This window comes from Myripristis murdjan, chromosome 20 (assembly GCF_902150065.1).
Source record: "Myripristis murdjan chromosome 20, fMyrMur1.1, whole genome shotgun sequence".
NCBI classification, from domain to species: Eukaryota; Metazoa; Chordata; class Actinopteri; order Holocentriformes; family Holocentridae; genus Myripristis; species Myripristis murdjan.
Genome location: NC_043999.1, coordinates 18,063,949 through 18,119,591, shown reverse-complemented (window position 1 = coordinate 18,119,591; position 55,643 = coordinate 18,063,949). Strand labels below are relative to the sequence as shown.

At 40.5% G+C, this 55,643-nt stretch overlaps 3 protein-coding genes across 4 annotated transcripts; 1 reads left to right on the top strand and 2 right to left on the bottom strand.

Annotated features, from left to right (window-relative positions):
• Nucleotides 1-5,985: 5,985 nt before the first annotated feature.
• Nucleotides 5,986-11,600, bottom strand: ropn1l (rhophilin associated tail protein 1-like). Its single transcript, XM_030079251.1, has 6 exons — nt 11,532-11,600; nt 10,518-10,650; nt 9,630-9,753; nt 8,238-8,399; nt 6,909-7,084; nt 5,986-6,102 (listed from the first exon to the last, which is right to left on the bottom strand). The coding sequence occupies exons 2-6, from the start codon at nt 10,646-10,648 to the stop codon at nt 6,048-6,050; spliced, it is 648 nt and encodes a 215-aa protein (XP_029935111.1). The 5' UTR covers nt 10,649-10,650; nt 11,532-11,600; the 3' UTR covers nt 5,986-6,047.
• A 233-nt stretch (nt 11,601-11,833) lies between these two features.
• Nucleotides 11,834-31,968, bottom strand: nup58 (nucleoporin 58). 2 transcript variants are annotated; one of them, XM_030079246.1, is made up of 14 exons: nt 31,526-31,968; nt 30,263-30,447; nt 29,915-29,947; nt 29,302-29,568; nt 28,156-28,324; nt 27,842-27,907; nt 26,438-26,612; nt 25,599-25,678; nt 24,352-24,470; nt 23,371-23,453; nt 21,865-22,066; nt 15,096-15,179; nt 14,176-14,274; nt 11,834-13,840 (listed from the first exon to the last, which is right to left on the bottom strand). In XM_030079246.1, the coding sequence occupies exons 1-14, from the start codon at nt 31,603-31,605 to the stop codon at nt 13,671-13,673; spliced, it is 1,812 nt and encodes a 603-aa protein (XP_029935106.1). In that variant the 5' UTR covers nt 31,606-31,968; the 3' UTR covers nt 11,834-13,670. The 2 variants fall into 2 exon arrangements, with proteins under 2 accessions (XP_029935106.1, XP_029935107.1); XM_030079247.1 differs by lacking the exon at nt 15,096-15,179.
• A 1,297-nt stretch (nt 31,969-33,265) lies between these two features.
• mtmr6 (myotubularin related protein 6) lies at nt 33,266-51,800 on the top strand. The gene is made up of 15 exons (XM_030079724.1): nt 33,266-33,476; nt 36,582-36,713; nt 42,066-42,228; nt 42,699-42,856; nt 43,793-43,921; nt 44,368-44,502; nt 44,813-44,945; nt 45,401-45,510; nt 46,610-46,735; nt 46,840-46,889; nt 47,463-47,556; nt 47,712-47,818; nt 49,579-49,713; nt 50,180-50,306; nt 51,079-51,800. The coding sequence occupies exons 1-15, from the start codon at nt 33,453-33,455 to the stop codon at nt 51,442-51,444; spliced, it is 1,989 nt and encodes a 662-aa protein (XP_029935584.1). The 5' UTR covers nt 33,266-33,452; the 3' UTR covers nt 51,445-51,800.
• Nucleotides 51,801-55,643: the final 3,843 nt, after the last annotated feature.

The window sequence follows — 55,643 nt, the reverse complement described above, 5'->3', positions numbered from 1 at the left end:
TGACATCATCTGCTGTGGAAAAAGCCAAGTGAACAACAATCCCAGTGTGTATCCATTATTATACCTTCATCTACCCCCCAGTGTTCAGCTCTGCTCCCCTGTGGCAGCTCCATCTCTATGGCATCAGTCTGCAGCTGTGTTGGTGCCACCAGTCAGTTTGCACTTAAGCAGCTATTTCTCTATGAAAGCGTTTATTTTATAGGCAAGACACAGGCAAAAATCACCAGAGACAATGCTGGTCAGAATAAGTCCATTTTTCATAGGGTTAGACATAAGGCCTCTGATGGGGTTAAAGTTTAAGTTAGGATGAAGGTTCTAGTCAGTTTTTTAATTCGAAAGTTATGTCTTGTTCCAGCTTCACAGTCTGGTCAAATAAACAATGTCTCAGCCGTTCCAGTCCTGCTTGATAAAAATGTTCAGCGGGATAACGTTGCCAGGCAACAAATTGCAGCCAGTAAGAAGGAATTTGGCTAATACAGCTTAGCAATAAACCGGAGTTTCAAGAAGTAAAAATTGAATCACTGCAAGCCATTAAAATTCCAGATGCCTCAATGTTGCAATTTTTCAGATACAAGGCTTTGGACACTGTGGGTAGCCTGGTAACCACAATACTTTTCCAAGCAGGGTAAGGTATGCTGTTAGATGTCTTTCATATTTCTCAATACTGTTCCCCAAATCAATATTTTGATTTTCTGTCATGTTGCAGTCATGTTAGTCAGCTGGGTTAAACTACTATTGTGTACTATTGGCCCCTATTAAGCCCCACGTAGCTCTGCTTTGGAGCAATGATTAATACTGACTGAGGAGACCAGTTAACATGGAGTGGGACCTTGTCAAGCTTTTAGCTCCAAAAGTTCAGCCGCACAGTGATCAGTACTGATTTGGTTATGATGTGATACTAATGATCGCTGTAGAGAAATCCTGTTTTAGCTTAGGCACCTCCACAGGGAGGTCAAAGGTCAGGTTCACCTACAGGGCAGCGCTGTTAGATTCAGTTCTGTTTGTATGTGTTCAAATTCTGTGATTCACACATTTCATCATGAAAAGCTAAGGTGAGCTCAAGTAGCACAATGATAGTAATAGCATCACTTGCAGAGCCAACTGCATTAGCTCAGCCTGTGTTAAATGCAATTGAAAATCCCCTGGACAGATAATCACAGTGAGCTGACTGAACCCCTTCTGTGAATATGTGTGTATTTGTGGATCAAGTACAGAAATGAGTGAGGTTTATGCCAGGTCCCCAATCAATTACATACTGAAGCCTCTTTTAAACAACTGTAATTACCAACAGCACTCCAAAATTGTTAAGTCTGAAATAATTTTTTAACTCTAAATTGAAACAGTTTCATGACAGATTTGGGCCAGCAAAAAGTAAGGCTGTGTACTAACTGCTAAACCAAACTAGACCATATCTATCTATCTATCTATCTATCTATCTATCTATCTATCTATCTATCTATCTGTCTGTCTGTCTGTCTGTCTGTCTTAGTGTGTGTGTGTGTGTGTGTGTGTGTGTGTGTGTGTGTGTATAAAACAGAGTTACAGGAGTTTTGGTACCACCCTCTGCTGTTCATCTCAGCTCAAATGTTAATATTCAACCAAGCAGCAACTTAGCACCAACTTACTATAAATTTGGTGTCAACTTGGTATGTAGTATACTGCATCTCATGTGTCCAATGTTTCTATTCAACTTAGTGTTAATTTTGTATCCAACCATAACCCAATCCCTAACACAAACCTTAAACTGAGTATTTACTCTGGACACGTTGATATGAAGTTAAGCATCAACACTAACTCAACTGTGTCATTCCTCCGCCTTGCCTCAGAGAGCTTTCGTAACAAGCACATATCTGAAGTACCACTACTAGTAATTCTTGCATTTGCATGTATTTTTTTTATTTTTTGCAAATCCACAAGCGGTAGTATTTATTGTGTAGACAACAGTCACTGTTTTGTAAGTATAATCCAACCTACCCATAACATCAAACTGTAAAATGACTGAGGATTTTGAAAAGACTTGCTGGCCTCTGTTAGTAAGGTCAGAAAGTGAACTAGAAAAAATAGTAATACAAGAGTTTCTTTCCTCCAGCATCACCTTTCTCAGTGTAGACCTCATGCATGCCTGCATCCTGTGAGTGCCAAGGGAACACAACAACATGATCCTGTTGCAGTCTGGGAGTTCAGACAAGCTGCTACATGCCCTTGCTCTGCTATTCCCTCATTCAGTCATTCATATATTCCCCCCTAAACCACAAACAGCTAGAACACCCTGAAACAGGACGGCTCTCCTCTGGTATATATCTGGAACTAGAGCCCTGTACAAAGCTCTCTTATGAGCCTCGTCTCCGCACAAACACTGATCTGTTTAGGTTTGTGTATGTGCTCATGTGTGAGAGAGAGAGTCTGGGTGTGTATGAGATGATAACGTGAGGGCGAGACCAAAACTGAGTATGTTTATGCAGGGCTTTGAGGAAAGAGTATTTGCATTTAAGCAGATTGGCCTGGCAATATTGTTTTTTTCCCCTTCTTAGCAAAGGGCTAATATTCTGAGAATTAATAGCTTGATTAGAAACTCTTCATATTATTGGTTAATCAGTTAATGAGTGCGGGACAGACAACACTTGCTATTCAGAGGATGTTGGCAAAGACAAAACTCAAATCCGGGGACAGAGGGAGCTTTTGCTGCCAGTTGAATAGGGGAAAATTCAATAGTGCACGAGTGGCAATTAGCTCATTTTAATCAGGAAGCAATGGTCCTTAATTAGGATCTCTTTGTGTGTTTTTGTGTTGCTGTAAAGACAATTCTCATGTACTTACTGTACAAAACAATTCTATTTATTGTTAGAACATTCCAGAGATGTAGGGAAAAACATGAAACCAGTGTACATAATAAATAAAAGAGTCATCACAAGAAACATGATGTATAATTAAATAATCCATACTTTTAAAGCAGTGAGGTTCTTGGCAAAATGGGGAAGTATTAGTACAACAAGGTTGAAAGTCCAGATCTTGCAGAAGGACTGAATAAGGTACCCTTTCATCTGCTCAGTTGAATGAGTTCCAACTGTCTCCTCTCTCTCTCTCTCTCTCTCTCTCTCTCTCACACACACACACACACACACACACACTCACTCACACACGCACACACACACACCTACACACGCTCACCAGCACATCAGTTACATCAGATACTGTGCAGTGATAAGTGATTCCAGCTCACTCTGTCTCTTTCACACTTTTTTTTTTCACACACACTCATTCAATAGGCCCTTTTTACACATGCTGCACACAGACAGATCCTTTGGGGTTGGTTCAACTTTCACTCAGACATGTTAACTATAAAGTCTCACCATCAGTACTGAAACTTCTTCATTTCTTCTTTTTTTTTTTTTATTCAGCTCTTGCAGTTGCTCTACTAATGTTCAAAGCACCAGGAGGAGCCGATGCATCCATATTGTCCAGATGGATAAAGTCCAAAGGCTTTATCATCCCTTCTTGGTGCTCCCTGAAACATATTTTAAAGATGTTTACTTTTAGACATCCATCACATACAGTTGTATAGTATAATGTGCAACTGTTTGAAAAATGTGTTATAGCATCCTGGAGGTGCTCGGTGTTGAATGTAACTGAATATTCATGATGGGACATGCCCATTTGATACTATTGATGTATAAACCATAATCCATCCAAGTTTCCTTGTAACTGCTCACTCAGTAACTTCATATAGCATATATATAGATGTAAATATATAGATATATTTTTTCTTAGCTGAGCAGAAAATGAAAATGTCCCAGATCTTGTTTTGAATAACTACAGCTCTCACTGGGGACTTATGTAATCAGGAAATTTGTTATTCAGGTTATAATTCTTTCAAAGATCACTAGATCCACAAACAGCCAAGTCTGACATTAAACACTAGACTTGGTGAAATTGAAAAAAAAAGGATTATAAATAATGACCAAAAAAAAAAAATCAAATTTTAAACATATAATTTCAACCCAATAAATGCTGGAAAAACATTTTAATCTAACACCAGAAGTAGATGACTAGATGACTATTAGAATGGCTCTATTCTTAAATGGTTGCTTGCAATTTAGTATATGAAGCATTTTTCCTTCCTTACCCTGAAATCTGTTACACAACAGCCACAGGGAGGAACAGTAAAAAGGGGCCTTTGTTTTTTTTCTCATGCTTCATGTCCACTGTCTGTGTCTCCTCTCCTGTCTCTTTCACACTGCTCTGCTACATTCGTCGTGCCCCTGGAGATGTGATGTTTTTGAGCCAGGCTTGGAGTAACGGTGGAGGTTGTGCAACAGTCCAGTAAGGGGCTGAGACTCCCAGAGCACTGACATGTTAGCAATGACATCATGTTTGTTTCATCATCCACTGACAATGGAGCATACAGGGCTGCACAGTGTCACCATTTTACTAGTGTGTGCACCTCAAAATAAGCTCAAGTCGTCTAGAAATTTGACAAAGGTGGATATGTGAGAATCAGACTAAGGGTCAGCATTTTTTTTTTTTAAATGATCATCCTCTAATGATTTTATTCCTGTATTCCTGTATTTTTTCAGTTTGGGTGGACATTTGTTGCTTAGAAAACATGTCACCCTTTGCTCCAGTACAGTCAAAAGTATTAGGAGTATTAGGATACTGAGAAAAGCAGGTGTTACTTGTTATTATTGTAATCCACAGGAACAGCTTAATATAAAGGCAAGAAATTCTCCTGTCGTGTATTTTGAGGATAAGTCCATATTATGTTGTGAATACAGCAAAAAGCAAACTAACTTTTGCTCAGTGCCCCAATATGTTTTAACAATACGTTTGCTATTGTAATCTTGCAGCACTGAAAATGAGAGCCTAAACACTGTGTTCCTCTGAGCTTGAAAATAAAGGTAATGATGATGATGACTGTAAATTAACTGTAGCGTGTAATTGTGTTTAGGAAACTATGCATGCACATTTAATTTTCACTTCAGCTCAGATGAACCAACACCATAGTCACTATTTCTTATGAGCAGTGGCAAATAATGAGCATATCATAAGTGTTTGTTTAAATCTTATGTAAGTAGAAGAATGGTATGGTTTGCCACCTTCAGAATATGTTTGACAGAACCTTATTTAAAAATTAATTTATACTTTTCTATGATTGGCAATGTACTCATCTGCATTTCAAAATCTGAGAACTGCCCTCTACTTAGTTATAGTCTCATAATCTGTATTTTCCTATTGAGGTGAATCCAGTTTTCGGTCAGCACAGATTAAAACAAGTGCAAGGTTATTTGCAAAATACTATTTGACTCAGTTCTACTCTGTAGCTCAAAAAAGTGAACTCATTCTCTGCTATGTCATTTGGGTGGAGAGCCTGCAGTTATCAGGCTTCCTATCTGTCCTCTATTGTCCTCTCACTAGGCCACAGCTGCAGCCCTGCAAGCAAGAGGCCTTGGTGCATGCGTGCTTTTTGGCTAACTAGACTAATCAGCATGTGTGAATGTGAGTGTGTGTGCTTGCACTTTTATAGTATTTGGAGGAGTGAACAATGATACAGGTTTTATCTCTTCCACAGGGGCCGATGATCACATCCTCTCAGGGCCCTCAACTCTCTTCCCCTCACCACTTTTCCTCTTTTTTCCTCTGCTAGGCTAAATGAATACATGAGGCTGAAAGGCGCAATGCAAGAAGGCCCAAAAGCTGATGGGCTGTGTGTTTGATAAATGGACTCTGGCTAACCCAGACATACAAGAACAGAGAGGCGATAAAAAGCATACACACACTTCACCTGTCAGGTTGCGTGGAAGACCACTTTGTGCCTCTCTTGCTGCTTCTTGAAAGATTTCGGCCTGACTCAAAATAGCAGCCTCATTTAGTTGGACAATGATGAATAATAAGCTATTGTGTCTGATGCTAACAATTAATGGGGGCAATTTCTCGGTAATAAAACAACAGCTGTGCTTAGAGCAGTATCAGCAAGCCCATTTATTAATTGAACACTATCAGTTTGTTCCTTTTATTCCTTCCTTCCTTTCTTCTGTTGGCCTCCCTCTCTCCTATTCCTGCTTCCAGCTTAAGTTGGAAACCTGAATCATGCCGTTCTGCTTGTCACTGTTGGTCAAAGACACCAGTATGTGAGTACAACAGTTCCCCACTGCAGCAGAAGGATTTTCACTGCACTGACTACAACTATTTCGCAACCTAATCTGAGGTCAGTGGACTAGGCTCAGCCCTTAAACTGTCTGTGCTTGTTAGCCTACCAGTGCTGATTGCTCTAACTGTTGGGCAAAATGAAGCTAAAGCAGTGTTCAACACAAGCAGGCAGTAATACTGCAATAGATGTACTCATGCACTAATCCAAAAAAGAAGCACCCAGCACATTGGCAGTCTATCTTCATTCTGAAGTGCTTTTCATTGGGTTTCCCACACATGTTCATCAAAACTATCCCTGTTTTGAAATTAAGTTGTAGTGAACAATAACACTGTACCTCTAGAAGAAGCTGACAAGTGTGTTGAACTTATTTTGAAGGGCAAAGAGAAAATATATTGATTCAAGTGACATTTTCAGCAGCACAAAGCTGACATGCTGAACTCTTGACCCCATCAAAAAGAGCTCTGAGCTGTTTGTTACCTCAAGTAGCAAAACAAATCAGGAAAATATGAAATGCAAAAGAAAACATTTGAGTGTAAAATGTGCCATTCCAAAATGAGTTGCTGTTAAATGAGTAAAAAAGAGAGGTGTGAATATTGTAGATCTCTTTGAAATGGTCTAATTCTCTACCACCCACACTTAGTCTGCTTAGTGAAGGTATAGAGGAAGGCTTCATGTCTGTAGTTCGCTGTCAGATACACGTCTGAGGGGACTACCTACACCACACACACACACACACACACACACACACATAAATAACACATACACTTGCGTTTGCATGTTTCTGAGGAAGCTGTCAATCTGATCCTGTGGTATATCCCCATCTAGGTGAGCCAGGTAGGTGTAGAGCTTGACGAAGGTGTCAAATGGAATCCGTGCCGGACCCCCCTCTTCATCCTCCGTCAGGATCTCACAGGCAAACTTCAGAGCCGTCTTGATGTTCTGAGGACACAGGTACAGAGAATCAGACAGTGGCATATAATAGAAAAATAAAGAATCAAAACAGACACATAACACACAAACACAGAAACATACAAACCACGTTCATAGATGATTTGACATGTGCAAGTATCAGGTGTGTGTGTGTGTATGTGTGTGAACACACATACACTCACCCACACACAGGATTTCTCAATTGAAGGGATAGAAAAAAGACAAGCGGCGTCACACAGAGCACCGCTGCCCCCATGTGGTCAAACAGCCTCAAAAGCAGCAACTTCCCTGTCCAAAATACAGACACTGAGCAAATGAAATGAAGGTTTGCACATCTCAAGGCTCTCCATTTTTAAAAACTCCTCTCTAACCTGTTTCCTCTCTTTCTTTGGATTTAAAAAGTGAAATCATTAGTGATATGTAATCTGCATTTATTGTCGAAGCACCATAGCTGACATTGGTACTGAGCACTGGGCTGCTGTCAGGTTAAAATAGGTGATATCCAGAAATTTCCAGAGTAATAAAATGCAGTGACAAAAAAGTTGTGCAACATAGGCAATCAAAGCAATTTTTTTCTGTGATCGTTTTCTATACATTCATGCGTGTTAGATATTGTTCATAGGAAAAAGTGGATGATTGCAATCATCAAATAACCCTGCTGTGTGTTCTTAGCTTACTTTTTTATTAGCTCTCAGAATTTGTTCTCAGTAGCTATGAATGATAATAAAAAGAGGAATTATCTTTATTTGTACAGCACTTATTAAAAGAAAGTAACAAAGTGCTTTATAAGGTGAATAAAAATTTAAGAAATTAAATAAAGGAAAAAAATATGCAATGATTAGAACAGAATAAAAAACACAACACACACACACACACACACACACACACACAAAACCAAGTGAAAGCAAGCTTTAAAAAGACTTTTGAAGGAGGACAGTGAGTTGGCAGGCCTGATCTCCTTGTGCAGGTCACTGCAGAGCCTGGGGGTGCTGATGGAGAAATCTGGATCAGCATTAGTCTTGCGTCCAGACTTTGGAATGAACAAAGGCGTGCTGCTCGAGGATCTCCTGCTGTGTTTGGCTCCATAAGGGGTTATGAGCTTAAAGGATGTGGTATTAAGTGATCTAAGTATTAGTATTTATATTGTGTAACATCATCTCACCCCTCCCAGAGAAGAGCAGCTCAGGGCGAAGAACTCCATCCAGTTGATGGTGGAGCTGAAGTTGCCCAGCAACAGCAGGGTTGCCAGCTGATCCATGGGCAGACTTAGAACCCGCCACTTCTCCTGTAGTTTCTCCTTACAGCATGTCTGCCCAGGGGACAGCTGACGGACGGGGGAGAGGGGGAGGGAGTGAGGAGGGTTGAGGTGTGTACAGGAGACAGAAGAGGAAAACTGAATACAAGGTTTCCCACCATCTCTACTTCTTTCTTTCTGTTGCTCTTTACTGAAGAAATCTGTGCTAAACAGTCAATCAGATAAGTGTGAAAAGAGTAATTTTAATTAATTTGGAGTATTTGTTAGGTGCACTATGGAAAATTCCAAGGATTTATTTAAGTGAGAACCTTTAGACTCATCTGACAAAAACCATGGAGTAAGTATATGATGAGAATCATGCAGACAGAATCAAGTGTCCTCTCTTATCAACCCTCTACTATTTTACCTAGTGCACCTTTCTGTTAAGAAAACAAAAACAAAAGTGCTTGTCCTAAGGTATCTGGCAGCTGTGATGACTTAATTCTCAACCAAATTTCACATATTTGATTTTTTTTTCTGAGAGTTACAGTATACAGTTGCTCTGTCAGTATTGGAAGCAATGGAATCAAGTTACAAGGATAGAGACACAAAGAGAGAAGTGGCAGAGGTGTAAAAAAAAGTCCCTAGCAAGCTACATTCTCACTCCCTGCCTGTATCATGTAAACCACATGTCTCTATATTATTAATGAACCAAATCAATATCGGTCTGTCATGATGCTAGCCATATTGGATTTAATAGAATTGCTGTCTCTACTGTCAGCAAACTGTAAAATGTTAAAAAATGAATAACTCTAATGCTAACAGGCAGAGAGGCAGAAAGACAACAGCATCTCCACAAGATTATTCTGTCTCCTAGGTATTTGGCTGGCCTGTATAGGTCTATAAATTATTCAGTTCATTAAATGAACACACCACATCACTGATACCTGTAGAAGCCCCAGGTAAGACAAGATGAAGATAAGACAAAACTAGCATGATTCCTGTTAAAAATTCATTGGGTCAGTGCAGCAGTAAATAAGTCATAGGATACAAGTAATCGGAAAAATAGAAAATAAATGTGCTGAGGGCAAACGGGCATTAATATATGACTACAACGATTACAACGCTGGAATTCATTATGTAAAAAAATGTAAGAAATATGTGAATTTCAGAATTAATGCAGCTGTATTGCACACTGAAACAATAAAAATGCACAAAATAAAAATAAATTAAAAATATATGTAAAATATAAAATATATGTGTCAAATTATATTATTGGAGAGTATGAGGAAATGGAGTATGGGGTTCGGGGCTCAGTACCTCCTTGTGGAGGACCTTGAGCAGTCTTGGGGTTAGTCCTGTGTTGGTCTTCTGGGTGGCAATGTTCATTTCCACCCTGTCCTTGACAGGTAGGGGTTCTCCCTTAGACAGTGCAGTGAAATACCTGGGAGAGAACACAAACATACACATTATTTCAAGGCTATATTCTTCTTACTCCTGCTTGTCAATCATCTCGAGCATGCCAGTCAAAGTAAGTGATATAATGATGCAATGCAGGAGGAAATGAGACAAACCCTCTCACTCTGGTCTTCTGAATAAAATTAATTGACTATATCAGATATCATAGTCCGCCTCTTCATTTAAGTTTACACTATTGTGCTAAAGAGCATACTACTCTGTGGCTGAAAATTATTTTACATTGACTTTAGAGGCAGAATACACAGTGTAACTCTGATAGGCAACAGTCCTGAGGTTTATTTAATATGAACAACTTGTCACCTGGAGACAGAGATTTTTGATCCTGGGGCTCTCTTCTGTTGCATTTAATGGTAAACAATACGAATATGCACCGGGAAAAAACACTGCCTTGCATTGCTTGGTGGCAAAAAAATAAATAAATTAAAATAAATAAATTAATACTTTTAGGCTTCATCCAGTATTTTCACAGAGTTATGCCTTTGTTCAAAAAAGTCTCATAGTTTAACCACTGCGGTAACATGGAATTCCCCAGGGACCCAATTACAGCCTGTCAGTGCCAAGATAAGAGTTAGCTGGGTGAAAAGGGCTCTCGGCTTTTCATACAGCACAGTGTCTGGACTGGAGACATTGTTTATGTCATTGTTTAAGAAGTCAGGGTTGGAATTAAAAAGAAATTGCATGTATGCCTACGGTGTAACTAAACCACCATCGACAGGGATTACAACTTACGCTGCAGACCAGAGCAGCAGATCCGGAGGCTGTGTTCGGATGGCAGCCTTGGTGAAGTTTTTGAGGATGTCTGGCAGCTCTGGGGGGATGTTGATTTGCTGGGCGCAGTACATCGTGTCTGGAAGAGGCATGGCTGCAAGTGATCGCAGTAAGACCCAGTCAGCATATGACTGAGCAGAAACAAGAGCATGGCTGACCCCTGGCTGCACATCAGAGGCAACCCCCACTGACAGTAACAAGAAAATCCAGCTGTGTTACAAGACGTTTGTACCATCTAACCATCTAAAACTGGCAACACACTGGGCAAATGGATAAACAGGGTCAAAAATCTGGAAAAAAAAATAAATAAATAAATAAATAAAAAAAAAAAAAACAAAAAAAAAAAAAAAACAAAAACAAAAACAAACAAAGAGGAAGCCATAAAAGTAACACTGCTGAGGATACTCTTGCCTATATCAACGTGAAGCAAAAAAGTTCCCCTGGAATTTTCCCCGTGCTTTTATTGTCTCCTTTGTTTATTTTTGTATTTGACGTTCTAAATCAATGGACAAGTTGTATTTTGATATTTTAACACTAATATCTGTATTAGTATCTACAGTCTACATCTATAAATGTCTGTAACAGCTCTTTCTACCTTTCAGTGAGTCAGTACCGGGCTATTAGAACTTAGAAAAAAAAAAAAAATCTTCTTAAGAGTTATGGGGTCATTTTCCAAAAGGCAGGCACAAATGCAAAGATGCCAGCACTGTCTTTTTATGCTCGTTTTAGCCTGTCATGCACTTTTTTCCCCACTAGTTTCTCTACTTGACGAAAACACTTTCATTACATTAAAAAGGAACATTCCGTAGCGTTAAGTTAGCTAACGTTAGCTATCTTGTTCGGCCACGGGCCTCCAACTGAAACCAAGTTAGCCCATACTAGCTAGGTTACAACCCAAAGGTTTTAGTTTAATTTGCAACTAACGCAAACTTTGACTATCACAATCCCAGCGCTTTTAACAGTCTGTTACGTTACCTTAATTCTTCAGCCTTGAATACTGTAGCTAAATGTGGATAAAAGGTGCTGAAGCTGCTTGGATAGCAGGCTAAGGGGCTTGTACTCTCTGCCTAGCAACCAAAATGACACAGCAACGTCGCCTAGCAACAGGATAATGGTTTCCGTTTGGGAGCAACACACTGACACCACTGATGCATGATAAACACTGATTAAAACAAACAAAACAACAAAACAATATTACAATATTAAAATAGAAGACATACTGACATGTACACAAATATCCACAGACACATTTACTGAAATGTCATGAAGAGTCAAACCACCATCTTTAAGGTTTTATTATTAAAGAGCTCTTTGAAAATACAGCTTTACACCGACTGTAAGTAATAGAAAATAATAGCACAACTAAGTATTTGGTAAGAGAAAAACAGCGTGGACATTTCAAAAAGCATGAAATTTTTCTTTCTCCTTTCCCCTTTTCGCTCAAAACAAATCAGTAATTTACTATAACAGAGTACTTGTACTGTATGCACGCATGCACATTCACACGATCACTGACAGTTCATACACACTGGCAAGTGCAAATTTATTCTAGGACATACATACAGAGAGTTGGGTACTTAGAAGGATCAGCTCGTCAAATCCCTTTCAGATTCAACAAACATTTAATGGGAGCTATGTAGTACAAACAGCACAGCTTCCTCTCTCTCAAGTCCTTACGTTTGTGCACACACACTGGCAGGGGTACAGAAAATATGCCTAAAAAGCAATTATGGAACAAAGAAAATAAGGGCGGACGCTAAGAAAAACAACACAGGTTATGTGGACTTGGTAATAGACTATCCCAATGTGGTAGTCCTGGTTTACCTTCCCAAAAGTCATCTTTCTCTTCTTGATACAAAAATAAAAATGTGCTTCCCCAAAAACCCACCCTGGACACTCCTGTTCCTATAAAAGTATTTAGATCAGATTATACACTCCATTTAAACTTTGGACATGGACAAAACCGTTGCCACCCCACTATTACTTTATTACCCTCTTTCCCTTTGCTATCTCTTACCCTTTCCTGGACATGATTTGGGTCAAATTATCTGAAATGCATTCAGGTACATTTCCGGGATTTATTGATCTTGTCTAACACCAAAGGAATGAATTGCATTGTCCCCCCAAAGTGCAAAACATGCCCATCTTGCACTACAGTCAGACTAGCAAATCCTTAAGGATCATGGAAACATTTTCAACTTAACTGACCCAACTCTGTCCTTGGTTGGTATTCCCAAAAGCACTGCAGTGTGAAAAGGCCCTGATGCAAAGGCAACACTTTGAGGCAATGCAAATGGACCAATTCATTGTAAAAATTACACAAGCAATTAAAAAGTAATGTTACAAAAGTCTTTTCTGACACCCCACTGTGTCATCTATATTGATTTGGTCCCACTTTCCCTACTGAGGGGAACAATGGCTGCCTCCACCGCCACAAAAGGTTGGCAATGTACTTGAGTTGCCCTTAAGGCTGATATTTCACTTTGGTAGAGAAAAACAATTATACACAACTACAGCAGTCCATTAATGGTCAACCATAAAACTGGATGCTTTGAGGAACAGTAATCAGAACCACATTTTTTAATGCAAACCAATAATGCAAAGCACATTTACAAACAAGAAAAATGAGACCCGAATAATACAATTTCAAACGTTTTACCAAAGTAAAATATCACTTAAGTTACTATGTAGGGGCAACTGTGCAACTTTACGTATTAATCTGGACAGACAATACTGGTTTAGGAAATGGCAGCTGGGATCAAATCAGTGTGGGTATTGTAGTAGATGATATAGAACAAAAGTGTTAAGAAAAAACACCGCTGGTTATATTTAGTGATGGGACTTTTATCTGACTTTTATTCCAGGAATTCAGTGTTTACTGAGCAATGAATGCACATTTCTCATTTATTATTAATGTGAGAGTGCTTTTCCAATCATATCCCGGATGGCTTTTTGGGGGGAAAAAACCCTATTTACATTTCCTCAAATTTACATTTCCTTTGTTCTTGTGTTGGATAAAGACTTTTACAACGCTGATATGCTTTTGGGAGACCAGGCTTTGAAATTCCAGAAGCTCCTATCTAGTTTGTGAGAGGGCTGGACTTTTCATTGATTCTATCTCTTGCCCCTCTTGTTGCCAACAGGGGGCTTCTTGAGCTGGAGCAGGGGCCCCCCTGCACCGAAGCCTGCAGCAGGTGGGTTAGACACTCCAAAGGTTAGGCCAGCCGAGGCGTTGATGCCAGGGTTACTGAAGTTGAAGCCTGAGCTGCTGGTGCTACCAAAACCTGGAGGAGGGAGGGAGTGAAAGGGAGAGAGGGAGGGAGAGGACTGAAAAGTTAGACAAACTTTTCTCCACTCGGTATAGAAATTCAGAACTCGCCTTGTGGGATTCCAAATAAAGAAAACTAAATACCTAAAGTGTGAGTAGATAATTGAATTTGTAAAATATCTGATTAGCTAGACATACTTGAAGTCAAAAATAGCATTTCAGAATGTTCTTCTAAAACCATTCTTCAAATTGAACACAAAAAAGACTAATGAGATCATCAAAAATCATAAAATTACGGTGATATAAAATTCTGGCCATATTATCCACTATTAGGTATATGTGTGTGTTTACCTGCACTCAGACTGCCTCCTGTGGGTTTACTGGCAGTGGAAAAGCCGAAAGAAGAGCCCCCAGTCCCCACCCCACCAAATCCTGGACCACTACCAAAACCTGTAGGAGGGAGAGACATAGAAGTTAGCTGTGGTAATAGTTACACACAGCCTATATTCAAGAATGGAAATAGGGAGCAGAGAGCACACAGACACACACAATCAACACACACAAGCACACCAAATGGCACAATCCAGTGAATCATTATAGCACTATGCATCAGTATGATCCATAGAACTTATGACTGGATATTACAGAACAAAACAGGACTGAGAATAGACAGCAAAGCAAAGCACTGATCAATGGGAGAGAGAGCGGCTGGAAAGAGAATTTTACCAAACACACTGTCTTGTTTTGTGCTCAGCCTGACTGCAAGCACATTCATTTCGCTGGCTACTTGAGCAAGCTGATTTCCTGCTGAAGCACAAGCGTGTCGAGGCAATAGGCGGGACATGTAACAGTGCTTGCATATGGTTGGCTGCTGGACTTCAATGGCCCAACTTTTCCTCACTGAACAAAAGTTGATGAAATGAGGAACCGAAGGCAACTGCTGTGTGGTCACACTGACCAACTTGTCTCAGGTCAGTCAGGTGACCTGTGGCAAGGGCTTGCTCATTTTCTTGCAGTGTGAATGCATAGTAAACCACTTGAGAGTAGAGAAAGGCAGCAAAGCTTTGATTGCATCATTCATTTCTCACTTGTTTCATACTCACTCACACACACCTGCTACCTACACTCACTAGTATACAAGACTAAGGGAGCGCAGAGACAAAAAAGGAAGCTGGGATTAAAAACTAGAATGGGAGTGGCAGAAATGGCTCAGGGCAAGGTAAATCAATGAAATTGAAAATTCAAGTTAAAATTAGAAACAGAGGCAGTACCTCCAAGGCTGGAAGAGCCCAAGCTAGTGCCCACTGCCGAGGCAAAGGGGTTTCCGAACCCTGCCCCCAAGGGTGCCTGGGTCCCTGAGGCAGAGAGAGAGCGTATGCTTTTACTCCTCTGAAACTGTGTGTGAGAAAGATTTTGCTTCTTTATTCTTTGACAGCAACAGGTAAGGGCAGTGTGACTTCACCATGCCAAGGTCACAGAATAGATTTTGTAAACTTCTGTTATACTTTCATTTTAAATGCATAGATCTTGTTATTTTGAAAGAAAAGACCAGAGAGAATTTTTACAGTAAAAAAAAATACCAATATGGGGAAAACTAATAAGGGATGAATACATCTTGTGACAATACGCCTTTTTGTACAAGATTATAAAAACACATTGTCTGCTCCGAGGGTGTAGTTGTGCACTTGTAGGAGATTAAAAGACTGAAGTGGCAAAGTCCCTGATGTAGCAGTGTGTGAGCAGTTGTGGTTTATATTATACCCTCACATGATGCTTTCAAAAGATTATAGAAAGACTGCAAAACAAGGATCTTAGAGGTGCATTTTCAAGTGCAGCAGACAAAAAATATACTGTACTTAAAGGATAAATTTATACAATGAAATGCAATTTTAAAAATATTCAAACATTGCATTAAAATAGTAATTATTTTTGTTGACATTACGTGGATAAGAACAATTATGTTGCTAGTTCTTTCACTCAGAAACCTGTCTTGTTTCCTTTTTTGCATTTTTTCCCCTCATGTACTCAAATTTGGGCAAGGTTTCCAATTAGTCTACATGTCAAGAATACCTCCGGTCAAAAAGAAACAAGGACAAAGGTTTCTTTGTTTAAAAAGGGATTTATTGTCAATTTAATATGCAACTTCACTTACATAAAACACAGACAAACAGTTTAGAACAGAACTGATTGTTAATTGCTAGCGGCTATTGCATCTGACAAGTTTTCAAATCTTCAAGATTTCTGAGAGTGAATGAACTAGCATGTCCCAAAAAACGCATCACACAAATGATAATTATTGAATATAGTTTAAAAGGCACACCATATTATATTAAATATACTGTATCAACAGGCATTGGTTATATATGTTTAAATACACTCATCTACAACAGAAAGCACTCCAGATTCAGATTAGGGATTTGACGGTGGCATCTAATGCTGCCACTCAGTGTAAACTGATTAAAATAAAACCAAACCCAGTGATATGTTACAGTTTGCCCAGACAAAGGGGAAGTCAGTGTGGCCAAGTTTGGGGCTGTCCCACCAACCACAACTGGCTTAGTTTACTTGCCTAAACTGTGATATTAATTTTTGTAGAAACACTTTTTTTCTTATTAAACCAGTGTGTTGTTAAATAAAACCCCCAGAATCTAGGTGCTTAGTAGCTGTCTTCAACAAACACGGTGCACCCTGGATAGACCTATGCACCATTACAAGGTTACAAAGACTTTGCTGTATCAAAATTGATTAAGTGGGTGACTGGTTGACAAATTTGAAGACAACAGTCTAACTTTCATAAACATTTGCAAAGTTATTGCTTGTCAGAATTCCCAAAGAACACCCCAAAAACAACCTGTGACCCTAGTACCTGCTGGAGGCCAAGTCCGCTTAGCTCCACTGGTAATAACTTCTTGTGATAAAAAGAAGTTTTATTTTTAAATCTACAGTCTAAACAGAACTGCAATGCCATAAGCATATGCTTGATTTCAAAGACTAACATTCAAAACAGTAGATAACAGCCAACCACTCAGAAGAGCAGCTGCTCTGGAGAAACACTGAGAAACTGTAGACTATCAAGGCCAATTTTAGAGAACACCGTAGATGCCCTACATGACACTGAACAAAGTCAGGAACCATCTACACATCCAAGATCATCACTGAGTTCCATCGTTAAATATCAGGAACCACTTGGAAAAAGCTCTCTAGCAAAAACTGCCAAGTCAACATCAACAATCAATATGCAATATTTTTGCCAGTGTTTGAAAATAAGAAGCAATGAGCACTTGAGTACAAAATGACAAGTGCTTGGTTATGCTAACCATCAAAATCACATTTTTCATTCCTTCACTCAAAAAAGAACCTCAGTTCTGTTGTGATGGCACTGGAGAAAAGGTTTGGTTTTAAATCTACAATCTGAACAGAACTTTGTTAACGTCTTTAAGACTGACAAGCGCCACGTCCCTAACATAATCCTAAAATGCCTAAATATACAGGAACAACAAGGTGGCTGAATGTCCACAATCAACTTCAAGGTCCAAACAGCTTCGAGAGCTCAAGAGTCATTCCACAATTTTGGAATAATCAGCAAAGTTCAAGGGTAATCACAGAAGTGTGGAAGACTGTTAAAATATAAGCTAATATTGAGACGAGGTTCTGGACTAATTGTGAATCCAGTTAATAAAAGACATGAGTCTAGCGAGGTCCTAAGATGTTTCTCAATTCTACAAGTAAAGAGATTAGAGTTGTCAAAGACAGGACTGGAATGTCCAAAGCAGCAGCTTATTAATCTCTGAGCACACAATGGCTCACCTCAGAAAACAGGACTGCATTAGCTGAATTACTTTGTGTTCACTGAGCACCGCTTTAACTAGCAGCTATGAACAGACGCTTGTGTAGGGTGCCGGAGATCTTTTCTATCTTTCCTCTAGGAGTCAACTGAAATCCTGTTATCACAACTCGCAAACTAATATTTGATGTTTTCCCCTCAGTGTTCAGAGTGCCAAAAATACTGAGCTCCCAGCAGTATCTGGAACAATTAACAGTGCGCCCTTTCAGCTGAAACTGATGAGGAAAAAAACAGAACCTAATGCTATGAAGAGAGGTTCTCAGTGGACACCTGACCATACTGAACTTCCTTTTTTGGCACAAATGTATTTCACTGGCCTTGAGGGACCAGTGTATATGAGCAGCAAAAAATCTCTCCTTCTCTGAAGTTACAAACAAAATTGGGCTCAATTGACTTTCAATTACACTGAGAGGGGCTTTTTCTCAAAGATTCACAAACTTCCCTTGAAATAAGGCTCATACATCATTATCTTGGATGAAATAACTGAAATATTCTGTGATGAAGACTTTCACTTTACATTTTGATCTCACTGAATTTAAAGTGAATTGAACCTAGCCCTGTTAACAGACCACTGACAGTAGCCCTTTAGTGAAAAAGCTTCAGTCAAGTTACAGCAGAACACACAAGTGAATGCTGAAGTATTAAACAGTGAGCTTAGGCTGATCATTTTTGTTACTTCTTTGATGCAAAAGCTGTACCAAATCGTACATCTACAAGAAAGACCAACTTCAGCTCACGGCCACAACACTTATGTTTATGTATAGAAGCACAGTGGCTCATCTAGGCCAGTGGTGAGTTATTTTACAAGGAATCAACCTTGATTCCATTTCAGGACCAAAAACAGTCTTGCCAGGCCAAAACAATTTCTTAGCTGATCAACAGATTCAGGCAAGTAAACAAGTTATTTTTTTAAAAATAGTAACATTCTGATTAAGCCCTGACACTCACCCTTGGCCTAGATGTGGACTAGTTGCTCTTGGTTTTCGACAGTGAAGCCTAGCTGTTAAAGGTTAAACCCCAACAACTACACGTCTACAAATCTTAGCCCTCAGCCAAAAACTTGTCTTGACTGAGAACGAGGCCTGAGTCTTCTGGCACCTCCTACCTTGAGACACAGATTTGAAAAACTTCTTGGTCTACACAACGAACCACCTCACTCTTTAAATTAATGGGTCACATTTTTATCTACCTGAAGCAAAAAACACACCCAGCTGCTTGACTAGTGTTGTGTTGTGCTATGACACTGGCCATCACAATGTCATTTCAAATATGGACCAACTTGCACCAAAATATGCCACACACACCCACACACCCACACACACATCTCTGACTGAGCCTAGACTATGAAATGACCAGACCAAACACTACTGAATTAACACTACTTGGCACATACAATAAATAGGCTAGATGCTAAATGAAAATAACTCTTGCATGAGCTGCAAAGAGTTCCAATATGCATGAATATTCAGATGCATTTCACATGGAATAAATGCAAGTCATATTCATTGTTTGGCTTACAATTTGGTGGTGTTAGGAGTCTAAGAAACAGTCTAAGAAAATACAGCAGTGGTGGTGTTATGCCCCCCCACCCTTTTTTTAAAAACAAAGCCATAGATGTACATAAATAAATCTAGAGCTGAAATTGTGTTTCTGTAATTTGCTATGTGAGGATTTTCATAGCCTGCTGCCTTAGCAACCACAACCAAATCAAATATTGCTTTCAAGATTCCATGGAAACTGAAGACGCTGCCATGGTTACATAGGAATGATGTCTTAACTACACTTAAATTATTTGACCCCAGAATTAACACAAAACTGCAGAAACATCAATATAGATCTAGTAGCTTAGTTAATCTGAGATGGGTGCCCTAATATGCCAGTGAGAAGGCCAAACAACCAAAGCCTACAAAAAAGGCTGAAGAAACTGCCGAACACATCAGGGATGTGGCAACATCCATAATGGACTGCACTCAGAACAAGGACACTGGAAATTTAAAAACACCTTATAATAGTGAATTCATTTGTCACTGAGTATCAAGACAAATAAAATGACTTGTCTGCAAGTTGTGTTTCATAACATTAGTGTACTGTTTGAAATGGTTGATTCAACTGAGATTTTAGGGAAAAACACCAATCAGCAACTCCTTAAAAAGTAGAAAATTCTGAATTAGCAGCATACTTTAGAAAAAAGATGCTTCTTCACATGTCTGCTTATGCTGGAAATGAAGTCTCATACTGCAGAGAATGAGCAAATGAACCGATCAGACATTGCTGTGACCTTTTTGCTTGTGGAAGATGGAATGTAACAATTCATGATGGCAGACATTTAAATGAACAATTTCGTGAAGCATTTTCTGCATAATAAATATGATTGGTTTGTCAAATACAAGTTCACATAGGCCTCCAACCTCAATACTGAGAACATGATTTCTTTAAAATATGGGTCTGGGTCCAAATGAGGCCTAAAAGCTGTATGCCTCCACAAGTCAAGGTGCTGGGATGACTAATGCTGTTTTTCCATTGTCACTTTTTGGCTGCACTGAGTCAAAGTGTGATGTGCAAATTTGCATTTCCATTGCCATTTTAAGACCTCCGAGTTGTGCTGAGCCATGCCTGAGACAAACCATCTCCAGAGTAGGGCCAAAGCACCAGACCAGCCCTAACTTGGGCTGCAGCAACATCAGAGCGCTTCGTCATCATTCATTGGTCAGAGCGAAATTGGACAACTTTCAAACAAAGGTGCTTACAATCAGGAACTCCCTGTAGTGATACTCATGAAAGCTGTACCACAGTTGATAATTTAACCATATAAAAAGATTTTTTTTTTAAGCCGATCTCTTTGTTGCACCAATATTGTTCATGTAAAGTAGCCATTTCAAGTTGGCCTTGTTGGTTTTTTGACGATAAAAACACTTGTGTGGGTTGCTGCAAGAAAAGGGAGGAAGAAGCAGTCTACGCACCCACAGGCGACCGGCAGGACTTCAAGCGGGTTGCCCTGTTGTAATGGAAACGCAAACCCCAGCCACGCTGGGCTCAGATATCAAGTCTAACCAAGTAGAGCCAGGCCAGCACATGTGTATAGAAAAACAGCATAAATCTATAGTATGGACCCTGGTCTGAAAATGCCCTGTATTTAGACTGTAGTCAGCCAATGCTGATTGGCATCTTGTCAATTGGAGCATCCAAATACAAGCAAACCCTTATTTTGTATGCAGATTGGAAACAGTAAGCGCTACAACATGATAAATCTACATCTTACACAGCAGTTGAAAACCCAGACACATTCTTAGAAAAAAAAACAAAAAAAAAATCAGACACTCAAACTCCTGACTGTACATTCAGAGAAGATTTTTCCTACTTACAACTAAATCACACGGCAAAGATCCAATGTTTCTACTTCATTAATCTAATGTCTTCATTACTTAACCTTCATTGTATACGCTTATTTCAAGCACCTGTTGAATAAAACTGAGTCTTATCTCCAGCGAGACTTGGACTCTCTAATTTTAAGTTCAAGATTCAAGTGAGTAGAATAGTGGCCAGTGTCAGGCTTTGTTTGAGAGGCAGCCCAACTCTCTCCTATTGTATCGGGTTTCCAGTGATGTCAGCCTCCTAACCAGGCTCTCACATCCCATTACAGAGGGCACAGAGAGAAAGAAAGATAAATTTGGCGACAGAATAACATATCCCTGCTGTCACTCTATGTTCATTTTCACTGTAAAATTTTCATTTCAGTTCAGCAGCTTGGCACCAACACTGCCAGGGTTGGGCCACCTATAATTAAAAAATGTATGCACTCTGGTATTATAAGGCGCACTGGATAATAGCGTCTAACAAATGGCATTTGTTGTATCTTCTCTTGGCTCCCTTATCCCTTGAACTGAGGATTAGAGACAAGGTTTTCCTGTAGGTCTTAGGCAACATTTCTTTTATCCCTACCTTTCTCCCTCTTTGTCTACTCTCCTCTTGTTCCATTGGGGATATTATAGAATGAAGCTTGGCACCAACTAAGGCTTTGCTTGTTTGTCATTGTTTTTATTTTATCCTCTGACCCCCTTTTATCCTTTCTTCTTCCATAATGTCTTCCTGCCATCACCACACTTATTGTTGACCCTCCCCCACTCCCTCTCCCTCCTTGGGTCACTCAAACAGGGAAACAGTGGGGAGAAGTTTCTAGAACTTGAAGGCGGTCAGACCTGGAGTTGGCTGCTGCTGCTGGGTCAGTGTGGCTGCCATGGCAACCGCTGCGGCGTTTGGCACGCTGGAGAATGGGGCAGGCCCGGTGGTGACACGCGGCGCGCTCTGCCACTTCCTGTTGGATGCCCGCTTGGACTCGAAGACATCAGTGGAGTCCTCTAAGAAGGCCCGGCGGTAAGAGAGGTACTGATGTTTCAAGATCTGTGACAGAGAAGAGATGAAGTGGAAAAGATGCAAAAAGGAAAACGTCAAAAGCTACCACGAGAAACTGACATAAGACTGGGAGTCAAATAACATCTCCAGAGAGGTAATACTGCTTTTTCAAAGTTTGGGCCAACCATTGAGGCTGCCCCTCTCCTTTACATTATCCTTGGCAGTGTATATAAATGGTGAGCATACTTAGAAAGATCAGGATTGTTCCCTTCAGAGCATATTCACAGTTAATCTCAAGATTGGATTAACACCATAATGTTTGTATTTTAAAAGCAATAACACCATGTAAATACTAAAAAAATACAAAAAATTTTTATTCTATTTTATTCTAAATCTAGGGCTTGTCAGCTGCCGGATTACTGCTGCTTCAAAAATTAGATCAGAATGAGGGCAAGAGAGTCAAGAGGGCAACTTGATGACATATGCAAAAAAAAAAAAAAAAAAAAAAAAAAAAACTCAAAACCTGATAACAGTTCAATTACTAAGAAACTGACAAAAGCAGAAAGGCTTCATTAAAAGGCTAAAAAAAAAGGTGCACACCAAACACAATTTTCAGAAGGTGCTGAGAGGACAACTCCAAATAGAAACAATTCTGCAAGATATGAAATCTCTCACACAGCTTTACCTCTGCTATATACTTAATTAAGTCAATGTTTTCATGTGAATTTTTGTCAACACATTTTCAAAAAAGCAGAAAAGGCTTGTCACTCTCATTCAACAGCACCTTTCTGAGACATTGTATTCTTTTCACCCAACTCCTTTGGGTTTCTCCATGTTTACCATCCAAGATGCAGCTTTAGATTGTGGTGCTCTAAGAACTACTAACAAAAGCATTGTCTGGCCTAGACCAATTATTCAGTATCAAGGACTATTCAAGATTTTGGTTATTGTCAATTTTACACGTTGGTCCAATGACAGGAAACGGAATTACTCTGCCCGATGTGTATCACTCTTTGTTTGCATGCTTTTTATGTTTAATTTGTGGGTTTGGGTTTGTCTCAGGTCTTTCTTTGGCTGGCGGTAACCCTCACTTATAAGCAAGTTCTGAAATGCATTATTTTTTCCAAAGGTAAGTAAAATAATTGGAAGCGAAACTTAATCACTGAATGTCTGGTAATAGAAATAAAGAGCTGAGCATGGTACACAAATTTGCATGACAATGCTTAAACCTCCAGAAAAAAATAACATTTTCTAAAATGTTTCAAAATTTAGAAACATTTTTTTTTATTCTAGATTGTCCATGACCTGCACTAGCTTTTTGGAAATGACAAAGCTGGAGAGGAAAAATCTACCTTGACATTCTCGTGGACAGACTGGAGCTGGGCAGCCTGCGCAACAAACGTCTGGTATAACTTTTGCATGGCCAGGGACAAGTCTGGAAACACATACACACACACAAGAGGAAAAGAGTAATCATTTGAAACTTGTTGGAGGAGAAAAAGGTGAAAAAATGCAAGTGAAATGAATATGAGACTCAGAGACCTACAAACACTGCAGTGTTGCTAAAATTTTAAAATTTCATACTCATTAACATGCATTCCCTATTTTACATCACTGTAAATAGATCTGAAGTGTTTGCCCACATTATAGTAAGGTAAATATTTTTTAATAAATACTCTTGCTATTATACTCCCAATAAAGAAAACAGCACCAATTTTAAGCTGTAACTTAAAATCAAGTTTAATCTTCTGTCTTGCTCATGGTCTAAAGCTTGCAGGAGTCTGCTGGCTTGAAAGGGTTGTGTCTGACAGAAGGCAGGTCCTAGCACAGCAACAGATAACATTAAATACTGGTCGACAGTATTATGTTGGACAGGAGAAAATGAAAAGCGGCGGAAAGCCAGAATAACATGCCAGCTCCTGTCTTGTCTCAGCTTTCAGTGTTCCAAAATGCATGCAACAGTAAACTTTAAAAACGGGTTTGCATTTGTACTGGGACCACTGTTGCATGTAATTACCCTCTCTCTTTCCACTACACACTATCAAATAAAAGGGTAAAAAGTAAATAAAAGCCACAGACCTCTAACTGCCCCTATAACTTTCTGTTTGGTTTTTAGGTTTATTGTTCTGTTATCAATCTAATGTTTAAAAGTAGTTTTGAGCAAAGCATTCACTCTATAGATCAATATCTTTCTTTACATCATCACAAGAAATTGCAGGTGTGAAATGACAGTGTTTCAACAGTTTATATAAATGCATATGTGTATAAATACTTAAAAATAGCCTGAAACATTTTCCTGACTTTTGTAGCAAGCCAAATGAATGTTTTCTTACCCTGAGGTGTGATGTGGGAGCCACTGCTCTGAGTGGTGAGGTGATTCTCCAGCTCCTCTATCTGCTGCCTGTACTGCTGCAACTGCACCTCAAACTGCTCCACCAGGCTACGGAAATAACTACATACACAGACAAATGAAATGATACTATGTTTTACCGAATCAATAAAACTAAAGAGTAAATGCCGACACAAATTAAGACAACCCTACTAGACAACCATGCAAATTATGCATTTATCTCTGGTGTCAATCTGTGGCTCTGGCACATATACACTATATGGACAAAAATCCTGGGACACACCTCTTAATCATTGAATTGAGTTGTTTCATTCAGTCTCATTGCCACAAATGTACAAAATCAAGCACTTAGCCATGCCTTAACAAACATCTGTGAAAGAATGGGTCATTCTAAAGAGCTCACTGAATTCCAGTGTGGTACTGTAATAGATCAGCCTTACATCGCCATGGACAATGCCAAGCGTCGGATGGAGCGGTGTAAAGCACGCCGCCACTGGACTCTGGAGCGGTGGAAATGCGTTCTGTGAAGCGACCAATCACGCCTCTCTATCTGGTGGTCTGATGGACGAGTCTGAGTTTGGTGAATGTCAGCATTGTGCCAACTGTAAGGTTTGGTGGAGGAGGGATGAGCTTGTTTTTCTGGGGCTGGCCTCGGCCCCTTAGTTCCAGTGAAGGGAAATCTTGATGCTTCGACTTGCCAAGACATTATGGACAATTCTGTGCTTCCAACTTTGTGGGAACAGTTTGGGGAAGGCCCTTTTCTGTTCGAGCATGACTGTGCCCCAGTGCACAAAGCAAGCTCCACAAAGGCATGGTTGGGTGTGTTTGATGTGGTAGAACTTGACTGGCCCACACAGAGCCCTCAGAAGATGAACTAGAACGGAGATTGCAAGCTCATCCAACATCAGTGTCTGACCTCACAAATACTCTTCTGGGTGAATGAGCCAAAATTCCCACAGACACAATCCAAAATCTTGTGGAAAGCTTTCCCAAAACAGTAGGTGGTCCAATACCTTTGTCCATATAGCGTATATAGAGGGGTATACTGGCTTATCAGGCAAAGCAGAGAGGTACAGAAATGAGGCAGGTACACCAACTTACATTTTAAACAAAACTTTCAATTAAGAGGGTATAAGCTGAATCAGGTGTACAAAAGGCTTTGGGCAAAACTGGACACTGTTTGCACCAATCCCCTACAACACAACCATGCACATCAGGTAGCTGACTTACTCTGATGGGGCTGTGTTCTCATGCTGAAGGCCAGGGGGGGTCTTCTGTGTCCGCAGTGCAATGTCAGCATTTTTCAGCTCCTAAAAAATAAAAGAGGACAGGGTCAATTTGGTGCTTCTATCTTATGCAGCTGAGTTCTCATCTCAACTTTAGTTACAGTCAGTGATATACTCATATCTCCTGGTAAATTTTTTGGCAAAATACCACTTTACTTAGGCCTAACTTTACTTTAAGCTAGACGTGAAGGAGCTGATCAAAGAGAACTAATTGTGAGATTCTTTATCTGTACTTCTACTCAAAATGTGCTTAATCCATATGCCACAATATGGGCATATTTAGTATTGCAAAAATCCAGACATTTGAGGCGCCCCAGTGGCTCACCATGTCCTACCAAGGCTAACTAAGCGGCAGCAGCCTGGGTTTGAATCTGGCCCGGGCCCTTTGCTGCATGTCATCCCCTTTCTCTGCCCTGTCTTTCCTGTCTCTCTCCACTGTGCCTGTCTGATAAAGCAGACATGGCCCAAAAAATTATGACAAATATATAACATTTTTTTTAAAAAAACGACTTCTTCAGAATCAAGACCTTATTTTCTTAATTGGATGTGAAGAGGGTCTGTATTCAAAATCATGTATGCTCATCATGGTTGGGCAATGATTTTAAACTACGGTATTGTCCAACAAACACCCAATGTCAACATGCTGTGATAGTGGGGTCACATAAAACACAAAGGCTGTTTGTGTAGGGACCCAACAGTGTTTTCCACCCTTTTCCAGGCTTGTGTAGAAACCACAGCTGTAGTGCTTCACATTTGGGCCTGTGAGTGTCTCTTTGTTTTTACCTGTGCTGTCTCCAGCTTCAGCTTGTCTATGGCCAGAGCCTGGCGCTGCAAACCACTCGCGCTGACAGAAAGAAGCTGTTTGAGGCTTTTGATGTCATCTTGAACTTTAGTAATAGCCTTAGAGGACATCCTGCTGATTTCCTCCTGCACCTGTTTCTGCTCTTTCACAAACTTCCTATAAAATAAGAACAGAATTAAATGTCAATTCAAAGCAGAGGTAGTGTATTAAAGTAATAACGCTGCTACACTGAACAAGATGGAGATGCAGCCTGCCTACTCACGGCATGCTATGAGTGACCACTGCCAACGTAATCAATGAAAGCTGGAAACCCAGCGTGGCAGCTGGAGATTTTGTGAGTGGTTTCGATTTTCTGTATGTGCACATACCTTAGTTTAGTTTACCACAAAAATGATCGATAAAAATCTATTAAAATGCTCTTGTGTAGCCCTTTTACACTAAAACGGTCAATACAAGTGCATAACCTATTAAAACATATATTTGGAATGTGCTCGATAACTCTGGGTTACATTTTATTAGTCAAGATACCCTGCCATACCCTGGGTCACAGTGAAAAAACAGGTGCTTTTGTGATTTTTGTGAACCATATGAACAAGTTGGGGCTGATTACTACAAAAAAAGTACAAAGAACTACCAACCTACAAGGACTGAAAAGTCATCTGAAAAGTATATGTAACTGAAGCATCAGGTATGGGATGTTTTTACAGTTCATAACTACACATGGGTTCACAGTGATTCACCTTTGTAGCTGTGCTGACAAAAAACTGACAGCAATATAAATCATTCAAAACTGACCTGACACTGAACATGAGTTTGTTTCCAAATAGCAAAAAATGCTGAGAAATGCCTCTCACAACCTACCAGAACCTTAAACAATTTCTTAAAATTGCTTACTTAAACTGACCAAAAGCCAAAAAAAAAAAAAAAAAACTCAACAGAAATGACAAAAATAAACAACAGCAACAACCTCCACCAATTATCAAAACTAAAACTGATGAATTTGCTGCCGATTAAACAACTTTAAGTTTCAGTATTGGTTGCATCCCCCCACAAAACACACATAATAGGCAGAGCAGTGTAGCTATGGTGTTAGAGATAATATTTTTGAACTAATAACTCACTATCAATTTTTGATTTTAAAAAATCATTAGTAATGTGGACAAGCAAGCAGGATGAGGCAAGTAAAAGAACAGTTACAACAGTAATAAATTCAATTAAAAGCCTCCCTTTCCTGTACAGCAGCCATCAAACCAGGATAAAACAACACTTACAGTATCAATACAATATCTAGTCTCATTAGCAATAATACTGATACATTGCCCTGCCTTGGGTTAATGACATATATTAAAGGAAATGTTGTAATAGCTACAAAGACCAATACTCACTGGAAATTTTCCACATCCTGACAGATGACCGGAGGCAGGTTCTCATCTTTCAAAGCTTTGCTATCCCTGAGAAACACACACAGAGAAAGAGAGCGAGAGCTGTTAATCACAACAGAGTCACAAGTAAACAGGCAAGTATGAGCATTTACTGCCGAAGAAGGAACGCCTCTAACTGAAGTAAATAAATTGTTATTTACATTGTTATGGGGTGGGAAGCAACAATAATATGGTTTGCTGAGAAGAATTACAAGCTATTCTAGAATTTAGAGTGGCACAGTATGAAGCGGTGCACATTTAAGGTCCACAGGGCTTACAGTGCATTGGCTCCAGAAGATTTGTCACTCTTCTTCTCAGAGGAGGTGCTGAAGTCAACCCCACCCAGGCCAACACTGGGAGCAGGGGCTGCTGACACAGCTGTGGAGGTAGCTACCAGGGAACCCAACGTTAGACCCCCTCCTCCTCCCAGAGTGGTCTGACCCAAACCTGCAACCCACAGCATGCACATGATTATGGCTCAAGTGACACTAACGCTGTTTGGGGCATTTCTTCTAACTATTAAACAGACAGTTCTGTTCCTGAGGTCATTTTAATGCACCAAAAAAAAAAAAAAAAAAAAATCACTGATTACAACGCTAATTAAAAGTCACATGCAATACATTTGTTTACCTATTGTTCAAGAACTACACTGATGGGGAGAAAATTTATCTTTAATTATGTTTACTTGATTATTAACTAATAAACTTTGTTAAATGCTCTTAAATATAGTGGGGCATTACTGCCATTTTATATAAGCAATAAACCTCTAAATCATTTCTGAGTAAACTGCAGTCACATTCAGCCAACAAATTGAATCTACAGTATCAATTACAGACTGGCGAACTGTGCAGTCCTACTCTGAAGTACAGCAACTCAAGTCTTATTACTAAAATCTGCACTTGGTAGGGTAAAATGTGTGGCCTGTTCAAGTCAGAGCTGGTGATACATTGATACTACATTGATATCATGATATGAGACTACATATTGTCTGGGACTTTGCACATTGTAATATCATGATATGGTATAAGTGTTGTCTTTTCTTGGTTTTAAAGACTGGTTTACAGTAATGGCATGTCATTTTCTAAATTCATTAGACTGCACTAGCTGTTCTGTTATTGGGCTCTATCTCCTTTGTAATCATATTTACATTATTAATTATTATTTATCAAAAATCCTTTGTGTCATTATCTTAGGAATGCACCAATCTCCATCCCTAGAAAATCATTGCAACATCAATATCAAGGTATTGGGTCAAAGATACTGCTGTATTTGATTCTGCTCATATCATGCAGCCCTGCAACTGACTGCTCTAAAGAAATAGCTGTAAACACAGCATGTACATCTATGAAAAATGTTAACAGAAAGAAGAGGGCTTGTGGGTGTACGTGCAAATCTATGCACCAGACTGTATGTACATGTCGCACCTGCAGTGCTAGAGAAGAGACTCCCACCAAGTGACAGGCCTGTGGGGGCTGCTGTGCTTGCCGTCGTGCTGCCAAGGCCGAGGCTGAAACCTGTGGCTGCAGGCTGCTGTGGTGCAGTAGAGGTCAGGACAGAGCCCAATGTTAAACCCGTCCCCGCAGGGGCTGACGAGGAGGTGGTGGTGGTGAGGGAAAAAGGTGTGGCCGAGGCAGCAGGCTTGTTGAAAGCCAAACTGAAGCCTGTCGGAGCAGCTGTAGAGGCAGGGGTGCCTGAAAGGAAGGACACAAAGAACTAAAAGTGATGGCCTATTTTAATTAAGTTACCTTATTATTTGCAGTTGGTAAGATTTGGCATAGTGGATCTGCGCTGGATCAAAAATACATTAATTGTAGTCTGGAATCTGAGATTAACAGATTTTTTTTCTTTTCCACTGACTAAGGACTTTAAAAACAAATATTTGCTGAAAAAATCTCATCTTCAACCAAAACTGAACTTACAGCAGGTCAGTTACCTAGGATGGTTGGTTAATTCTTATCTTATATGGCTGTTGAGTTCTGATCACCACATCGTTGTACATAATTTCAGTCAAGAAATTTCCCACAAATCCAAACCTACCTAATGTAAGGCCAGTAGTGGGTGCTGCAGCACCTATAAGAGAACAACATTAAAATATAAGACAAGGTTTGTGATTTTACGTGGCAGACATATAAGATACAAAAACCACTTTCATGTGCGTGGATATGTTGTCCTCATTACTGGTGCGTTTTGAAGTAATGCATTCACACAGCAGCTGTCCAGCTTACTTGCATCAGTTTTACCTAATGGCACTGACTGAATGTTTCTGTGTTGGTGACTCTCTTTGTTTTTACACGCAGTTTTCAGGTTTACTGCTAACATTATTTGTGTATGTGAATACTGAGTGTTTAAACATTGGTTTGTATGTGCATTTTGTATTTATATTACTTGAGGCAGGCGTGTTGAATGAGAAGCCACCAGCAGGTTTTTGACCAAAGAGGCCGCCTCCTAAGCCGAGAGCCGGGGTGGTGCTGGTGGTGGAGGCAGGGGTGGCTGCCGCTGCTGCTGCTGCTGCTGCTGCTGTACCCAGAGCACTTCCAAAACTGAAGCCACCTGTACTGGCGGCAGGCGCACTAGAGGAAAAGGCAGACAAATCTGTCACAACTCAATTCTACCAAACATACTTGAGTTAAGGAGTGAACAGAGCAAAAGAGAAAATCTAACTGCCACTGTAGAACCAATAGTTACACACAACACATCCCAACACAGCCTGAAATAAAACCATAACCAAAGAAGAAGACACAAAGTAAAGGACTCCTGATCTGCAAACTAACAAACTTTCTGTTAACTGGTATCATTAATGAGGGGTGAAGTGAGTGGGGAGGTCATCATCTCTCTTAGCATCATAAATATCACACTTATTACATACAACACAGTAACACCAGAGTTAAATCACCATAGGATATGCAGATAAAGGGGACAACAAACATCAAAAGTAAACAAATTATGTAGCTATAAGTTACTGAAAGTGACCTAATTACCCCTCCTATTACCTTTGGGGTCAATGTTTAATGCCCCTAAATACACGATTGTTTACACACATTTGTACACATCATTTACACACACACACACACGATATTAGTAACTTATAAGTACAACTTTGAGTTGTATATGAACCGTCATGGGTGTCAACAAAGGAACTACAATACCAGCCATACAGACGGATAATCAATATTTCAAACTTTATGTCATTAGCTTGCCAAATCAAATTACGACTGTAAAGGCAGCTCAGATTTGCCCAGCTAACGTGAATGTCTCTCTCATCATCAAAAGCCAATAGCACATATATAAGAAACCATAACTGTTTGGGAGCCACTCTTCAATTTTACATAATTACATTCAACACATGAAACCACACTTACGGTAGTGAGAAAAAAAACAAAAAACATTAAAACGCATCGCCTAAAGCGAGCAGTTTGAAATCATTCAAAACCCTGTTAACGTTAGCTAGGTTGTAGCGATATCCAAAATAACTTGTAGATTACTTGTTTGCTGGACTTGACGGCCAAAAAACAAAGCAGGGGTGGGTTATTTTTATTTATTTATTTTTTACCCTGATCCGCCACAACGTGAAGGATTCACGGCGTGCTAACGTGAAAGCGAGGGACGGCTAAGCTAACGTTAGCTAGCTACGTCTGGTGTTTACGTTACCTGGTGGCTGCGCCGAAGCTAAATCCCCCACCCGGGTTGGTGGAACCGAGAGTCCCAGATCCGAAGTTAAAGCCCGACATTGTGCTTTAACAAGAGGCACAAATGTAAAATGTACTGGCTGACTGTACTTCAGCCACAGAGTTAAGAGGGCGAGACTCCGTGCATCACAGCTAACCAACTGTTAGCTTTGAAAGATGCCAGCGCGAGGGCCTGACTCCACGCTGTCTCGCTCAAATTATGGTCACAAAGGCAAAATACGAAAACTGTTGCAAATAAAATGCATTCATTAGCTAGATTTTAGTCCACTGAGGAGTCAAACCCCGCTCTAAGGCGTATGAAGGTCAAAAGCTGTCAAATCCTGCAGGTTTCATTCTCGCATGGTGTTATTTTCCTATTCCGCGCTCGTGAGGTACTTCCCGGGTGCTGTTGCATTCTGGGACTGTTTTGGCCATACACATTTTCCTACATTTACCATCGTCCCTAGCGATGTTTTTGTAGCGCGTGATGTAGACGGCATACACCCTGACGCATGCGCATGACGTACCAACTATGAAGTTATATTGCGGACGTTTCCTGTAAAACCGTCAATGTACCGCAATAGTGCACTGTATAATATCCGGTTATACCTCCCGAACCTTTTCCTCTTTAAAAATAAAAGTCCTCCGTGGGGTCACCGTCGATATGAAGCATGCGGATGCAGGTCCGGTGGAACAAGCAACATTTTGTACTAATTCATAATATTTTGTCACCTCAGACTTTGCACACTTCTTTGCTTCCTTTGTCAGTTTACAGCTCAGGCATCCTGGTCTGTATTCATAATCATATTATTCATAATATAACCTGTAATTTGGAACATATACAGTAACTGAATTTCTACTGTATTTATCCACTAGTGTAACATTTTTTGGGTGTGTAGGTAGTTACAAATTATCTGTGCCATGCTGTTGTTCGTGTCATGAAATCGTCTCATGAAATTCAACTTAAAAAAAAAAAAAAAAAAAAAAAAAAATTAAAATTAGAAATGTTTCTTTGCTGTATCCAGTTACTATTTGCTTTAACTACTCACAAGTGTCATTGGGGTTTCATCCCATCCTATCTTATCGTATAATGCAAATACAGTGAACCCTACTGTTACCTTCAAATTTCCGAATATTTTTTATCAGTTGGGGTCAATTTGACCCCAGAAATTTAAACCTCCAGAAAGTGGTAATAATAAAAATTATTACCCAAGCGTATGTGTCAGGTACTCTGTGAAGCCATTTAAATAAAATTCATGTGGGAATCATGTTTTTCCTTCCCAAATGTCATATGAACTGTACTGGTATGATTATATATGATTATGTTCAGTTGGTCCCTAAAGAAGAGGGACGCTTTTTAACGATTACAGATGGCATATTATAGTTCCTCAGTGTCACACAAAACAAGTAATACAAATTTGTGTAAAATGTTAATATTTCTTATATGTTTTACATAGCCAAAATACAGCCTGGGGTCAAATTCACATCAATAAATACAAAATGTGTAGGCTTACAGGACTTTGAAAACATGTCATCGCATTAATTTCATGATCACCTACTTGTCCAAATTAAATTAGGAAAAGTCATTAAATCTGAACAACAACAACAACAACAACAACAACAACAACAACAACACCACACATACACACAATAGGTGGGTTAAAAGGTGAAACGCGTCAATATTTACTTTTATTTTGAAAATCCCTACCGGAAAAGACACTGCTTAACGCAGCAGCTTGACGCGGATGGAGGAGGGAAAAAATTGACAATAAACACTTATCATATGCCACCGACAAAGTAAAGGCAATCTCTCGTGTAGTTTGGTCCATCTCCTCATCAATGACCCAGTGGTCGCTGGCGGGCGCCTTGTGAAGCTTTGCAGGCAGTGACAGCCGCGTCGAGTCGCAGAAATGGAGCACATCAGGACGCCGAAGGTATCGAAACATTTCCAACTGCACTAAATGGGAAATGGACAGCGGCTCGGCCTTGGCTTTTGGGCTGTGTAGCTGCAGTTTGCTCACAGTTGCTAGATATCAATAATCAAAACAAGTGTGTGTGGTTCTGTGTATTAGCAATCCGGCTAGCAGGTGCCGCCGGCAGCTCCAAGTGTCAGACGTGACGAGCATCCACGACCTGCTCGCCCTTTTTATATTCTAGCACAACAGATAATTGGGCTTCCTCCCTTAACGATCTGTTATTGATTTAGTTTTATTGTCACAGCTCTTGGATGTGTCCTGCAGACCAGCCAGTGCACACCGTGTGAGAGATCTGTGTGTGTGAGTGAGAGAGAGAGAGAGAGTGAGAGAGAGAGGCGGGGGAAATTATATTCGACCATAATGCTATATTGTAAGGCCTACCAGGCAAAGGTGGTAGGCTATATAAAGCTTTCCACCAACATTTACCATCAGATTAGTGTGATATGCATAGATCTCTGCAGCTATGATGTGGGGAACATGATGTACATCTTGAGTGCGTATGCATGTGCGTGTGTGTGTGTGTGTGTGTGTGTGTGTGTGTGTGTGTGTGTGTGTGTATGTGTGTGTTTGGATGGCCTAATGTCTCCAGACTGCACAGTTGTCGTACAGTGATCAGCACAAAACACACAGGTAGAGCTGCTGCCTGCAGACTCAGGATCTGATGTGTTTGTGAAGGGATCAGGTGGGTGGGGTCGCATGCCAGCTGGGTGTGGCCCAGTGTGCTAAGGGATGACACATCCTCCTGGTCATTTTTACTGGTTCTGCTCTTGAATTAAACTGCAGACTAAGACAATATCCCCAAGCCAGTGTGTGTCTCGCCCAGTTTGTGTGAACAAGACTGATGAGACTGCTGAACATTATCATGCGCTGTTTCATGCCTTCTTTGTTACTCTTGAGATGTCTGTTGTATATATACTTTTTTTCTTATAAATACGCTTTAAATCAAATGACTTGTATGCAAGTCATTGGTTTTCAGTACTATTAAATGTTGTTTTTGAGTCATAAATACAGTTTCAGAGATATTATAAATATCTTATATTCTTTGCATATGCCCCAATTAGTAATTAGGGAGAATTACAAAGAATTTGTATCAGTAATCAGAAATTACTTACACAAAGCAGCATGAATTTCATTTAAATTGACAACTATAGTTACCCTAATCCTGGACGATGCCGTTGCCATGGTATCAGGAGATAGAAGATTTCTTGTATATCATCACTGCTTTATTTTCTTTAGGCTTCATTACTTCGTACTGGAGAGGGCTTGCCCAGTCACTTACATATTGATAGTTATTAGTGAGGCCTAATGAATGGTGTATCCAAGGCCTGAGATGCACAGCTTAGATGGCATCATTAAAGAACAGGGAAGAAATGAACAATCACATCATCAACTTTCTCCTGAGAGGACACAGTGGCCATAGGACTGATCTCTCTGCCATACACACACACTGCACACACACCGCTCATTTCCTCTATGTGCTGGGCCAGGCCTTGACAGCGCTGTGTCCTGTTGGTTGCTGGGGAGACGGAGATAGGGTGAATCATTTCATCATATCGGAGAACGACAGGGAACGGAAATACAGGAGAACTGCAACTGTGATGAATCACAGATTTGGATCACTAGCTGCCGTTGCTGCCTGTAGGCCTTTTGGCCACGGAGAGCGCAGGTCACCGGTGTTATTCAGCATAATGTAACCTTTTGCACTTGTACACATGCTCAAGTGCTGACACAGCATGCACCCTAAAGATGAGTTCAACTGCAGTATTTCCCCCAGTTTCCTACGTTTTTTTTTTTTTTTTTTATGGTGGCCATTAAATGCAAATTTTGGTAGTGGAAGGGAGTGTACACATGCAGTGCAGACAGTGCTTTTAATGTGTTGTTTGCATAGTGGGTCTGAGGCCTCATATGAAGTACCTTTGTGCTAGAGTAGAGCTTTACACATTCAAACATGAGGCTGTAGACTACATGTGGAAAATGTCACCTGGTAGCTACTGTCGATATATTTTTGCTCAAATGCATGGGCAAAAAGAAACATGATTTGTGTGATTTATCTGTGATTTATGATAACTGGCAAGTAATAAGTCAACAATACGAAACTGCAAAGACGTCAAGTAGTTCAGTATTTTCAGATGTACATTATGTTTACATCTATATTTGTCTTGGTCTGCCTGATGCGCAAAAGAAGTTGTGTGTGAGTGTGTGTGTATGTTATGACTGTTTGTGTGCACACATTCAAATCATCTTCATGGACCCAGCAGCTGTGTCCAGGTGGCTTGAAACAGGTGGTGTGTCAGTAAGAGCCAGTGCCAAGTGCCACATGCCTGTGTCACAGGTGTCACTACTGTTTGCAAGGACCGGATCACTCTATGTTCTCCATATCAGGATGAGTCTACACACAACCTCAAAGCAGCTGGCAGCACTACAAGCATGCCACCAGCTGAACCAATTAAAAATGTGTCCTTTTGAGTCAGCCAGAGGACAGGCTTCGTATTAATGCGAGAGGAGTACGAGTGGCTGATACTCACTTGTATCTTTGACAGTCAAAGAATAACTCGAGAACTGTATTTCAACTAGAAACAGTTTCATCACAATCTGTACCTGAACTGTTACGTCTCATTCTTTTACCATTATTGAACTATAGCTAAGCTGCAGTTCTGGTAAATAATGCATCTGCTTGGCCTTTGTGAGTGACTCAAGCAGGACTGCATCACAAATTTCTGCTGAGGAGTCACACAAAAACACCGCAGCAGCCATGTCTGCCCTGTTTCATCTAAACTGTTGATTCCACAGTTTCGTTTGCTCATAGTGCACGTACTTTTTACAAATTAGGATTAATGCACAAAGTTGGATTAATGCACATATTTCGACATAATGCAAATGTTTTTATATTTCTTATTTTCCTTTTCAGTTTGTTATAATTTCACTTGTGTCTATATATTTTTTTTTTCTCTTGAGAATTTGAGCAACTGCAACTGTGCTGTCTGATGCTGTGAGTGCTCTAACTAACTGCTGATTAATTCAAGTTATGTTATTGCTGTTGTGTGTGTGTGTGTGTGTTTGCAGGTGGAGCAGGTGCGTCTCCTGGATCGTTTCAGCAACAAGTCCACGAACGGCACGCTGTATCTCACCGCTACACATCTCATCTTCGTGGAGAGCGGCTCTAACAACTCGGCAGCTGCAGCACAAGAGATATGGGTGCGTAGTCGTAGTGCGCGATGCTTTCTGCCACTGTCACTCGTGTCATTCGCACTCTCTCTCAGGGCTGATCTTGCTTTCAGCCACAGAATAGCATCCTCGCTTGGACAAAGGACAGTGTTTCAACCACAGGAGTGTAGCATATTCAGGATCAGTTTGATTCCATTTATGAACAGTTTTCTGACAGAAAAAAATGCTGAGAGACAGTTTCTTTTTTTCCCCACCGAGTAGATCACATTTTTCAGATGTAACCACAGTAAATGAACCATTGCCTCAGTGCCAAGAGGAATGCAGTGAAGATGCATGGGAACACTACTGTGGTAACTACTGTATAAAGCCATAATACAGCATAGCAATACCTTGGGACAGTAGATAGCACTTCATATGTCCCATATTTTTCATATGGTGGAGAAGTCAGAAATGGTCCTGACAATAGGCAACATCTCTGCTTTTATGATGCTAAACCCAAACTAAGCATGTGGGTCAATCTGGAGGCTCAACTAAAAAAATTAACAATTTTTTAAACTTTTAATTTACTTTTATTTAGTGTACAGTATTTCATTCAAGCAGTCTAACTTTGCAAGGACTTTGGCAGTGTAATGCTAACAGCAGCTTCACACGTAATCCTAAATAATTATGCTTTTTTTGTGAATCGTGATTGTAGACAGTCGTTTTTGTGACAGTCACTACTGTGACCCAGCAGTAGCTCCTTGATCGTCTCAAAAACTGGGACACGTAAAAAAAATTTTAATTTGTACTGACTACAGACAATAGGCCTACAGTAGTTTCTGTCACACCAAAGCTAACTACAGTTTGAGTGCTTTTAGATAAGAAATTAACCAGCGTGTTTTTCCTGGCAGATATTAATAATCAAGAGGTTTCAAATGAGTTTAGTCAAGGACTAAGCACCTGAAGTGGATGAAAAGTGTCAAGATTGTAAATGAATGCTGTCTGTGTCCTTTTGACTGAAGACTGGGTGTTGGTGTCTGTGGCTGTCTCGGTTAGTTAGGCGGTTTACTGCAAGAAATTAACATCAAGCCAAGGCAAAAAAAAAAAAAATCCTGTGTCCACATAGAAATAAAAAAATAGCAATCCTTCTATATAGAAAAGGTAGAATAAGACAACATAGGAATAGAGCACAATAGATCCATACACATGTGCAGTGTCTGTGTGTATATTTTATGGACATGTGCAAGGGTCGTGTGTAATTGTAGATCCCAGCATGCTACAGCTTGGGGATTAGTAGTAGTAGATTAGTAGTGTGAGTCCATCTGCACTTCCTGATGGTGCTCGGTGGCAGGGGCCTGGAAAAACACCCTGTCAGTTTTATGGCTGTGTTTCTGTTTGTGGTGTCGTAAGGAAAGAGATAGTGAAAATAAGTGAGCTTGTGCACGCTAAGAGGAAGTAGAGCAGTGATTGAAAATCCTGATTAAAGCAAGGTGTTAGTGTGTGTGTGTGTGTGTGTGTGTGTGTGTGTGTGTGTGTGTGTGTGTGTTTGTGAGTGTTTGTGAGTGTTTGTGAGTGTTTGTGAGTGTTTGTGTGTTTTTGGTCAACCTCCACCTGAAAGAGGATTACTGTTTCAGCACCGTGGGAACTGGGTTACATCTACGTCCTGTGGCAACAGTCAACTGGGCCCCTTGATTGGCTGGGCGGCCCCCAGGTCGATGCTGCCATGGCAACATAGTTAGGCTGAGGAAGGAGTAGAAGCAGTATTGACAAGAGTTGTCAAACATGATTGCGGCTGAGACAGTTTTCACTTCTGAGTATGAATGAGTTGTAATGCAGTTATCTGGAACAGGAGCTCAGTTGATAAATCACGTGTCAAGCCAGCTGGAGATGTGTTTGAACCACTGGAATTATATGAACCCAAGTAAAACTGTTAGTCAGTGAACTGATATTCCTATCGATCTATGTCAGTTTAATTAATTTCCCTTCTGTCTAACCGCCATTCTGATCCCATGTACACAGTGCTTTCTGCACAGACTTGTGGGATACCTAGCAGCTGTCTACCCCTCCTTGGATACTGCCTGTTTGAATGTCATAGGTAGTAGGTGTGGAGGAAAAACTGATAACAACGCTGACATTGCGAAGTTACACTTGGGATCACTGATTACACTAATTTATTCATAGCCCATGGTTACATTTTATAGACAGAAGGATGGAGCTCGTGAAAATTAGGATTTAACAATTGATCGAAATGCTATCGAAATGGAAATATGGCTCTGTGCAGTAGGTGAAATGGTAAAAGGTAAAATGCTGTGCTAAAGACACTGCTCTGGCCTATAAATTGTATTCTCCACATGTAAGAAGACATGCACAGATCACATCATAATTTTACAATTTTTTCAGTGAAAGCTAAAATTATGATGCAAAAATTCCCTCTAAAAAGATGAATCATATTATATCTGTCAATCTATTTTTTTTTTTTTTTTTTTCAGAGCCTATTGAGATGAAATGAATGAGGTCTTGGAAAAGGGCACAAGTGTGGCGTAGGCTAGTTTGTCTCAAACTGCTACAGACAGCAAAACCCAGAGCAGGACTTCCTCCCCACCCTCCTTCCTGCTTTATGTGCTGAGCAAAGGGAACTTTTTCCTTTTCTCTCTGTTTTCATCTGACCACTCTTGTATCCTGCGTTGGTTATATGTGTGTGTGTGTGTGTGTGTGTGTGCTTCCATTAATGTGTTTGTGCTTTTGAGTCTGAATGGGTGTTCATTTGTGGGAGTCAGTTTACAATCGCAGAGAGTTTTGTAAGAATGTACTTTTGTCTCATAAAATATTAAGCCGTGGTTGAGATACTGTCTGACTCAACAGCTGGTGACATCAGCATTTTCTCTCTCTCTCTCTGTGTGTGTGTGTGTGTGTGTGTGTGTGTGTGTGTCAGGTTGCCTTACTGATCATTACCAATGCTGATGAATGCACATCTTTATGATTTCCCATGGTTTGAGTCCCTGTGGAATTCAGACGGCGCTCATTGAATATGGTGATGAGCTGCTTTGTCCGTCCTGCCCTCTGTTCTTTTCAAGATCAGAACGCGCTTCATGATCACATGTTAATGTGGCACCAACTGCCAGTCCTTCTGGAACTTTTCTTCAGTCCAGAGCTTGCTAGAGAGTGCAAAATACCTGTCCTTGACATCCTTTCATCTCCTCCTTTAAATATTCAGTTCACTTTATTTTACCAATTCAGGAGATGTAAAGAGCTATACTGTGCATAAAGGCATCCTCCAGTGGAATCACTCCATATAAATTTCTATTTATCCATTTATTCATTCATTCATTCATTCATTCATTCATTCATTCATTCCAGTGTGCCATGCATTTCAAAAATTGCTATCCAGCTGCTTTGATTTGTAAGGCTTCCTTGAACCTATTCATATAGTTTGTGAGTTTACTAGATGCAGGGGTTAGATCCAACGTCTCTGCTTTAGTTTCATTAATTAGAATGTAACCCTTGACATCCCTGCTCACTCATATAATTTTGCCAGAGGCAAAAAAATAACAAGAATAGGAAGGAGTTTTATTGATTTTCAAAGCACCATTTATTTCTTACCACCGAAGATCTTACAGTTACAGATGACTCAATCTGACCATCTCTTTCTGCCTGTCATGTGCTATTTGTTCATCATTTTTGTTCCAAAGAATTATAGGAAGATGATCTGCAGATGCTCTTAGAGATGTTGGTCTCCAAAGACATACGACACCATTTTATACAGTTTCACAGCACCTTGCACACGGTGCAAAAGGAACAAAATCAATCAGCATTCACTACTCACTAACAATTTAAATTTTAGCAGCATGACACACAATGTGACTGCAGGAGTAGAGTGTCTTGTAGTGCATATTGGTTTCAGTTAATATTATCTTTCTGTTATTGTTGAGTGATTGATTTTTGCTTTACTGTACAACAGAGGCTAAATGAGGAAGGTGTTACTGTTGCACATGCACACTTGCCTCATGCTGTATAGGGCATACACTGATATCACATTTTAAAAAGCTAGGTTTCTCTAGGTATCTGTAGAATATATGAGAATTTTCTCTGTACTTTGGTGATTTACCCTCTTGTATGGATTCTGATGTTTTTTTTTTCCCTTTATTTAATTATGTTTAAGTAGGTAACTAACTTTTTTCTGGATGTTTTATCCCTCCCTCTATTACCTCCCCTCATTTAATTTCCTGGTGTTGTTTACCATTCTGTAAGGTAGTCTGTAAACTACCTAAAGTTACATATAATGGGTGAGTAATAATAATCCAAGGTGAATATCCAAGAAAACATTTTTTTTTGTCTTCCATTCAGAGTAGAAGTGCCCTGCAAAGCTTTGTGCTTTATTCAGCAGGAATTCAAAATGTCATCAAAGTAACTTAGTAAGCATTTTTTTTTCCCCTCTGTTGAACAAAGTACAGTCAGCTTAACCTCCTCAACTCTGCCATGCCCATGGGTGGGTTCATCATTGCTGAGCGGCTGAGCTTTGTTCGAAACCAAAGAACTTTATTTTAAATTCTGGTGGAGATTCCAAGGTTTCCCAGGATACCAAATATGTCTTGCTGAATTCCAGAGAAATGTCTAAAACAATGCACAAGACATGGGAACATTTTTCTGTTTGATGTAATGCTGCAGCCATAAAACAATGGCAACTTGGTTTTGAATATTTCACTCAGTATAAATGTGGTGTAACTTGTGTTTTGTTGCAACCAGCAGATACAGAATATTTTTGTGCCATTGTTGTGCAAAATGAAAAAAAAGTTTTTTTTTACAAACTCAGCAACCTAAGGGGGAATCACAGTTCAAGAGGTTGTATAACCAGCAGAGTACTCAGTACCTGAGTTAGTGATGCACGACAGTGGATTTTTTTGCTGATAAGCCGATATTTTCCAACTCTTTGGGCTGATTGCAGATGCTGATGCTGATATGTGCACATATTTTTTTCCCACCTAAATGCAGAGAACATCAATTCTCTCCTGTAGTGGAATTACCATATCATGATGTCTGCTCTTATTGTGATGGGCCGCTGGCAGATGCAGGCATAAAATACAATACTTTCCAAAATGTAATCATTGACTGGGCAAAAGAAAAGTACTTCAACCTGGGTTATGTAAAAAAATACCAGTTTATTTATGTAACATTTTCTGTCAGGCAAAATTGTAACATTCATTCTATTTAAACAGGACTGGACGATGGCCTGCCTGAGACAGTCCTGACAGCAGCCACAACCAGTGTAAATTTAGCCTGTTTCACATATCGGCACATCATATTGTTAGATGTTCTCATTTCGTACCGATGGTGATATTTGATTTTAAAGATGTAAGGATTAAAAATGACCTCTCTCTCTCCCTCTCTTTGTGACATTCTTTGCAGATCTTGCACCACCACATAGCCTCCGTGGAGAAGCTGTCCCTGACCACCACCGGCTGTCCTCTGGTCATCCAGTGCCGTAACTTCAGGGTGGTTCACTTCGTAGTACAACGAGAGAGAGACTGCCACGACATCTACAGCTCGCTGCTGCGCCTTCTGCGGCCTGGTGGGTGGCACTAGATTGTGTATACGTGTTTGTGTGTGTGTGTGTGTGTGTGTGTGTGTGTGTGTGTTTGGGTGTGCATCCGAGCTATTTCGAAACTGAGACCCTTTGATTGGCAAATGAGCCCACTGTTTTGTGTTTTTTTCTTGCCATCTTTCCATAATCTTATTCTTTATTTCTATTTTTTTATTCACTTAATTTGTAATCTGTGGATACTGCTGAAGAAAATGTGAATTTCCTGCGGGATGAATAAAGTATCTACCTACCTACCTACCTACCTACCATAATTCCTATTATTCATTATCCTTTCATTCATCTCTGCCTTATCCTCTTGCTGCCTTCCTCCTACATTTTTTTCATTTACATACATAATAAATACTATATTGCTATTTTTTCAGTTTTTGTGTTTTCGATAAAGCTAATCCACCTTTAAATGGTTGATGTGAAATATTTTTTTCGTCCCCTCCCTCCAGTATCCTACGAGGAGCTCTATGCGTTCTCCTACAACCCCAAACAGAACGACCAGCAGAGAGAGGAAGGATGGCAGCTCATCGACCTGGGGGCGGAGTTCGAGAGGATGGGTGTCCCCTGCGACCAGTGGCAGCTTACCGACGTCAACAGGGACTACAAGGTATTAGAGGGGGGTGTCCCATCACTGCTAACTTTCTAAAATTGTGTTGACATTAAGCTCCTGGAAGTGGCATAACGTCTGTTTGAGCAGAAAGCGGGGAAAAACCCATATCGTGGTATTTTCTGTTCATCTCCTACATGTGCTGCAGTGCTACAGTCTGAACTGCTCCTTTTTAAAAAAAGGAGTACAGATTCTGTACATGCTCCTGGCATGCTGTGTTGTGTGAAAATTCACAGCTAGGGTGTGAAAATTCCTTGTTAAACCTGCGCCAGGCACGACATTTAGGGAAAAACATACCAGTTTTCCCAGCCAAACCGCCCTTTAAATTGAGACACCATAATTTTGCCATATTTTCCTTATTTTTTCCAGAAAATAAAGTCCTCAAAATTCAGTTCTCTTATTATCAGCATGTGAAATTCCTCACTGTAGTTTTAACATTACATTTAAAAATCGACTTTTGCTTATGTTTATTGAATAAATGAACAATTTCTGCCATTATCCTATCATTATGTGTGGCAAATGGAAATTACTGTAATGCACTATCCTATCATACTACTATTCTCTGATCATTTGTGTGGTAATTGGACATGAGCTCCCATTATGAACCTTGATGTAAGCACACCCAGATGATGGCGCTAGAGATTCACTTTGTTAGATGCAGCTTGTCAGGAGCAGTTTGAACAGATATTCACCTTCTAAGAGCATATCTCCTTATCTGAAGATATGATTACAGGTATGATGGTGCAGCACTGTGTGAGCTCAAACTGTGATTTTGTACTCTGAACATTATAACTCAATATAAGGCCTTTATGAAATGTTTTGAGAATTTTTACCAGTGTAGTTTCCAGTCAGCACAATTTTTCAAAACCCTTCATGTGTAAGAATTAGATCTGATGTCTGCAAATATTTGTGTGTTTATGTGTGTGTGTTTTCCAGGTGTGCGAGACATATCCTCGGGATCTATATGTTCCCATCACAGCCAGTAAACCTATCATAGTGGGGAGCTCCAAGTTCAGAAGCAAAGGACGCTTCCCTGTACTCACATACTTCTACCAAGAGAAGAAGGTACTGTATCACTGAATTAACCGCTGCAGCTGATGCATTTCTCCATCCCTGCACTCACACTCTTCTGTGAAGGGAATTATATGCAAAGTGACACATGAATTTGCCTGAAAGGTGTATCCACCTCCTGTTGGACCTGTATTTTTACTCACTTTCCGCATTGAAATTGGTCAGGTATTTGTTGTGAGATGCAGTAAAATTATCTAGAGAGTCAGAGAGGTCAAACGACGGCATGCAGGGTGATCCAACATGCAGTCTTCATGTGTGAAACAGAAAAACATTTGAAAATGTCAGTTATTCTCTCTCTGTCACTACGACTGAAAACACAGAAAGTGCACTTTTCATGATATTTTCTGTTTTCTTATTGTAATTGAAATAACATTGGTTGTTTGGTGTGTGTGTGTGTGTGTGTGTGTATGTGTGTGTGTGTGCTGTCTTCTCCGTGGCAGGCGGCAGTGTGCCGATGCAGCCAGCCTCTCTCTGGGTTCAGCGCACGATGCCTGGAGGACGAGAGCATGCTGCAGGCCATCAGCAAGGCCAATCACAACAGCCGATTCGTCTACGTCATGGATACCAGGCCCAAGGTACTTGCAGACAGCCAGTCAAAGCCCATCTACCATTAAAGGAACAGTTCACCCACAGATTAAAGTTTTGTAATTATTTACTCACCCTCATGCCAGTCGAAACACAAGAGAAATATTTTTGCCCATACAACACACAGGAAGGAACTCTGTAGTATCTTTCAGAATCTAATAGGCATCACTTTCCAAAATGACAAAAAATGACAAAATTACTGTACAGCCAAGTCAAACAATCACACCTATGTCATCAATACCCTATATGCTGTATGAAGAACTTACTTACTTACTTACTTACCCCTCTCTCTGTCTACAGCTGAACGCACTAGCCAACCGGGCTGCAGGTAAAGGCTACGAGAACGAGGACAACTACTCCAACATCCATTTCCAGTTCGTAGGCATCGAGAACATCCACGTGATGAGGGCCAGCCTGCAGAAACTGCTGGAAGGTTAAACAGATGCGCATGCATATGCACACACATGCAGTTTTTTTTTTTTTTTTTACCCACTGACATTTCGTGTTTTAGCTTTTGCCTGTGATCAACAGCGTCTTTGAAACTGTCAGAACTGTTGTGATACTGTGAACCTCACCCATCTGGCACTGATGGAGGTCAAAACAAACACCCCAAATTATGCTGAGAAATACTGCCACACCTTCTGCAGAGTTGCTAATATCAAGAGTGTTTTCATCTCAGTCTCGGGTTTCAACAGGTTTTCCATCATGCATCTCAGTTTCCATTAAATAGATTGTTTGCATGTGTATTAAGCCATAATATGTGTATATGCTACAAATTAAAGACATTTTTATTGTGTATTTGTTGTGTAGGGTTATTTGTTGTGTTTTATTGTGTAGTAGGCAAGGCAAATGGTTATTCTCAAATATGTTTTTCTGTCTGTGTCTCAGTGATCGGGACTCGGTCTCTCACCATGAGTGACTACCTGATGGGACTGGAGAGCAGCGGCTGGCTGCGACATATCAAGGCCATTGTAGACGCAGCCATCTTTCTCACCAAGGTAAGAGTCTCTTCCACCCTCTTCCTTAACTTTCGATTCTCTACACACAGAGGTGGGGGGTATAGAAATACAAATACTTTTTTAAGATCTTTCAAGCATCCTTACTTAACATGAGTATTTATTTTTCTGACAACTTTTTATTTTTCCCCTACATTTTAACACAAATATCTGCACTTTCTACCCCTTACATTTTCAAAACACACTTGTTGCTTTAGTTTTAATGCATTCAATGGGAATTATTGGTCATTTTTATCTTGCACTGCACACCTTCCCAACATCAAGACCAATTTCAACCTAAAGCAATGGGACAGTAACACATGGAAAAGGCGATCCCTCGGAGTATCCATCTGTTCATTTCACACATGACAGATGTAACAAGATGAAACAGACGAGAGGGAGACTCGATCGCAGACAAGTGGCGTCTAGTGAATGTGATGTCTGTGGCGGGGAGAACTAGTAGCGACGTGGATGAAAGCGAAGCAGCCAACACTGCCGATGGAGCAGATTCAGAGCAGCAAGACAGTCCTCATCCATGGCCTGATTTAGGAGAAACGTTTGAAGTTGTCAGCTCTGAGAGCGATTCTTGGCGAATGCATTGTGTCTCGTGCCAACCTAAAAACCATGAGCTTCTGGCGTTCAAGAATTCTCTGTTAAATCTTAAGTTTAAAAGTCTTTGAATTGTATTAATATGAAGTGAGTTTCAGTCAGTTTTGCACTCATGAATAATTACCAGAAACATCCAGTTGCCTAAGGGTTAGCATTAGAAAGGTTAAAAAGGCTCAGAGGGACACTTTTTACTTTTATACTTTGAAGCGGGACTTCTACTTTTACCAGACTCTGTGCTCCCACTTTATTACAGAAAGTGTACTTTTGCCACGTCTGTCTGTAAGTGCTTTTAAATTCACAATGATATTCTTTTGTCAATCCACATAATCAGGTATTCTGATTAAAGTAATTCCTTCCAGGATAAACATGACAAACAGAACAGAACAAACTCTGTGTGAATATATCATCCTAATCTTCTCCTTCTGAACCCATTTCCCTATTCCTTTGTCTCTACCCATAAATCCTTGTGCTCCGTGTGCCCCACCAACCCCAGGCGGTGACAGGGGAAGGGGCCAGTGTGCTGGTCCACTGTTCAGACGGATGGGACAGAACAGCCCAAGTCTGCTCTCTGGGGGCACTACTCATGGACCCCTACTACCGCACCATCAAGGGCTTCATGGTACTGGCAAAACACACACGCACACACTCACACAGGTGTGTGCTGGCTTGGCTGACTGTCCAGTGCTTGCTCCTCCCTCACTCTGTCTGATCTCTCTGTTCCAGGTACTAATAGAGAAAGACTGGATCTCCTTTGGCCACAAGTTTGCTGACAGGTGAGCTTTCACCTGGATAATTTTAGCTTTAACATGTCGACAGCGTCACGTTCCGCTCCCTCGCACCAGCTTGCTGCACAGCAGGACGTCAAATGCAGCACCATCGCTTCATTGTTGGAAGAAAAATCATTTGCAATTCAAATTCTCTTCAGTTTCAGTGGACTTAAGCTGACTCTTATAGCTGCACCAGTGTTTCTATATTTGCTCCACTGGCTTAAGTTACTATAGTTTCAGACTATTACAACAAAAATGAGTTGCTTATAGGTGCATTATGTAAAATTGAATTAAATTGAGGATCGTTTTGACTCAATGTGACAAAAAAGTGGAATATGCACAAAGTAACCCTGAATTTTGCATAGTGCACCTCTAATATCACACGTTTACAATTAGGTTGTGAGTCTGTGTGTATTTAAAACATTTCTTTCCAACACAATTACAATTTCCTACAGTTAGTTCTCAGGAATGTCACTTGTCTCTAGGTAAAGCTCTGCTGATGGGCTTTAATTAACTTTTAACTTAATTAACTTTTTTACTAGTTCTCCTGCTGACCCTTTGACCTTTGTCTTCTGCTAGGTGTGACCAGTTGGACGGAGATCCCAAGGAGGTGTCTCCTGTCTTTACTCAGTTCCTCGAGTGTGTCTGGCAGGTCACCGAGCAGTTCCCACAGGTAGGTGTGTGTGTGTGTGTGTGTGTGTGTGTGCGCGCGCGCGCATCCTTTTAATGTTTCTGTGTCTTATTTCCTGTGTATTTTTTCTTTATTATTTACTTGATGTTGGTGGTGGTGGTGGTGGCTGTGTGTGTGTGTGTGTGTGTGTTCCTCAGGCGTTTGAGTTCAGTGAGTGGTTCCTGCTGCAGATCCATGAACACGTCCACTCCTGTCAGTACGGCAACTTCCTCGGCAACAATGAGAGACAGAGAGAGGACCTGCAGTAAGTCTAACACACACACACACTCACACACACACACACTCACACACACACACACACACACACACACACACACACACACACACACACACACACAAATATAGGTCAAAAAGTGTTGCAAATAATTGTAAGCATTGGTAAGTTCGAACTACTGTGCCACATAATGCACCAGTTCTATAGTGTCCGGTATGTTGTCAATCACACAGAAGAACACTAAACTGATTTTCAAATATTTTTCTGGCATTGTTTAAACTTTATAATGGTCGCAGTCCTGTGTGGTAAACCCCTTCATGATTTGCCAGCCCAGTTTAAACAAACACTGAGAATTATTTGGAGAGAGTAATTGATCCAGGTCGGATAAACCCGCTCATCAGCCACACACGGTTGTACAGCCGCTCTGCCCTTTCCGCTCTGTTTGCTCTCAGTACATCAAAGGACTGACTGTGCTGGGCAAACTAATCATTTCCTGTGCACACACATACGCACAAACACACACAAATCAGATTCATGTACACCAAAGTTCTGCAGAGCACGCTTCTTTTTCAGCCTCATGTTATTAGTTTTACCCGAGGCTCATGAAATCCTGCTGTTCTCGTGTTAACAGCAACGTTAGTTTCTGCTTATTGCCCAGGCATCAAGTCGTACCATGAAGGCCTGTCAGGCAATCTTATACAAACACTTTGATTCACGAAACAGAATCTGGAGATGGATGCGTGTTTGTAAAAGGATGCTCCCAACTTGCAAAATGTCAGCAAGTCAGTGAAAAGTTAAAGAAATCTCCACACACAAGCAGATTGAATACTGTTGATGTTTTCAGATCAAGGTAAATTATCACGAATATTTTTACATTAAACCTGCAATAAGCGATTTTTTCCAAACTATTAAAAATCGTGAAACTAACCTGTGCTTTATGGAGACTTTTGTGTCCCTAATTATATAAACCACTTCCAAGTCTCTACGCCCGGTCATGTTGTGTTTTCCACTTTTCTCTCTTCCACTTTCATTCAGAGTTTTTCCGAAATCTAACATTCTGCCGATAAATGTATCCAAATTTCGGATCAGCCGTGCAGGGCCTGATTGGAGGGGCAGAAAAAGTTCATTCATAGCAGTTGTATACCTTGTCGCTTACAGTCAGCAGCTGCACCACATTTTCAAATTGGACCTCAGAGACAAAATAATCCAACAAGAGCCGTGTAATTTAAAAAACGATTTGTTTTCACTCTAACTTTCGATTTTGTGTAAGCGATATACCATGAACTTGTTTCTAAACAGAGTTTGAGCTCTCAGCTCCCTCTAGCTGTCAAAAAATACTAACTGCAGCTTTAAATTTAAGTGCACATAAACCTTTTTTGGCAGTCAATGGGGCTATAAGATAAGCACAACCCAGTTCTACAACATGAAGGCATTTAAATACGCTAACAGCAAAGATGATAAGAAAAAAAAAATCTTCTGTTCTTCTTTAAGAAACACCAAAAGTTGTTCATAACTGTGATACACACGCAGTGATTATACAGGTGCACCTAAACATAAATAAACCACTATTAAGAAATGTAACACATTCACATAAGCTCCACCCTGCTCTTTCTCTCGTTCCCTTTCTGTTCTCCAGACACCCCTGGTTGAAAAACAGTGGCACTTTGGGAAATGATGCATCTCGCCATTGTTTTCGAAACATTTTCAGGATTGCATTAGTTGGCCCCTAGAGGGGATGTTTCAATTGCAGGCCAAAACAGGTCTGTAACTGGTGTGACTCTGTGTTCCAGGCTGCGGGAGCGGACTCACTCCCTGTGGGCGTTTCTGATGAGTGAAAAAGAGAACTACATGAACCCGGTCTACAGCCCTGCCTATGCCGAATCGCACCCCGTGCTGGAGCCCTCCACCCTGCCCTACCATTTCAAGTCAGTACTAAGCCCTTCTTCATCACCCGCCTGTGCTGTAGATTGTTGAGGCAACCTCACAGATTGCAGAACAGGTCAAACAAAACCACAAACAAGAATTCATTCAACCAGCAATAAAATTCTATTTGTAATTCTGATTTGTAAGAGTGGTTACAAGCAGGTGCTCTAAATGATGCATCTCTATGGATGTAAAAACAGAAGCATGCACATACTGACTTAAATATTGAAGTTTGACCTGGTGGAGGTTTTATCCGTGTATATGTTTGTCTGTCAGACTTTCTGTGTGTGTGTGTATGTGTGCATGTGTGTGTGTGTGTGTGTGTGCATGTGTGCTTGAGTGCGAGTGTGTATCTGTCTGTGCTTGCATATGTCTGCCTGCTGATCAGCCTGTCCTAGTCTCTGAAAGTGTCCTGTTCTCCATCTGGTATCTCATCTATATTTGTGTGTGTGTGTGTGTGTGTCCAAGGTTCTGGAGGAATATGTACCACCAGTTTGATCGGTCCATGCACCCACGCCAGTCTATCCTGAAAACCATCCTGACTCTGAGAGAGAACAGCCGCAAGACAGAGAACACACTCCACGCCCTGGAGAATGTGAGTGCGCACACAACACACACACACACACACACATGTTCTTACAGAGGTGACTATTTGCAGTTAGTATTAAACAGACTACATGCGTATTTTTAGTCAAAATGAATTTTGGACTTGTTGGCCTTATTTGCATATCCATACCTAAACAGTTTTTTATAGCAAAATCCCATTTCTATACTTTTAGACTTAAACTTAGATTTTCTTTATTGTCATTGCACAAAAAAACACAGCAGTGAGTTTTTTGCAACAAAATGTCGTTGTCGTTTACTCCCCGGAAAACGGCACATCTTTAGTAGTTCTCTGCAGCCTAATGATAGGTAGAAATAAACCTCCCAACCAATAATACCATCACAGATTTTTGGACAAGCCCCACCCCTCTTTCCATTAAGCTCCTCCCATCATTTAATACTTGCAGCTTGACAGATTTTAAGGTGACAGAGGCAGTGACATGGCACAGGAATCCTCAAGGGGTGAAGTTATTAGTTGCGTTCCACCTGTATCACCTCGTGTGCAGCCGAATCTCAACATTGCCCTCATCAGTTTTGTAGAGAGTCAGATCATTTGATGGGGAATTAGTCCAGCCGTCATTTGTGATGCTCAAGAGAAGTCGAGATGACTGGTAAGTTATTTCCCAAGGGATATGCAAGTGATCAAACGGTGCCATAAAAATGTTAATGTTAAGACTGATCAGGTCAGTCACATTTATGAACAGGAAAACACTCAGCTCCCCTTCTGTGCATCTCCTCACCCTCCTCCTCTCCCCTTTCTCCAGAGGCTCCAGCAGCTCGGCGTCACTCCTGTCGTGACCTCCGACCCCCCTGCGCCTGCTCCTCCCACCAGGGACCACTGCTCCCTCTCCAACCGCAACCCCCTCCCGCCCCGTCCCGACTCCCTCATCCTGGGGGCGCCGATCAGCCGCAAGGAGGCTCAGCAGCAGGAGGAGGAGGACGAAGAGGAGGAGGTGGGAGAGGAGGCCACCGAGAGCACCGACACAGAGCGGACAGTAGAGGGCAGCAGCGGCACCGAAAGCAGGAAGCAGAGCTACGGCGAGCTGGAAGGGACATACAACAGCGAGCTGGCCAAAAGTGAGCCAGCTGTGGTCAGCCTGGAATTTGGCGTGGCGCGCATGACCTGCTGAGACCAACCAGGGGGATTGTGGGATACCGGGGGACAGGCAAGACTGGATCGGAGGGCTTAATGAGCGCGTATGTGTGCACTGTATGTATGTATGAGTGTGTGTATGTGTGTGTGTGTGTGTGTGTGTCAAGGGGAAGCCTACATTCTGTGTATGATTACATGCTGATTATGCCGTGGTCCTGAATGGGCCAAATGGATAAAGGTGTATGTCTGTATAGTCTAAATCTCTATGGAAAGCCGCATTATTATGGCATTTACTGCACTTAGACAAAAAGCTTGTTTTTTTAATGAATGTTCAAAAGTACTACAGAGAATTAATGAACAGAATAAGAGAATAAATGGATCCCAAAAAGGAAATCTTGTGTGTGTTTTGGTTGATTTAGCGTTTTTTTCCTTCTTTCCTCTGTTATACGTTATGTGATCTCAGGATTCGTGTGTGTGTGTGTGTGTGCGTGGGGTGGGGTCTTATATATGCATGTGTGTGCTTGAAAACTCTTCAGTGAGGATAATGGGTAAAGCTGAACACCGTACAGGCCTAATTTTTTGCTCTACATCCTGTGACACCGTAACCAGACTAACATAACCTAATTTTCTGACATGTCAAATCCCACAGGAAATCAGGTATTTTGGCAGCAGAAATGTTTCATCTCCTCTGAGGGCTCAAATCCAGTCTAATCTGAATGTTGCTGGTAGATTGCAGCTGATTTTTCAGCACCGTGACTGATTGAAATTGAAAAACATCAAATTCTACATTAATAGGAATAATCTAACACAGAAAGCTGCATTAAGCCAAAATTTGGTTGTAGAAAACATCCTAATGAATGCAGACTGGGTCTTTTTTTTTCTTAGCAATTATTATGTTAACAGAAAATTGTCTCTTACATTCAGACCCTGAGGAGATTCAGCTGTCACCATCACTGATCATTTAATCCCATTATCAATCTCATATTGATCACTCAACACACAGATTCAACGATGCCCATTGACCTAGTAATCCTGCTGGTTGTCTGGGTCAAATCAATGCTCTGTATGAATGGGGGCTGACCCCTTTTAAAGGTCATTGTCACGCTTACACCGCAGGTGATTCAAGAGATGGAAAATGATGGTCACAGTGCTTGAGAAACTGCTGCCACATACAAATGTTTGTTGGAACTGCACATATTAAGAAAAAAAAAAAGTTTAATTGTTAAGTTCTTTTTCCTCCACAAAATGTTTGCAAATGTTTCCAGAAATTTCTTCTTTGAATTAGCCATCTGAAAATCAAGAGTGATATAATCCAGTCATGCCATCATATTTTAATTACATGAAATGAACAGACATTTTTTAAAAGTTCACAATGCAAAATTGGATTGAAGTGAGGACCCTGTCAACTGACAAAAAAAAAAAAAAAGTATAAATTTGAAGGTTGAAACTAAAGGGTTTCAGTATCGGCCTGACTTAGTGATAAATGATGTGTTTATTCCATGTTTTGTTTTTGTTTTGTTTTTTTGCTGGTTGCTGGAGTGAATTTGAATTTGAATTTATTAAAGGATAGCCCCTTGAGATGTAGCATCTCGTTTTCAAGGAGGTCCCTAGACAAACATATACATAGAACACAGGACAGATTACAATGTAAATAGCCCTCTCTTCAATCAACCCTCACTTTTGTGTAGCGCACCTTTAACTTCGGTCCATTTAATCCTGTTCCACAGCCTATGTAAGGCATCTAGAATTAACCCAAACACAAAGAAAGATCATTTCAAATATAGTCAGGTCCAAAGAGTTGACAGTCCATTGTCATTCAGTCACGTCAGGCAAAGCAGTTATTCCATAAAGTCAGTGCATTGCAGTTTTGTTGACCTTGAAAACCAAGACGTTAAATCTCATAAAACAAACACTGAAAATCTTACACCGATGTCTAATTTGCTGATTAGCCATAAAGGCAGCCTCACCAGCCTGACGAGTCTCACAGGTTGGTCATTCTGCCAGAAATCTCTGACCTCACTCCGAGCCAGTGATTTCACTCGGGGGCCTTTGCTGCCATGCATTATTTACATGTTTGAACCAACCAGAACAACAAGTCACACTGCTTAATTTGTTGTAGTAAAAATACAGCAGTACAGGAAAGGTGAAAAGACAGGGTCAAAGAGCTGGTTTTGAACCTACACCTGCAAGTGCAGTAACTGGAATAGAGAGGATTACATGCATACAAGTTTCAGGCAATTGAATTGTTAAGAAATGCATTTAATAGTGAGTGTAAAGTGATCTTATACCATAGCCCACAGTGTTCTTAGCTGCATGATATTTTAAATTATTTTGTGAGATCAGTGGCCTTCTGAAACATGCTGCTACAGTTATTTTTGGAATGCTGTGATACTTGGTCAGTTGGACAAAATCCTAAAATTTCTTTCAGTCATTACCACACCATGAAAGAGGATATTTTTACATTCTTATTTCACTGGGTTAGTTTCGCTGCGGAAGCCCTGGGGATATTGGAAATTAATTAGGGCCAGCAGTTCAAATCCATTTTTGGCTGGATTGTGTGTGTTGGTTCTAACTTTTGTATGTCGGGACCCTAACAAATCCTGCATTAATTCCAGACTGAGGTTGTTATTTTCATGTCACACATGGACTTGTGCGGGATTTGATCTTCATTGCACTGGAATTACAAGCGAGCATCTTCCCCAATCTGATTTCTGCAGATTGGCAAGATGTAAACCCTTGCGGGTGTCAAGACATACAGAGAGAATGTGTGGTATGTAGCTGCCTGGATGGGATTTTATGCTTCTCGAAGAGACTTTATAGCAGGCAAGCCAAATTTTACCGTGTAAAATGCTGTTCACCCTGATGTGTTTTATCTGGCATGGGTGCTTCTAAATTCTTTATAGAATTTGCACTCGAAGCGTTGGCAGTGAACTATTTTCTCCTTGAACACCACTCTCTTCAGAGGTGGAGTTTTGCACACTTACACACACACACACACACACACACACACACACACACAAGAGTGCAATAGAGCATTCAGACAAACTGACCATTATCCTCAGACAAGTCAGTGTCTATATTTGTGGCCTCACAAACACACATGCGTCATTATTTACCAAGCAGCAGCCGGCATTAGAGACAGGCTGGCACTGTGGCTTCTGCATCCTTTATGTCAACTTTCTCCAAAGCCTCTTTACTGTTTAAAAAAAAGAAAAATCCTTGAATACAAAGCGGAGTTGTTCAATAGCTGAATGGATAGGCACAGAAAGCACAAACATACATATGGTATCAGAAATACATATATCAAAAAGCTTGTTCTCTTTCACAAAGTCTGCCGCAAGTCAATTTTCACAGCTGTTCATTCATAAAATACAGTTTATAGACCTTTTTAAGCTGATATAGTGTGATTTCGATTCATATTATACATCATAGCAGCAATGGTTTGATGCAGTGTGCGAAAGATGTCTCATTGTGCCTTAGTTAAATGTATTATTTATTCATGAGGGTTATCGGTAAGATGATGATGCAATGAGCACAAGATGCAGGCTTGAAGTACCTACAACCACAATACGGGTTCGTGCTTAAGGATCTTGGGGCTTGTGTACAATGTATGTTTACTATCTGAAGAGTTTTTTCAAGGTGCTGTACTGTACACCTAAAAAAAAAAATTAAAAAACAGGAGAAAATAAGAGAAATCACTAACAAGCTCCTTGGTTACCACAATAGTTGGCATGGCAACTAGTGAAGCACAGGGAGTCGCTGGGAATTGTTTTCACAGCAAGGTTGCTTGGCTGAAACTACCCATTGTCTGATTAGACGATGATAAACCATAAAGATAGCTAACCCACATGTAATTTAATGCTGCATCACGGCATCACTGCTGTTTCTGTTGGTGAGAATAGAGAGTGGAAAGGTCTTTCTGTAGCCTACTTGTGCCTGTTACCACACATTAAACATTGAGAAGGCTCTTCCAGGGACAAGCCTGCCTAAGGCTCTCCTAAGGCTCTGAATCATTCAGATGATAACCACACGCAAGGCTGGTAGAACACTGCTGAGTACAAGCAGAGAACTCCATATATACACATCCAGCACACATATACAGTACATCTACACCCACATACACACATGCAGCCTGCACATAAACACAGAACCTACAGTATGAATTCATATGAATGTCGTCATACTGTACAAGTAAAAGACATAAAGGCTGTGTTTGTCTGTGTGTGTGCATGTGTG

Bases quoted from the DNA above. Each gene is read 5' to 3' on its own strand.
- ropn1l (XM_030079251.1), bottom strand. From the start codon at position 10,648: ATGCCTCTTCCAGACACGATGTACTGCGCCCAGCAAATCAACATCCCC. The intron at 8,400-9,629 runs GTACTGAGCCCC...CCCGTCCGTCAG, and splicing joins TCAAGGTCCTCCACAAGGAG to CTGTCCCCTGGGCAGACATG. The intron at 7,085-8,237 runs GTGAGATGATGT...CTGTGTCCTCAG, and splicing joins GCTGCTCTTCTCTGGGAGGG to AACATCAAGACGGCTCTGAA.
- nup58 (XM_030079246.1), bottom strand. From the start codon at position 31,605: ATGTCGGGCTTTAACTTCGGATCTGGGACTCTCGGTTCCACCAACCCG. The intron at 24,471-25,598 runs GTAAGTCAGCTA...CTGTGTATGTAG, and splicing joins GAGAACACAGCCCCATCAGA to TTATTTCCGTAGCCTGGTGG. The intron at 14,275-15,095 runs GTACTGCCTCTG...TCCCTCCTACAG, and splicing joins GGGCTCTTCCAGCCTTGGAG to GTTTTGGTAGTGGTCCAGGA.
- mtmr6 (XM_030079724.1), top strand. From the start codon at position 33,453: ATGGAGCACATCAGGACGCCGAAG. The intron at 42,229-42,698 runs GTGGGTGGCACT...CCCTCCCTCCAG, and splicing joins GCTGCGCCTTCTGCGGCCTG to TATCCTACGAGGAGCTCTAT. The intron at 43,922-44,367 runs GTACTGTATCAC...TCTCCGTGGCAG, and splicing joins ACTTCTACCAAGAGAAGAAG to GCGGCAGTGTGCCGATGCAG.